The sequence below is a fragment of the Juglans microcarpa x Juglans regia genome, chromosome 5S, assembly GCF_004785595.1.
Source record: "Juglans microcarpa x Juglans regia isolate MS1-56 chromosome 5S, Jm3101_v1.0, whole genome shotgun sequence".
NCBI lineage: Eukaryota > Viridiplantae > Streptophyta > Magnoliopsida > Fagales > Juglandaceae > Juglans > Juglans microcarpa x Juglans regia.
Genome location: NC_054603.1, coordinates 3,363,707 through 3,425,808, shown reverse-complemented (window position 1 = coordinate 3,425,808; position 62,102 = coordinate 3,363,707). Strand labels below are relative to the sequence as shown.

General features: G+C 35.6%; 8 protein-coding genes and 2 pseudogenes across 14 annotated transcripts; 6 read left to right on the top strand and 4 right to left on the bottom strand.

Annotated features, from left to right (window-relative positions):
* The first annotated feature begins 6,460 nt into the window (after positions 1-6,460).
* Positions 6,461-8,635, top strand: LOC121267873 (two-component response regulator ARR8-like). The gene is made up of 5 exons (XM_041171970.1): positions 6,461-6,985; positions 7,095-7,198; positions 7,323-7,400; positions 7,823-7,893; positions 7,989-8,635. The coding sequence occupies exons 1-5, from the start codon at positions 6,883-6,885 to the stop codon at positions 8,299-8,301; spliced, it is 669 nt and encodes a 222-aa protein (XP_041027904.1). The 5' UTR covers positions 6,461-6,882; the 3' UTR covers positions 8,302-8,635.
* A 5,777-nt stretch (positions 8,636-14,412) lies between these two features.
* Positions 14,413-16,266, top strand: LOC121267874 (uncharacterized protein At3g28850-like). Its single transcript, XM_041171971.1, has 2 exons — positions 14,413-15,101; positions 15,150-16,266. The coding sequence occupies exons 1-2, from the start codon at positions 14,804-14,806 to the stop codon at positions 16,031-16,033; spliced, it is 1,182 nt and encodes a 393-aa protein (XP_041027905.1). The 5' UTR covers positions 14,413-14,803; the 3' UTR covers positions 16,034-16,266.
* Positions 16,267-18,706: 2,440 nt separating this feature from the next.
* On the bottom strand, positions 18,707-31,244 carry LOC121266901 (mitochondrial fission 1 protein A-like). 2 transcript variants are annotated; one of them, XM_041170753.1, is made up of 6 exons: positions 31,079-31,244; positions 29,531-29,663; positions 29,078-29,202; positions 28,187-28,250; positions 28,004-28,103; positions 18,707-18,734 (listed from the first exon to the last, which is right to left on the bottom strand). In XM_041170753.1, the coding sequence occupies exons 1-5, from the start codon at positions 31,169-31,171 to the stop codon at positions 28,018-28,020; spliced, it is 501 nt and encodes a 166-aa protein (XP_041026687.1). In that variant the 5' UTR covers positions 31,172-31,244; the 3' UTR covers positions 18,707-18,734; positions 28,004-28,017. The 2 variants fall into 2 exon arrangements, with proteins under 2 accessions (XP_041026687.1, XP_041026686.1); XM_041170752.1 differs by lacking the exon at positions 18,707-18,734 and having other exon boundaries at positions 27,833-28,103.
* LOC121266900 (DNA-directed RNA polymerase V subunit 5A-like) lies at positions 18,771-22,684 on the top strand. Of its 3 annotated transcripts, none has more exons than XM_041170748.1 (4): positions 18,771-19,104; positions 20,278-20,454; positions 20,663-20,776; positions 22,333-22,684. In XM_041170748.1, exons 1-4 carry the CDS (start codon positions 18,832-18,834, stop codon positions 22,462-22,464), a joined length of 696 nt encoding a protein of 231 aa, XP_041026682.1. In that variant the 5' UTR covers positions 18,771-18,831; the 3' UTR covers positions 22,465-22,684. The 3 variants fall into 3 exon arrangements, with proteins under 3 accessions (XP_041026682.1, XP_041026685.1, XP_041026683.1); XM_041170751.1 differs by having other exon boundaries at positions 18,777-19,104; positions 21,616-22,423; XM_041170749.1 differs by lacking the exon at positions 22,333-22,684 and adding an exon at positions 20,837-21,169 and having other exon boundaries at positions 18,777-19,104; positions 20,663-20,798.
* On the top strand, positions 24,520-27,146 carry LOC121266897 (AUGMIN subunit 1). Of its 4 annotated transcripts, none has more exons than XM_041170745.1 (7): positions 24,520-24,634; positions 24,763-25,063; positions 25,322-25,454; positions 25,546-25,680; positions 25,897-26,020; positions 26,542-26,679; positions 26,791-27,146. In XM_041170745.1, the coding sequence occupies exons 2-7, from the start codon at positions 24,823-24,825 to the stop codon at positions 26,896-26,898; spliced, it is 879 nt and encodes a 292-aa protein (XP_041026679.1). In that variant the 5' UTR covers positions 24,520-24,634; positions 24,763-24,822; the 3' UTR covers positions 26,899-27,146. The 4 variants fall into 4 exon arrangements, with proteins under 4 accessions (XP_041026679.1, XP_041026678.1, XP_041026680.1 ...); XM_041170744.1 differs by having other exon boundaries at positions 24,522-24,634; positions 24,792-25,063; XM_041170746.1 differs by lacking the exon at positions 24,763-25,063 and having other exon boundaries at positions 24,526-24,634.
* A 762-nt stretch (positions 31,245-32,006) lies between the features above and the next one.
* On the bottom strand, positions 32,007-33,448 carry LOC121267948 (annotated as a pseudogene).
* A 528-nt stretch (positions 33,449-33,976) lies between these two features.
* Positions 33,977-35,764, bottom strand: LOC121266899 (putative methyltransferase DDB_G0268948). Its single transcript, XM_041170747.1, has 3 exons — positions 35,711-35,764; positions 35,088-35,279; positions 33,977-34,816 (listed from the first exon to the last, which is right to left on the bottom strand). The coding sequence occupies exons 2-3, from the start codon at positions 35,235-35,237 to the stop codon at positions 34,172-34,174; spliced, it is 795 nt and encodes a 264-aa protein (XP_041026681.1). The 5' UTR covers positions 35,238-35,279; positions 35,711-35,764; the 3' UTR covers positions 33,977-34,171.
* An 8,022-nt stretch (positions 35,765-43,786) lies between these two features.
* On the top strand, positions 43,787-45,590 carry LOC121266896 (UPF0481 protein At3g47200-like). Its single transcript, XM_041170742.1, has 2 exons — positions 43,787-45,470; positions 45,530-45,590. Exon 1 carries the CDS (start codon positions 43,941-43,943, stop codon positions 45,441-45,443), a length of 1,503 nt encoding a protein of 500 aa, XP_041026676.1. The 5' UTR covers positions 43,787-43,940; the 3' UTR covers positions 45,444-45,470; positions 45,530-45,590.
* A 7,152-nt stretch (positions 45,591-52,742) lies between these two features.
* LOC121267947 (UPF0481 protein At3g47200-like) lies at positions 52,743-54,699 on the top strand. The gene is made up of 2 exons (XM_041172044.1): positions 52,743-53,734; positions 53,818-54,699. Exons 1-2 carry the CDS (start codon positions 52,847-52,849, stop codon positions 54,445-54,447), a joined length of 1,518 nt encoding a protein of 505 aa, XP_041027978.1. The 5' UTR covers positions 52,743-52,846; the 3' UTR covers positions 54,448-54,699.
* Positions 54,700-61,328: 6,629 nt separating this feature from the next.
* LOC121267946 overlaps positions 61,329-62,102 on the bottom strand; it is a 3,026-nt pseudogene continuing 2,252 nt past the window's right edge.

The following is a 62,102-nucleotide window of genomic DNA, read 5'->3' as shown; positions in this document are numbered from 1 at the left end:
CTTAATCCTGTACTAAAACTTTATTTTCCCATGATAATGCATATATTTTATTGCTGATTTTTCATATATATATATATATATATATATATATATATATAATAGTGCTGCTAGATGCGGCCCGGCGTGCCTTAGGCAATTTTTTTTTTAATTTTATTTTATAATTTTTTTTTTATTTTTAAAAAATAAAAGAATTACTAATATACTAATAATTACTTCTTTAATAAGTAAGTAAAATAAAAAAAATATAAAAAAAATTAAATGCATGAAAGATCAAAATGAGAGAGAAAGATGAGGCGGCATAGTAATATTATTCATATATATATATTAAGAATTATTCTCATTGTTTTAAATACCGTACCGTACATGTCGGTACGGCGGTATATGCTGTACTGGTTATTTGTCCAGTACAGATATTACATATATCTTGTATCGGCCTAAATACCAGTTGTACCGGCCGATATTTCGGACTGTACAAACTTGTATTTCGACCTGTACCGACTGATATTTCCGCCTTTAATATTTTTTTCTTTTTTTTTTTCATTTTTTCAAACTACAAGCTCATTTTTTTACTCACAATTTAGACTAGGCTATTTATAATTTATATATATGTATTTATATATAATTTATTCATATATAGACTATTATTTTGAAATATTATTTATATATATAATTTATACTATTTCGAAACGGTACACGAAAAGGTAGGTATCGAAATATTTCGTTCCAGAATCTTGACCGATACGACGTTTGGTACGATGTTTAAAACTTTGATTATTCTACTCAACAGCCTTACACCACACACATATTGAGTAAAATAATTTTTTTATTTTTATTTTTATTTTTCACTTAATAGGTATGTGGTATAAAGTTGTTGAGGAGAGATTTTATATATTAAAACTTGACCTAATCTTCTAAATTAATCACGTAGATTCCAAAAGCGTATCTTAAAGTAGAGCCATATCTTATCTATAACCTCGGTGATGGGTTCATTGCATCGAGCAAATTAGCTGACTCATTCCTCATTTAAATACGATGATATAATTGGTTGCACCCACTCACTAAACATTAATTATCAGGCCTAATTTTTTTTTTTTTTTCAAAGTTTGCTTCATTTTTGCCCTTTTAATTCCCTTCAGCATGTTGGTGTGGCTGATATATAATTTAAATGCAGTTATATTCAAGATTCCAACAACGGAGTCCATATTTTCTATGTAAAATATATTTATGGATTAATTGTGTTGTTGGTGATATATTTCTTTGCATCATAATATTAAGAGTTATTCTATTATCCAGTCTGTGTATAAAGTATATCATTTGCATAATTTAAATGGTAAGATTTGATCGATTTAAATTTTAAAATTTATCTTTCAAATCAAGTTATGCTATGAACATTTTACTAGATATATTCTACATATCGATTGGAAAATATAATTTTTCTTATATATTAATAATGATATAACAAGCACGAGTTATCTTCTAAAATCATTATAAAAAAAGCTGATGATCAAGGCAGACAAATGTGTATTACTCTTTGTTTGATGAGTATATTTAAGAGTTTATTTTCAATAAATAGGATCAATTCGGTTCAACTTGTACATCTTATTGGCATTATTTGCTTGATCACTCCATAATTAATAGGCCCACCATATCTAGTCACATGTTAAATATTCTTGAGCACGTCAGTTTTGTCATCATCTTCTTGATTTCGACTTAATAGTACTATATTTAATTAAAAGTCAAATACTAAACATATCGATTTATTGGAATATTTAATTATTTTGTAGGTCAGGAATAAGGTGGGTAAATTTTTGGATCAAATCGTTAATCGAAACGTAGAATGTTCGTGGTATGAACTTTGAAGCGTAAAGTTAGAAAGGAAAAAAAAAATAGTTTTTTTTTGTTTTTTCTTGCAAAAAAATTTATGTGTAGTCATTTTTACATACTCTTTATACATTTCACTAATATGATTAGTTGTGTAACTTTTTTTTTAATATAAAATAATTCATTTAGCCAATCATATCAGTAGAAAGTATAAGGAGTACGTAAAAGTAATGACTGTATGTAGCATAATTTTTTTTTTAATTTAAAGTTGATATAAATAAAAAAAGGGGATCAAAGATTTGACATTATAAATAACTATAGAAGATAATGCTCTAAATAATAATAATAATTATACATGATCATGGTGAGTGCCCACTTTGGAAGATAGTGTTGTACCTAAAATCAAATCTAGGGTTGTTTTCTTTTTTTTTTTTTTTTTTTTTTTTTTTTTTTTTTGGGAAAAAAAAATTGAGAAAGAAGAAGAGGGGGACCATGAATTGGTAAAAAGCCCCAAGACATGGAGGGGATCAGGAGAGGGACCATTACCATATATGCATGCGAAAAAGCATTTGCTAATCATCAAATATCAGTGTATTTCTCCATGTCAAAAATATAAATGTGACAAGCCATGTGCATGTGGTGACTAAAGTTGCATCGATCATGCAACTTTTGCATAATCTTGTTCATCTTTCATTATATCAAACCCACTATCCATCCATCCATCCATCCATCCATCCACCTACGCTTTTAATACTCCTAGTTTGTTTTTTCTCTAGTGACTTGCCATTGGAGCCTCTAAGAAATATTGCTCGGTCGATCGGATATATATATTATGTATTCAAGAATAATAAAAAATAGTAAAAATGTAGCCTTCAGAGATCATGAAGGGGCAAGGCAAGATAGAGAGGGGGGGTCTTGTTTGTGTATGCATGAGAATGGGATGATGATCGATCTCAACGACAGCTCGTTTGCTCTAGAAGTCATATGGGCATATATAATTTTGAGATGATTAGATCACTAGCAAATTACTGAAGTTTAGCTTATAAAACCCCACTTTTACATATCTTGGAAGAATTATAATAAAACGACAGGATCCCGGGAATGAAATATGGGATGGGTCCAAGAGAAGCCTAATGTTATAGAGACAATGGTAGGCTCAAGTGATGATGGAAGTTGAGAAGGGGGAACATGTAAGGTTCCTATACAGTGGACAAGCACTGTTGAAAAATCTAAGTATTGCAGGCTGCTCTGCTACTCTTGTTGGAACAATTGCCTATGCTCTATACCTCCTATATCCTTCCCAATCTACCCATCCATTTTAACTACAATTTACTCTCTTGGGCCAACATCTGTTTGATGTGTCACATTCACTGAAAGATTTTTTTGTCTTGACCTATATATAATTAGCATTTCATTTGCAATTATACAACTTAGGATTCTCAAGTTAAAATTCAAGATCTCGACTTTAATATTATCTTGAGGAACACTGCATTTATTTGTTAAATAAGAAGTTTTATTACATAAAATATCATAGGTATAATAGAGTCCTATACATGCTTGAATTAAAGCTTGAATTAAAGATTATTCAAATTTCAAATACTTTACCCTTCAAACACATGACCCCCCACAACTTACACCAGCTGCCAAATGACATTAAGATCATCTCAAGAGCTCAACGTCCCTTCATATGATCCTCATAACTAGAATCAGTCGTGTACGTAAATTGTTGTGCATAATTTACTTCATTTATAAAACTTTAGATTCAACCTTACACGACTTGTGACACACAAGAAGCTGCTAGAATTACATAACTTGTGACCAAATTAATGAGTGCAATACTCCATATATATCCATCAAGTGGGACATGTGATCAGTCGATAAAACATGAAATTAATAATACGGTCATAGACAGGGCTGTGCAGCCAAAGATTTGATGTGAAAATAATAACATCATTCCCAAACACAATAAAGTTGATGGAGGTGAGCAGCAGGGCATCATCCATATATCACAGCTATCAATATATATATATATATATAATAGTGGTTTTATATGGCCCCCACAAAATAAGCTTCTATAATCTAGCAAGTGTGAATTATGTGTGACAGGTTGTACAATGTATTAAAGTGTGTCAGGGAATCTTTGCTATGAAATAAAAAAACAACGGGACCAGTTTTCATGTAATAATGGTACACAATACACATTGTGGTGATACACTCCCAGCAACTGGCCCTCTTCCTTTTCTCTTTTATCATTCAATATATATATATATATATATATATATATACACATTTATGAACTTGGGATTTTAGATTTGTGGCCAATTTAAAGGTTCTTGAAGTTTGAATTTATTGGGTCATGGCCAACCAATCAAGAAAAAAGAGGGGAAAAAAAAATGAAGATTGGCCCACTAAAATATATATAATATCTGCTTCTTTACCTTTATCCACCCCTTGCATGTGCTGCATCATCTTCATTTCTGGGTCTAAAAGTCCATCCTTTATCCATTAGTAGAAAGAAGGGTACAAGATCTCATAGCTAGGATTATCATGAGGATCAGATCAAAATGATATTTGAAATGGGAGACGCATGCATGCAGGAAATTAACACTGGTCTGGAATTATACTACTTGTACAGGGAGGTCAAATATCTCAGCTGTTTCGACCTAGTTTTCACTCTAGGGATTCTTCATTATAAACCTCTTTGATGGACTTTTTGAAGAAACTTCACAGCATTAAAGACAACGAGAATCAATTCAGATCAAGATCTTTTAACTTTGTCGATCAGTCTTGAGTTTGAAAACTTTGAACAGCTAGTCAAGTTGAGGAAATTTCCAAAATTTTGTCCAACTTTATTTTATGTAGCTTTCATGCATGTATGGTGCTGCTTAATTAATTGGTAAAAGAGTAGGAAGGTTGATGGCAATGTCTACGTAACGAGCTGCGACAATCATGTGTCAAAAGTTGATGGCGAAAACCTTCAAGCGGTACTGGTGAAACATGGATCAGCAAAGTTGATGAGGATAAATTATTTAAGAATTTTCTTTCTTATCATGCAGTAGAAAAATCAGAAAAATATATAGTTTTTTCTAGCATGACAAGTCAAATCGTAATAATTCAAATCTAGCAGAAGTTTGCTTTAAATTCAAGTTTTTACCAGTCTGTCATCATCAACCACTGTGACCATATAGTGTCTCTCCCACATTCAAAATAGGGAATAATTATGATATTATTATTTATTAGAAGGAAAATATTTAGATATTAATTGATATTTATCCGTAAGGAAAAGGTAGTGGTGTATTTTTTTATTTTTTAAAAATATTTAAATATATTAAAAAAAATGAAAAAGAAAAAGAAAAAACATTGGCACCGCTAGCAGTAAGAGTGGGACAGTATAGTAGCCACACTCTTATCCATAATAACAATATATTATATGCTTATATAAATTATTAATACATGCACAAAATATAATAGCATATATCTATTTTATATATAGTTCTCGCATACTAATATATGAAATTATTAAATCTTATCGACTAATTATTGTATAAATTATAAAATATAATTATGAAGTATATTCAATATATATGTATAAGTAATTATGTTACATATTATATATTTAATTATATAAGTATTATTCTTATATTATTAGCTAATACATAGGTGTATGTATATTTATATTAATATGTGAATGTGCTTTAATTGAGTGGAGCTACCAAGTCGACTCGGGCACAAAGGAATGAGTCTTGACGAATCTTAATCGAGTAGAGTCGAATTTTGTTTGGTATGTATCATTTACTACTCGAGTGGGTATCTGCTTTCATAGGTGATATTTTTTTTTACGAGTTGAGTTCAATTCGAGTTTAACCAGACAAATACCAAACGGACTTTCGAATAGACTGATTCATTTATAGTCCTAATTGTAAAGACGCAATTTCCACCCAATTACTCCTGCAAATAAGAGGCGTTGGGGGAGCATGGAAAATCCTAATCTTATGCTCGGCTCCTCCTATCGTAGGTATGTGTGTTCATGCAAGTTTCTCATGACAGGTGTTTCCAAGTGTAATTGTGGCGTGATGGTCAGGACCAAGTAAAGAGTTTTTCCCCTTATTAAAGCACAATTGAAGGAAGTACAGGAATAGAAGGAAATTATGATATCATGTTGGATTTGAACGGACAGGAATTCTGGGTTTGGGCATGGTATGTGATTAATGGATCAATTGGAGGGAGGCTGGAGCTGGTTTGGGTAGTTCAGATGCATGAATGTATGCTATGGTATGGATGAATGGGAGAATGGTTACATTAAAGAAAGAAGAAGATGGATGGTTGGGCATGGGAAGCAAATCTTAAAAAGAGAATCGAAAGAAATTGGCCTTCCCTTCGGTAATAGTTTGCCAGCACCAGCAGTCTCCCCTCCACACCTGCTCCAGATATGGACTATAAGGTAAGCGCCACACGATTTCTTTAACGCCCCCAAACAGAGAAAAAAGATTAAAAGATTAAAAAAAAAAAACACCTCTGCTGATTGCTGACCTCACCTGTATCTCTTGTGGGGGATTTTCCTGGGTCCCTTTCCTCTGCTCTTACCCACATCCCTCTCAAGTCTCACCTCCCCCAATACTTTCCCCTTTTGCTTTTGTCCAAAAACTCTTTTTTTTTTTCCTTCTTCTTTTCTACTCCTCTCTCTCTCTCTCTCTCTCTCTCTCTCTCGCTCGGTATAAATGAAGCCCACCTCCCGTCAACTTAAAAATATTCACACGGATTGTTTTGGGGTTTATTTTATTCTTTCATTATTTGTTTTCTAGGTGGCTTATTCTGCCTTGTAATCAAAATCAACTTGGGAAATTTTGGAAGATTTGGGATGAAATCTGGTCGGATCTTCCTTCGTTGGACGTGGATTTTATTGGGTCTCATTTCAACACAAAACTCTTCTTCATTTATCCTCCTCCTCTTATAGCTTTCACAAATCAAGACTTACCAGCTTCTTAACATCATCTTCTGCAATATTCTCCCTTTCTGCTTCTGTGATTTTGGCTTTTGATCTTTTGGTCTTTATTTGGTGCAATGGGCATCTCTACGGAGTCGCAGTTTCATGTTTTGGCTGTTGATGACAGCCTCATAGATAGAAAGCTGATTGAGAGGCTCCTCAAGACCTCATCATATCAAGGTACTTTCTTGGTTGCAATCGTGGGCTATTGTTTTTTGGTTCCAGTTTTGCTTTCATTGTTTGCTTTCGATTGCTAAACCGCTAATTTTTCGTGTCCTTTCAATGGCAGTTACTACAGTTGATTCTGGTACAAAGGCTCTAGAATTTCTGGGTGTGCATGAAGATGACCAAAGCAACCCAGATATACCATCGGTTTCCCCGAACACTCATCAGGTGCGATTCATTCATTTTTTAGTCCTCTCTCAGTGTCTGAGATTGTCTACTTTTCCTGTTGTTTTTCCCTTACTTGCTGGGCTCCTGGGTTTCTGAATTTCTTGGGTTTCTTGCGTTATTTCAGGAAGTGGAAGTGAATCTTATCATTACAGACTACTGTATGCCTGGCATGACAGGCTATGATTTGCTCAGGAAAATCAAGGTAGGCTTTTGGTTTCTATTGCTTTGTCTTCTTTCTCATCCATCCAATATTCGCTCGCTTATCTCGATCTTTCCCCTTGAGATGATTTTTTTTTTTTTCTATCACGAGACACTAGTCATTGTCCAGCTTTTTCCAAATTGAAATTCTGCATTCCAAATTGATATGCTTTTGAAGATTTGCCATCTGTGTCCTCGTGTCAGCACTTGCTCAAATAAAAATCTCTTTGGCATATTTTCCCACCTACTTTTCACCCAAACAAATCAGGTTCATGATATTCCCAAAGATTTGTTTGCTTTATCATGGGTCTTTCTCATGTCATCTGTTTTAGAAACATCCAATCTCCATGACAATGTCCCTGTGCATACTTTCCCATAAGGACAAACTGACCTAAGAAATTTATGGGATTTTCTCTGATTTTGCAGGAGTCTTCATCCCTGAGAAACATACCAGTGGTGATTATGTCATCCGAGAATGTGCCTTCAAGGATCAGCAGGTAAATATTTTGTTTTAATTTTATTTAATTTTATTTATTCCTTGGAAATTTGTTTTCTTATTGGCAAAAACACTAATGCGTATAATTGGCAACAGATGCTTGGAGGAAGGAGCTGAAGAATTTTTCTTGAAACCAGTTCGACTATCAGATGTTAATCGGCTTAGGCCCCATATAATGAAAACTAAGCCGAAGGATCAACAAGAAGATAAACAAGAAAACAAAGAAGAAGAATTAGGAAAACCAGAGTTTCAATCACGAGAAGAAAAAGAAGAACAGCAGCAGCAACAACAACACCACCATCTCCAACATCAACATTCCAATAGCAACAAGAGAAAAGCCTTGGAAGAAGGGCTTTCTCCTGACAGAACAAGACCCAGATACAACAACGGCCTCACCACCGTGGTCTGATGACAAAAATCATGGAAATCGATTTTCTCCTTCACTCAACAATTGTAGTTTTTTTTTTTTTTTTTTTTTTTTTTTCAAATCTAAAATTTACGCTGGTCAATACAGGTCCAATAGAAATATTTTGTTCAATTTTGTTTCGCTAATTATAACAAAAAAATGGAAAAAAAAAAAGGTAATTTGATTAAAAAAAAAACTTGGTATCTCAAATAGTGAGATTATTGGAGAAAGTTGAGCAATAGATTTGATTTATTTTGCTGGGTATAACACGAGCGAAGGCCATTGCAATTCGAGTCCAATCTAGCTTCCATTGATGGTGAAATACATGTTTATATTGTATTATTGCTCTCTCTCTCTCTCTCTCTCTCTGTCTCATGTATTTCAGATGACAGAGAGACAAGCTGTCAATTGATGTGAAATTTGGGAACATTTTGCCCCCATGCAGCTCTCTCTACCTCGCAATTGACGAGGGCACGATCATTTTGGATCAAGAATTCCATTACTTCTCCCAAAATTCTAGGATATGAAAATCAGTTGATAGGGTGATATAGCCTATTGTATGAATAATTCACTTAACAACTCAATTAATTTAATAAGAATGAAATAAAATAAAGAATAATTTTAAAATATATAAAGTGTTTAATGTGGAATGATGAGTATTCCACAAGCTCATTTGACTTCTTTATTTTTATTTTTCTGTATTTCTGAGATTTTCTTTGAATTTCCAAAAGATTTTATTTTTTTCATTTTTATATTTTTTTACTTAATATATTTTTTTTCAAGTAACATGTCGGAACCCAAAAAAGAAAGTAACACATGTCGAATTCCTAATGGTTTAGGAATCAATTGACATTGAAAAATACACAACAATTTGAAAAAAAAAATCAATTTTGTATTTTAATCTTGAAAAATAATCGAAGTAATCGTTGGGCCTATTCTCGTGAATATGAAACTCCAGCCCAAACACTTAAAAAAATCGTTGATCTGTTGCTTCTTTCACTGCATAGGCCCTATAGTCCAACTCACCCCCCCTCCCCGGCGGGCTGAACCCATTCTGAATGTGGACACTTTTTCTGGAGTTCTGCCTCTCTCTCTCTCTCTCTACTTTTTCTAGACTTTAGTTAATGAATCAGACGGATCTCAAGCAGTTGACTAATAAAGTCATCAGGTACCTTTGCGAAGAAAATAAAAACATTAAACCCCACACTCTCAAAACAATTAATCCAAAACAAAAGAACAATGGTCTGTTAGGTGGAAAATTGTGATTAAATTAAACTGAAGTTGCAAACCGGTGTCTTGTTTAGTCTTGCAACATGTTTGCATCTATGCGTATTCATAGTTTATACATTAGTAGTAAATGTAATGTCAGACATACTGGGGAGTTACCCTCAATCACCCTTCTTGGGAACAGATCATGAAAACTTCGTCGACTCTTGCGAAAGAGGAGAACGTCAAGGTTGGATAGTTGCCGCATTTTTCACATTTGAATCGTTTCATATGTGGAAACTTGATATGGGTGTGTTCGCCTTCAGTAGACAATAAAAATGGTTGGAGTGGGTAAGCCATAGATCTTTTGAAGGTAGTTGCTTTGATGTTTTCAGTTCAATGCAATTACTATCTATCTTCACAAAGCCAAATGCCGACTTTGTGGGAAAAAAATCAGCTATCCTTGTTTCGACAGGTCTAACAGCAGCCCAATGAAAAGTGTTTGTACATTGCATTTTAGAACTGGAGCAATCAGATTTAAAACTCCTTGAATGCATTGATTGGTTTGTTAAAGTTCATGTGCTTTTTATGAAATAATGACAATAAAGTAAAAGTAAATAAGAAATAATCAAATAATCAATTACATGACATAAATTTACGTGGTTTCGTAGATATTTTATTACTAAAAAAATCATAAGATATATTTCAGGACAATTTTTTATTGTTCAAAATGATTATATTGTACGAAATAAATATATTTATAGAGTTACATGCGGAAAACCTAATTTTTACTTTTATGCGATATTCACTTGAGTGAGTGTTGGGCGTATTGAGCAAATTGTCTGTCTGATTTTCGCTTGAGTGCCTAGTCGAGCAACTGTCAAACGTGATTTGAATGAACTTTCTGTCTAATTTTCGCTCGAGCTGAAAGTCAATCGAGCAAATTTTTTGTCTTGGTGCTTCTAGATTAAAAAATAGTGCCCAAATTTTTTTCCCGAGCAACGTCGACCTATCGGCCCAAGCCTACGCTCCATGGTACAAGCCTAATTGAAAATCTACTAAAAAACTATAACAAATCATTGTTGAGTCGAATCATCAAGTCGGGCCGCAACAATAATAAACTAGGTACCCAACAGTTTTTGTACCCCATCATCTACACTGATAACTTCATTTCCTGCCCTGTTTATTACAGCCTTTGACTTCGAGCTACTTCAGCAGCCTTCTGCTATCTACTTTAAGGTGTCGTTTGGATTCGAAGATGAGTTGAGATGGATTGATATAGGTTGCGAATACAAACCGGGCCTTAAGGTAAGTGTAGCTGGAAAAAAACAATCTTCCTTCAACCATTGCAGAGAAGTGCCAAAACGCTTGGGAGTTCCTGCTTTCTGAAAGCTCTGATTTGCATGTGATGACAAGATTTGGAATGAAACAGAAATGGAAAAGAAGAAGTAAAGGATGGAAATTGCACAAGAAAGTAGCATCTATCATGTGATGATGTGAATGAGCAGTCGGTAAGGAGCATAGATAGGCTAGAACATAATAAGGGGGCTGCATGTGTAAAATAGTGGTCAATCTGTGGGTGATTCGTTACTCTTCTAATCCATTGCGAGAGAATTGTGGTTTTTTTTTTTGGTTCATTTAAGGTTCAAATCTTGATGCCAAAAGAGGGTATTTGATATGTACTTCGGTTAGAAAGGGTTGTTTGGAAGGCATGAAAACAGTTTTGGAATGCAGGTCTTTGCTTAATGTGGACAGACTGTAAAAAAAATTTGTTGCCACCTTTGTGTGAGTTCTCTCAACTGTTATTGGCAGGATTTCTGTCCCCCGTTTCTTTTGTGCATTTTGCAGATCGTTCAAACCTAACATGGTAATTCATTTTAGTAAATTCTCTTGTACACTCTCCATGTACTACAGTACTAGAGTTTCTTCTCTTTCTAATAAAATTTCCTAACCTAAATAAAGTGCAGTATATTAGCAAACAACACGCCTAGGCAATGGAGGATTCGAGGAAGCTTGTTTCTAACATTCTGTGCTGTGATAAGGTTGCTTACTGACCCTGAGGATATTAGAAAAGGCAACAAGGATTGGTTATCCTCCTAAACTTTTGGGTCTGTTAGTAGCACAACCCAAAGAAACAAAGTCTACTCTACGTTTCATAATTAGTCATGTCTGAGCAATCCATTTACACGTTCTATAAAGGTGATTCAGAAGTTTAGTTTCTGCAATTTCAGAATTCAGCACAAAATCATTCATTAAATCACCCAACAAATCTTGCTACTTGTGCACGTAAGGGAACAAATCTTAGCCATTTTCAAAATTCAAAGCAGCATGACAGTAGAGTGGATGCGATAAAGACCTCTTGGTACCTAAGCACCACATGGAAACTGGTGTGGGTGTGGCATTAGGCCTAAACTGGTGCATGGTGGTCCTGCACCCTTATCATACGTCCATTTCAATCTGTTGTTATGTTGATGCATACGATAGCAACCTTTTTATATCTTTTCACTTGGATTTCATCTTGTCTTCCTGCTTTGATTTATCTTGCCAGATATCTTGAAAGGGATTATACCCTTCAGTATTTCCTCTTACTTTCAGAACTCTCTCTGTTTTGTTTCTCTCTGCTGAGAAATCAAATGAGAATAAACAATACAGAAATCAGATGAGAGAATTCCGGTTTCCATAAGAATAAATTCTTAATAAATGATATAGGTGAAGAAAAATAAAAGGTAAATTATGAAAATTGTTAGTATGATGAACTGTTGTTTTTTGTCTTTAATTGCACATGTTGATAATAATGTAGATATTTATACCTTTACCCTCCCAAAACTGAATTGAACCTTCGTCCTTGGCTATGAATTTGACGTCCAATCACAACTTGCAACATAAATGTACTTCACAGTTAACACCTTGACTTTTCTTCTTTCTTTTTTTCTTTTAGATAATAAGGCCAAGAGAAACTTTCATGTGCAAGCCAGCAACCAGATGTAATTTGAAATATTAGCCTAATTAATGGCTTGAAGGGAACATCGGGCACACACAGTACCATTAAATGTTATTTGCTTTTGGTTGATAAGTTAGGTATAACATATCAATCATTTGGCCAAATATAGAAACGTTGCAAAATGATTAAAGTTAGACTGCATTTGGATGTTGAGTTTAGTTTAGTTCTTTATGAATAGTAGTGAGTTGAATAGTTGGGATAGTTATGTGAGGTCCTTCTAAATTGAGTTTAAAGTGTGTTTGAATGTTAATATGAGTTTAATACTGAAAAAGGTTGTGGGTCTCATGTATAAAGATGTGTTAAGTTAAAAAAGGTTGTAGGTTCCACTTGTAAGAATATTTTAAGTTGAGATGAGTTTAGTAATTTAAGAATTATGTGTTTGAATGTTAGATTCAACTTAAAATTAGATTGAGTTTAGCTGAGTCTTGTAACTAAACGTAGCCTTAATCTCAAAGTAGTTTAAAACATGGAAACTAGTGTACTAATTTATCAAATGAAAAATTCTTCTCATCAATCACTGTTCACTATCTCATTCTCTAGATCATATGAAACATACCCCCACACTTTACGAATGAATAATAACTTGTGCATAACATTCATTTTTATCAAATAATAACATTTTTATACCATTGAGACGAACTTCTGTATAATATCATTAACGGGTGACGCTAACTAATATATGCATCACATGAATTAATTATAATGCAAATATTACAACTTATACTACATTTCTGGTCTCTACATTGTTGTCATTATTTCTATTGTTATTTTAGGATGGCAATGGCTAATGGTCGGGGGCGTAGGGGTGAATGACAAAATTAGAAAAGCAAGTCCAGCTGAATGAGTTGGATAGATTAAACTTGCTGTTAACAGATTTGTGCTTATTGCTTGTACCGGCATTGCTTCCATTGCGGAGAACTTCTTTAGAGTTCCCTTTACTTTGTTGTTTTTAGTTCTTCACTAATAGCATAAAGACAACTATTTATGTTCAAGAATTATGGTGAATTTAGATTGTTTTCATTTAATTGGAAGAAAACAAAGCTTAAAAAACTGTCAAATGTCAGTATTTTATAATGTAGGAAAAAGTCACTTTACCGCACAAATCTTACCGTTATATTTGACCGTTTTGTGAAAAAAAATTAATTTTTTTATTTAATAATTAAGATAGTGATTTTTAATGTTTTAAAAATATTTAAAAATAATAAAAAAATGTAAATAAAAAAATTGGATAAAAAAGAAAGTCGGCCCGCTCTACTTGACTTCTAGTAATTTTTCATTTTTTTTTTCATTTTTTATTCACATTTTTTTAATAAATTTAAATATTTTTAAAAAATAAAAAAAAATATACTAATACTTAAAATTACTACTTTAATCACTAAATAAAAATAAATAAATAAATAAATTTTTTTTACCAAACGATACATTTAAGTAATAAGTTTGGAACGATATAGTAACCTTTTTAAAAAATACACTAACTTTACACTAACGGTCACTTGCAGCGACTAGTCCACGCTAGCTTTACTCTTATAATTTAAATTCTTTTGTCCTTTTCAAGAGAAAAATTATTGGTATCAGTCGATAGCGATTGTGCTGTGGTAAAAAAAAAAAAAAAAAAAAAAAAAAAAAAAAAAAATAATTGTATAGTGTGCTATGACTACATGCTATGCAATTGTTCTTTTCATAATGCATATTTTACTAACTGAAAACAAGTCAAGAAATTACAAGCTCAGAATAATTTTTTTACTGTTTTGAATCTTGGAACTTGGAACTTTTAGAGAATGTGAAAATTACCAAAGGACATCATGTTTAAAATTTTAAACCTTCCTAATCTGATTTCCCCAAGGCCTCAAAGAAAGTGAGAAACAATCATTCTATGTCTGTCATTAACTGATCAATTTCAAAGAGACCCCCCTTGATCACATCTTCTTCAGTGCTCCTGATAACTGCATTAATTTCACCATCTTCCCCATCCCCACCTCCAAACCCCACGAGAGCTCCTCGTCACCTATTCAATTTCCTTCCTTCTCTACATCTCTCTCTATCTCATACTTCCACTCTATGCCTCCCAAAGCACTCAATCCATCTCTGGAAATCTTTTCTTCCTAACTGCAACCAAAATCTAACAAATGACCTTTTCCATTAGAGCGCAATCCTAAGCCAAACCAAACCAAAAACCCTCAAGAAGCCTCTCAGAGAAGACATGAACCGAAACCCGAGCAAAAAGTTTGATTGAGAGAGACTGAGAAAAAAAGGAGACACTTTTGAAAGCTTTGTGCATTTCCTCTCGATTCTTCGTTCATGGGCTGCACTTCTTCAAAACCCAACACCCTTTTCCCGGAAAACCCCTCTCATCCTTCTTCTTCTCCATCTTCTGCTTCATACTCTTCAAATTCTTCACCATGGGTCCCCAAAGCTCTCTCCCTCCCAACCCCACTTGTTCACCACCCACCTCTTAGAAAGGGTGATACCCATCACCTTGTATCTCTCACCTCCACTACCTATGGTTCACTCCTCCTCATTGACCGCCCTAAACCCCCAAAAAACCCTAAATTGAATGGTCACGATCTCACTGATCACCACAACACTACCCAGATAAGCCCTATTACGCCAGCTTCAGCACCAGCACCGGCAGACCCAGACCCAGACCCAGACCCAGAGCATTTATCCCCAGACTCTGTAATCAACACCTGGGAACTCATGGACGGCCTCGACGACTTCGACTCCGATTCTGAAAAGCCAGTTTCTTCGATTTTTGACCGCCCAGTCGCCATCCCGAACAAACCCAGCTCGTACCAGTACACGGGCTGTGATGGGTCACAGAAAAAGCTACTTGATTTATTTGAATCAGTGAAAAGCTCGGATGTTGTCTCTGGGAATTCAGAGCATGCGACGAAACCGCTGTGGCAGCATTTATCTGAGGAAGCTTTGCTTGCTAAAATGGACCACAATGTGGTTTCTAGCTATAGGCGCGCATTGTCATCGAGGCAATTGCATATTCAGTCCAGAAGAATGCAATCCCTGGAGTTTAGTCCTACGAGCTATTCATTTTCCAATGGTTGGTACCGTTCGCCAGGCAGTGAAGAGAGAATTGTGATCTATTTTACAAGTTTGAGAGGAATTCGAAAGACTTACGAAGATTGTTCTTCGGTCAGGATGATATTTAGGGGCTTTAGAGTGCCCGTAGACGAGAGGGACATTTCGATGGATTCAGAGTATCGAAAGGAATTACAAAGAGCGCTTGGAGGGAAGGCAGTGAGCTTGCCACAAGTGTTTATTAGGGGAAACCATGTTGGGGGTGCAGAGGAGGTCAAGCAACTCAATGAGGTCGGAGAATTGGCCAAGCTTTTAGAGGGGTTTCCGATACTGGATCCTGGGTTTGTATGCAAGGGGTGTGGAGATGCGAGGTTTGTGCCGTGCCCAAATTGCAGTGGCAGTCGGAAGGTGTTTGAAGAGGAGGAAGGAGAATTGAGGAGGTGCCCGGATTGCAATGAGAACGGCTTGTTACGGTGCCCGGGTTGCTGCTCATGAATGTGGATGGATGGTGCTAAAATCCTGAAAAAAATTATTAAAAGCTCTTGGTCTTTGTTCGGAGAAATTCCTGAAAATGTTGGTGTTGCCACCAAGAATGCCATGAACTTAAATATGTTCAAGACTTTCTTTGAATTTTGTTTTTTTTCGTCTGTCTATGTTTGTTAGGCTTGTGGTTTCTACTGTTCATTCTCTCCCTGAACAACATGAAGTAAAACTTTATTTATTTTTTCTTCTTCTGAAATCTACTTGTCCATTTCATGGAGTAAGTGCCTTTGGAAAAGTTTAATTTCAATTACCTATACCTTTTTCTGTAGATTGACAGAAAGTCGTCAGGAAACCAGGCTGAAAAAGAAAAAAATTCTCTGAATTTCGTAATAAATAAACTCAATCATGCATTGAGTGGAACATATGAAATAGTGCATACTGGTGCAAATCAAGGCATAATCGATTCTGCGTATGTGGGTGGGGTGCATGTTTCTTCTTTCTTCAGTCTTTTTAAAGAAAAAGAGTTGTTAACACCAAGTTAAATGTCATATTTTTCATTACTCATCAACCATGAAATGCCCCATACCCAAACCTCCACATTGCTTGCTCTCATGCAGATTTGGTTTGCCAAATTCACAGGGAGTTCAAGCTGGGAACTTGTGTTTCCTTGACTATTGTAATATAGTAGTACCCTTATTCAGAAACTCCAGAATTTAATAAATGGGTGAAGAAGAAGCACATAAAAGGGAACCCAACTGGCAACAGCTAGGAGACGGGGCCAGTTTCGGTGGGTAAGTGAATAGCACGTGTGGTATAGGAGGGGCTGTTCATTGAAAGTAGAGACAAGAAAATTAAAGGCTAAAAACTTGAAAAAGGACCAGTACCCAACAAAGTTAAACGCACGCTTCACGAGCACTTTCTATCACTGAACAAAAGTCCATAAAACTTCGCTCTGCTATCAAGTGTCGACTCTGATCGGCCCAACACCTTTTACGGTTGAAACAGTGATTCATTCGGACTATTTTTTTAAAATGAAAAATCAAATAAAAATGTTATAATTGATTTTTTTTTTTTTTTTTTAAAAAAGAGAGTTTACTGAGATTCTGTGCAATTGAATGATAAGATTAGACGGTTTAATTATAAAAAAGGGATAAGTATTTTATATTCGTTTAATAATATTTATTATTTGCATAGATTCTATTTTTCATACTTAATTTGTACGATTTGATCTATAAAATTTAAATTTATTTTTTTAAAAAAATAAAATTATATAATTAAATATTTTATTAAGTGTGTAACGTGATATATAAATAATTTTTTATTTAAATATTTAAAAATTAATATTATGTTTATCCCTTTTTATTATATATAAAAATTTTTTTAATAACTAGATATGTTGAGATGAAAGTTGAATATTATTAGTTTAAAATTTAAAATATTTGAATTGTTTATTATATTTGAATAAATCTTTACATCAACTTACTGTTGACTGCAGCCACAACACACCTAACGTGTGGACCAGCTGATGTGCTGCAGTTGATGTGGTACGGTGAGATGCTCAGGTTTGTAGAGGAAAACAAAATCAGCTCAGGTGTGCTACGACTGATGTGCTACAGTGAGCTGTTCCATAGCTTTACTCATTATATTTTATATAAAAATTTTAAAAAATTATAATATAAAATTAGTTGAGATGAGTTTTCATTTTAGATTAATTACATTTTACCTCCTCAAATTTTCATTTAATTTATAATTTACCTCAAAAGCTAATAATTGTATTAAAGTAGACCCTCGTACTTTTAAAACTTCCCAATCGCCTTATTCGTTCTACCAGCAACGTTAAATCTAACGAAAATTTACTGCACGTGCTGCTCATGTGCATAACATTTACTACAAAGATATAATTTTTATCTAATTTATTATCATTAATTATATAAAATATAAAATAATATATACTATCAATTAATAATAAATCATAAATCACTAAATAATTTTTTTATTAATTTATATATGGTTAATGAATATCAAATAATTTCATCATGTGCATAACTTATTCATACTTACTTGTAACTTAGATATAAAATAATTTTATATATGGTTAATGATTAATGTATAAAATTAGTTAAGATGAGTTTTTATTTTGGATTAATTACATTTTGCCTCCTCAAATTTTCACTCAATTCATAATTTGCCTCTAAAACTAATAATTGTATTAAAGTAAACTTCAAACTTTCAAAACTTCCCAATCCCCTCATTTGTTCTACTAGCAACGTTAAATCTAAAGGAAATTTACTGCACGTACTTCTTATATGCATAACATTTATTATAAAGATGTAATTTTTATTTAATTTATTATTATTAATCATATAAAATATAAAATAATATATGCTATCAATTAATAATAAATCATAAATCAGTAAATTATTTTTTTATTAATTTATATATGGTTAATAAATATCAAATAATTTCATCATGTGCATAACTTATTCATACTTACTTATAATTTAGGTATAAAATAATTTTATATATAATTAATGATTAATGATTTAATTGATAATATATATTATTTTATATAGTTAATGATAATAAATTAGATAAAAATTATATTTTTGTATTAAATTTTTGTTAAATTTGACGATGTTGGGGGGAATTGAAAAATTTTAAAAATTTGAGTATCTATTTTGATAAAATTGTTAATTTCGAAATCACATTATAAATTAAATGGAAGTTGGTGGGGAAATGTGTAATTATCTTTCCATTTTTTTAATAAAACCGAGCCTTAGTTTGATTGCTTGATCGAGATCGAGATCGAGATGGAGGAGCAGGATGGGTTTGAAGGAGAGGAGGGGAATGGTGGGATACTGGGGCCGTGCCTGACTAGCTACGTGGACCCTGGAACCTCTGAGAGTCACAGATACTACCTCGCACGCAGAACCGTCCTGGAAATGCTCAGGGACAGAGGCTATGTCGTCCCCAACTCCGAAGTTGAGCTCTCTCTCCAAGACTTCCGGGACCTTCATGGCCAGAACCCCGACCTCGAACGCCTCCGAATCTCCACCACTCTTCGCTCTGACCCTTTGAAAAGGGTAAGGATTTATGGTTTTTGTCTTTGTTTTTTCTTGGAAGTGTCCTCCGTTTGGTTACTGAGAAATTATTGAACGAAATTACTGAATAGAAAGTAGTGCAAGAATTGATATCTTTGTTTCTTGTCTTGGTTTTGAGATGTGCTTGGGCTGTTCGTAATGTGCTACTAATTCTGGGTTTATTTCAGTTAAAGTGCTCTTTTTTTTTCTTGGATGCTAAATGCTGAACATTAAAACCCATCCGTGGTAGCCAAAAGAGTAAGGGCCAATTTGTGTGCATGAGTCCGTGTCACAGGTTCGGTTCCATTTCCCCTGGGATCAAACTGCGATTTAAGCGGAGGACATGGCGGTGTATTGCTGTGCTAGTCTCCCCGGGAGTTTAGGTTCGGGTGACTCCTAAGGGTTCTGCCGTGCAGTGGTTTCCGTCATAAAAAAAAATACTGAACATTAAAGAATTGATATCTTTTAGCATAAGGTTTAGCATTATGTGTGTGCATTTCTGATTGTTCAATTTCTTTATGGGCATTTTGTTCTTCCATAGGTGAACTTAAAACTGCATGTACATTAGGTTTTAATTGTGAGTGGTTTATGGGTGAAATTAAAGTACAACTTGTATTTGAAAGCACGCAATCAACTCGTTTTTCATGTACTTATCGTGTTCAGGTACAATCATTCTGAGCGCAATTTGTTATACCTTTAATTTCAACAGCATTACCTTTATGATTTGAGGTAGCCTTTTCCATTCCCTTAAACCCTTTCTCTATTGTTGGTGGGATTCAATCGCAAATCTCTTGTTTGAAAGCAACAGACTTTAGCAGTTGAGTTACGGGTCTTCAGTGGACCGTAAGAAATATAAAGTCATCCCCTTTCAGTCAGCATTCATCCTTTTTGTTTCTTATTAATGCTACAGTGAATATTACATAGCTACGATCACAACTTAGATTGATTAAAAAGTTATTGTTAAGTTTGCATCTTTTACTGCTTACTATTTCTCCTGCTTAATTTAAATATTTCCAAAACCATTAAGAGTGATAAATAATGCCGAGTGTTCTGTTGTTAAAATGGGAGGAGTTATGTTATCTATTTGTTGGCACTTTATGTGTTTTTTCAAATGTAGTGTTATACAGTAAGCAGGCCTTAATGTTAAATACAATTATCTTTCATTCTTATCTGCAGATTTTGGTAATTTTTTGTGGACCCAGTGTGGTAAAAGTTCATGTGATTCGTAGCATTGCATACCAGATCGTTAACAAAGACACTTTGGGTGGGTTGATACTAATAGTGCAAAACCATATAACAGCCCAAGCATTGAAAGCAGTGGATCTTTTCCCATTTAAAGCTGAAATATTCCAGGTTATTTATCTCTTTGCCTTTTATGTGCACATTTTCCCCATTTTATTCTATCTGAGTGTGTCTCATTCTTGTTATGTTTTTACCGGTTTGGTTGCAAAAAACTTAAGCGTTAAATGGGTTATATGTATCATGTGCATAGAATAGAGATCAACTCCAATTGTCTCCATCTCATGCCCCAATAATCTCACCGTTGCTGTTTTTATCCCAGATCACCGACATGCTTATTAACATTACAAAGCATGTGTTGAAGCCAAAGCATCGCATACTAACTGACCGAGAGAAACAGAGGCTCTTAGAAAAGTACAATATAGAAGAAAAGCAGGTCTGTTACTTTTTATTTCTTAATTTATTGATAAAAAAACCACACTTATCAAAAAAAAAAATTTCTTGATAAAAAAACCGAGGAAATCTGTGAAGGAAATAACTCAGTATATAGATCTTGTCTGATTTTTTTGGTAATGGTTCAAATGTGACGTTGGATTATGGGGTTTTCATGAAGGAAAAAAAAATCTTTTTCGACAATGAATGTGCTAATAGGTCGATGAAGAAGTGTACTTTGAGAAGTTTATCCATTGTGATTTTATTGAGTTTTTTAAGTTCTAGAAGTTATTCTTTGCAAGGGCAGATTTGTTAGGAAATTCTTGGAGATTATGAGAAGGTATATCATGAAATATGATGAAGCAAGCTGCAAGAACAACATTTTAGCATAAGGTTCATGTACAAAAGTACATAATAATCGTAATAGTTCACAGATGTTGTCTCTTTATTAGTAACAATTGGACAGATAGGTTAGTTGTCTTATGTGGTGAGTTGCAAAGTCCTGTGAAATAGGTTAGTTTTGTCCTATGGTCAGTCTATATTTTAAATTAAGGTTCCATGAGATGTTTGTTAAAAATATATGCAGTGTACCATAACCAAACTTTCAGACCTGGAATCTCTATCTTGGTCAGTCTAAAGTAGGAGACATTTTCTCAATGCTTCTTCCCTTTGGGGTTAGCCCATAGTTATTATTTTTATGTTAATTCTCAGATTGGCATAAAGTGTTATTTCCTCTATATCTTATATACTTTGTTGAAAGCTTGATTCAGATCTGTATTTCCCTCCACTAAAATGGCTGAACGCCTTTTGGGGGTTGTTGCTGTCTCAAGCTGCACTTTGTAGGAAGTGTGGTATCATTACCTAAGGAAGCAGTATGCTATCTTAATCTACTCTTTATACTAGCGAGAACCATGATGGAAGAAAATGGAAGAGCGGAATTCATTGATACTCTCCCCAATTAATAGAGACTTTTGCATGCATTCTGGAAATAAAGAAATTGATTCAATTTCCATTCTTTGTTTTGTAAGAGTCTGCATATTTTCATATTGGAGGGAGGAACTCATAGATGCCTGGTTACATAGTTGCACTGAGGTTGCATCTAGATCCGAGGATTTGAGCTCAACAGATTGATAAACAATTGTTAACATAATCTTTTATTTTTTATTAAAATGGATTTGATCTATAAAGGTTTTGCTCCACCATAATTTCCTGTGTTATGAATCTGAACAAACATCTGACACCTGATCATTTCAAACCTGTGTTGAAATCCAGCCTCGAATTCTCAGCATAAATAAGTTGTCCTTAATCTGGTCATGTTTCCTCCAACTCAAGGTTAATATAGGTGCTAATACAGCCAAGTGTATCTTTTGAATTTGTTGCCATAAATGCTTTGCTAGAGAACGGCTGGTCTTTGTAGCCAAGGCTGCCATGTGACATAGTGGTGTTTTCACTTCCCATTCAAGGCATATGCATATGTTTTTTTTTTTTAATATATATATATATATATCTAAATTGCTCAAAGTCAAGTCTTTTACTTCGGGTTTGATTTTCTTTCTCCAGCTTCCTCGAATGTTACGAAAAGATGCAATTGCAAGATACTACGGGCTTGAGAAGGGGCAGGTGGTGAAGGTAAGCTATGGTGGTGAAAATGAAATCACCGAGTCGCATGTAACTTACCGTTGCGTCTGGTGATTCTCTGCCTTTGTGCTATGTCTCTCTTTTTATCTTCCTCCTGAAGTTTTAGGATGTTTTTGTTCTATGCATTGTGCGGCGTTATGCCTCTTGAACACTCGTTGGGTTTGCTAGCTATGATACTTGGTAGTGATGTGTGCTTTCCGTACACTCAGTGTAATTAGTCCGTATGGGGCAGCTACGGTTGCTGTTTTATGAACATTTTGCTTGACTAGTTGTTTGTTTTTGGTGTATAGATGCGGTTTTGGCTCTCTTTGAATCGTTACATTTTCGATTACTATGATCCTTGCTACCCATTTTAGGGGAAAAGATTGGGTTGGCGCACTCATTGATCTATAAACTCATTAGATTATGCAAATCTAAAAAAAATGAGGAGTTTGGATAATAGAGTCCAAAAATATACTGCATTTGAATTTCACTGTAGTTAGACCAAAGGGAATAAAAATACTTTCTCAACTTTGAACTCTCTCTTCCTCTACCTAACTGCTCTAGTGCTGTGTTTTAGAAATGAAATCCTCTCTTTCTCTCTCTCTCTCTCTCTGTCTCTCTCTCTCTGGGTGAACTAGGGGCTAAAATATTTTTCCAAAATTACGTTTGTTATTAGAAAGTTCTTGTAGAATTTCATCCCTTTTTTTTTTTTTTTTGGTTTATAATTGTGGGGTGATGCAATTTTTTGACTTTTAAACTTACCTAGAAATAGGTGATATTTACTATTAATAAGAAAAGAAATAAAAACAATATTTCCTTGTTGCTCTTAATTTAGAAAAAAATTTAATAGGAAAAATAATTTAGAAAAAATATTATTATTAAATTAATAATATTTTTTTTATTTTAATTAATAGATGGATAATTTAATATGGAAATAAGTTTTAAGGGAAATAATTAAATATAAAATCAAGTGAGAGCATCTTCATTGGTTTGGTCAAATTTATTTTCAAAATTTAGTTAATATCACATTTTTTTACATTTGTCTATTCCATTTAAATTCAACTCCTACATTAGATTATCTATTCGCTCTATATAATAATAAAATATTATTAATTTAATAATTTTTTATTTAATTTATTTTTATCACATTTTGTATCTCTACCAATTAAATGTTAATAATAATTATATTCTAATTAAATTAATATTAAAAAAATCATAATTTCAAGTCATTTAATTCTAATAACAAAAAATATTTGATTAAACTCATTTAAAATTTTATCTAAATTTCTTAATTACAAATCAAATAGTATTTTTGTTTGGAGTGAAAAATTAATATTTTAATGTTTGTTTGGAGTGAGAAATTAGTATTTTAATGTTTGGTGAATCAATTGTGATTCTTTATATTTGGTCAACCACTGTAATAAAAGTTTAAATTATTTTAGATTTGTCTAATTTAATAAGGGATGTTTTTGACGTCAATTATATAAATTTTAGCCAATCTCTTCGTTTGGCCAAGTCAATGAGAATGTTCTGATATTATATAAATTTTATATTTACATTTATATAATTCAACGAGGATGCCCTAGAGAGAGACAACTGGTTAAATCTATTACTACCCAATTTCACGTGTTACTATCGCACAGCACGTATATCTATTATGAGGTCTACGCATTGATGTTACTTAAATGTAATGCGTTATATTTTTTATATCAATTTGAGTTATTTTACATTTGCATTGCCACCCAAGTCGAAGAGCTTTACAAAATCTCCTGCTCTTAATCCAAGCACCTTTACACGATTTTTATAACAAAAATAAAAAATCCCTTGCATAATATTCTTCTTCAAATATATGTTTAATCTATTTAAAAGATCTTTCGAGTCTTGATGCGAAAATTATTTTAAGGTTAATTGCAAAATTATTAATTAAATTTTCACATTTTTGCAATTCAAGATCCCGATGCATTTTTTATTTTTTTTTATAATTGCATTAAATTAGATTTTTTTTGTTAAATTTTCAAATATTTCAAAATTTAGGCCTCAAAACTAAAAAATCTAGTACGAAATTGATATTTGTGAATCGAGAATAAAATTCTATATATTTTAATTGAATGTCGCTAACTTTTTCAAATATTTCAAAATTTGTCAAAATAAATAATACATGAGATTCACAAATATCACCGAGAAGAGACTTAACGATTCAGTGAGTCAACCCAGCCGGCACCTTGGTTTCCTTGCGTAAAAGGTACTCCTCTCTTCTCTCATTCTCAACTTCGTCTGGTTTTCTCTCCATTTTAGGGTTCTTAAATTGGTTGGTATAATTTCTTATCGTAATTGTCCGTCGGATACCACATTTTCTTCTTTCTTCGTAAGCCCGATAGTTCATTGAAAAAAGTATAAAGGAAAACAAGTAACTAAAGAAAGAAAAAGAGGATGAGCGATCCTCCGGTGACTGAAGCGAAGAGCGGTTCCGATGCGTCTCGAATTTCGGAACTTCAGAAATGGTTGGCGGCCCGATTTGGCGATGCCGGCAAAGAAGTTCCCGATTTCGAATACACCCCGAGAAGCGTCGGTTATTTGCACACTCTTCTCAACATCTCCGAAGCCAAGGAAAAATCTGCCGACATTGTGGCCAAGGATTTCCGGCGAAAAGCCGCCGAGTACCGCTCTCAAGGTCCCTCCCACTCTTTCATGAGTCACTCTGTTGTGCGATTGTTATTAATGTGCTTTCAATTCGACGTATTTTACCGAATTTTCCACATATTATGTTGTGAAAATGTGTACGATAACTCTGTTACAATCGTGATGTCAAATATAACTTTTGGCGTAATGATGAAATTTTACAGCCATGTCAATTTGTAGTAGAAGACTTGCAATACTTACTGGATGTATAGTCTCATCAAGCTATGATTTGTTAATATGGTTTCTGTAGCTGCAAGGATTAGGGAGATATTGGAGAGCGTGGGGCTGGCACAGGATAGTTTGCCATCAAATGTGGTTGGGTCGGCGCAGGTTCTAGCAAATGTGGCAAATTTGTTGAATATAAGAGACACCGAGCTAAGTAGGTGGGTTTTGCCCATTGATCTGTAAGTTTTATTTTCTTTAGTGTTTTGCATTCGGTTCGTGGAGACTAAGTTGGACAGACGCATTTTCTAGTTTTCTAGTAGCAATGGGGGATATATCTTTGAGGAAGAGTGGTGTGGAGGAGAAGAGGGCTAAAGTACAAAAGGAATCCAAAATTCTTCTTGATTACACCCGAAAGGCAATAGCTAGGCTTACCTATCTGAAAAGGTAAAATTTTAAATGGATACGGAAAATTAGGTGTTTTTTTTAATGCATTGATTCTAATGTTCTTACGTGGATTGCCGCTTTTGTGCCTTTTAATGAAGTTTTGTTACTTATCAAAAAGTATTGTTCTTAAATTGTTATACGTGGCATTTAGAGAATATATTCAATTTGTTAAAGTGATTTTGGTTTTTGTTTCAAATTTGAAAACCATCTTGATAGGACGCTGGCACAGTTAGAAGATGATCTACCTCCATGTGAGGCTCAAATGGAAAATTGGAAGACGAACTTGCAAGTTATGGCTGCAAAGGAGCGGCAATACATGCAACAGTGTGCCAACTACAAGGTATTTCATCTTTGGTTCTGTGTATGATCACTGTCTAGGTAACATTAAGTTTCAATGATAGTGATAAAAATGTGAATATCTGACTTGGAGCACAAACATTTGATGTTGATAACTTGGTTCCAGCTGTCTCTTTGTTGAAACTTGGTTCGCTAAGTTAGTATTCTGTCGAATTATGCATTATAGGTCAATACAGAACCGTCAAGGAAGAAGGTTATCTCTATTGCCTTTTCAAATAGCTTTGTTCGCAAGTGTGGGTTGAAATTTTAGTGGAATGTGAATGCTAGGGAGTGGTGCCTCTATGTGAGCTCTTTGGGATGTGACAAAGCGCATGTACTTTTTTTATGTTGAAAATGATCAGATTTGTTGGGAAGAATCGTAATGGACTTTTTCATTTTTCTTTGTTTTTTAAATGGGATTGTTCTACATGTTATGAGGATTCTATTATCTGGTCTAACCTGCATTTTTCTTATTCATTTAAAGTTATTCTGTGGTTGTCTCATGTTAGAATACTTTTGGGACAGGCAGTACTCAATCGTGTCGGCTACAGCCCAGAGATTAGCCATGGAGTGTTGGTTGATATGGCTGAGCACAGGAAGGAGTTAGAGAAGAAAACAAAGCCAATACTCGACACTTTGAGGAGCTACCAAGACTTGCCTCCGGTAAAAAACAAAATTTCTAATTGCGTAACAATGGATCCCTGTCACTTGTTGGTTTCTATATTTTTGGAAAGATAGAGAACTCTAAATTTGTGATTATTTTGCTTCATGCAGGATAAAGCTTTGGCTGCTTTGGCAATTGAGGACAAGAAAAGACAGTATGCAGCTGCTGAGAAGTATCTTGAAGATGTCTTGCATTCAGCTCTTGCCACTTCGGAATAACTCATGGAGGGATTGCTTAATTCATGAGTAATTGTTGCCGTATATCTGGACACTGGGTGAGTACGTATTGTTGATCAGATTATTTCTGCTGAGTATTCTCTCTCTTTGAATTTACCTGCTTGCCGTTGGTCTCTGACAACGAAATCTTCATTATTATTGAATATTGGAACAGTAAGACCGATGGAGACTCTAATATATGTAACAAATGGTCGATATATTTTGAAAAGTTTGGAACTATTTTTGGCTTAGTAACGTCCTAGCCATCTAGGCCTCCATGAATATAGGAGTAATCGTATATACTATACTTTTATCTCACTTTCTTCCAACTTCATAAACATGAACGATGCCACATCATATTGGGACGATATGGTAACATGTTGAATTTTCCATTCACAATGGTACCGTAATAATACTGTATACATCTACAACAGTTCTTAGTAAGACCAGGAGAATCTCGAGTCCTTTCCTCTTTTTGGTCGAGCGGTTGCAATAATATATTATACATGATATTGAACCTGTTAATTGCTAGCGAAAGGATTCAATTATTGTGCGGATGGGTCGCATTGTTTTCAATTCAGTCGCATTTTAATAGGTGTAAAAGTCGGGATATAAGTTTAACCAATACAAGTTTGAAATGGCAGAGCATGCTAGTTTCGTGGTGTTGGAACACAAAAATAGATTGCAATTTGTTCGGTCGATCCATACTAACATACACGGGTACTCGCGCCTTAAAGTGAAGGTTCCAAAACAATGCAGATTTGCAACCAAAGATAGCCGCAGCTTGGATTCATTCTTCGCTGGACTTTGTAGAGAAAATGACATCCTAAACACAACGCAATCCATCCGCCTCAAATAGTGGTAAAATTATAAGCCAGGGCACATGAAAGGTAGTATGGTTTCTATATGCTATAAGCCTATACCCAGTAACCAGTTATTATTCAAAAAAGCCTTCCTCCATAACATGAAAGGAGTCCAAATTCGGTAATCGTTCTGAATATAGCCATTTATACATTCCTTATGTCGAAAACTCAAAACATTCAACTTAAGATGTGGATCAATTCTTAAGATACGAGTTGTCTGACATCTCGGCTTCTCAAACAATCAATGATTGTATTGTTCTCAGTTCTTGCGAGCTAATGCTGCGGCAATTCCACCAACAATAAGCCCAACAGCGGTGGCCGTGATGCCTATTCCAATAACACCATCTGCATTCCAAAAAGATGTTTCAAATTGCTTTAGTACAATGCCACTTTGTGACAAAAAAGCTTAACTAAATTCCAGTCATTACCTTTAGCAATTTTATCTTCAATTGTCTTCTTAAGAGTCTGAGCCTGCCTCCAATCAGGTGCAATCTACAAAATCAATTGTTTCAGACAATAGTACAATAGAAAAAATGTTTAGAAGTGCATTAACAAGCAGTTGCAAATTTGCTAAAGGTAATGATTGGAATAAGAAAATTCATGCATGCAGGTTGCAAATTTGTAAATGAGGATATAAGAAAAAAGGATAGTTGTTCAAACAAAATCTCATTATATGAGCTTAAAAATGATTAGTGTGACAACGATTCACCCTTAGTAGAGACATATTTCCACTCGAGATCTTCCCATAAGAAATATTCTCACATTTCAGCACTGACTCACCCTTCAGAAAGAGTTATTGCTGTAGAACAGTAATGAGTTTGTTCACTTCAAAAATTATAGTCACATGATTAACAGGAAATGTTGATGATCACGACAGAATACAAATCCTAAGTCGAGCTTGCTTATAAAATAAACCAATCACACTGATAACAAATTGAAGCTTCTAACAGAGGAAAATAATGGCCACCAAAAAGAACAAGGATATAAAAGACCCACTCTAAATACTACTCTAGAACAGACGCTGTTGCTACCATTATAAATATTTCAACCTCTTTATGAACATTTACACCTATCAAATGGTATACGAACCAGAGAATAATTCAAAGCTCAACCAGGTTGAAAAGGATATGACCTTTTGGTAGGAAAAATTTCTGTTACCTTAAAAAAATTCTCTTTTTACATTCAATTTCTTGTTGTACTATAATAATCTTATAGTTCCAAGCACATGTAAAAGTTTTCATATAAATAAAAACGACCAGTAAGACCACTGAATGGGAATTTAGGTGTCGCAACCCAAAAGTAGAAAACAGTAAAACAACCTCTAAGCATTGCTCCACAAGCTGCCGACTCCTTGAACAATCACCACTTCTGTAATATCCGACAGCCAAGAGATAGAGCTTCTCCCTCTGCTGCAAAGGGCTGCTGGTATAGTTGGCCAAGGAAGCTGCAATTGACAGTTTTTTATGATTCAAAAAATAATTTTAGGATTAGCAAACTCCAGCATTTCCTAACATCTGACATCTGAAGCTCGTGCATCAAAGACAAACTAAACAGAAAATTGCATCACAGGAGAAAAGTTGGCCGAAAGATTAATATTTCTTAGTTGTCTTTATTGAACACAGAAAATAATTCAATTGAGGAAAGAGGAAGGGAAGTGAGTCCCCCTCATTTTTCTTTTTAGTGCTTTCCAGAGGATTGGGTTCCAACAGTGTATCTCAGGATAGTGTTATGAGAAACCGCATTCATAAGGATTTCCTTGGTTGATTTATTACCTTCAAGCATTGCCATCCCACGTTGCACATCTTCTGGTTGTCTTGAATGAACAAGAGCCCATGACAACCTCATAATGCTTTCACTCTTACGTTCATCTGAGTCTCCAGCCTCTGCAACTTCTCTCTCACAGCCCTACCAAGACATAATAAGGCTTGCGTGAAGACAATATCAAACAATGAATAAACATGGCAGTGTGCAAACCAACATGGATCAATTGATCGCTTGATATATCAGTAAAGAAGGGGAAAGTGACTTAAAATGGTCCCACTTACATAATCGCTAAATATTAAAAAAATTGCTAAAATGTCCAATGTGCAACGTTCTTCCCCAAATGCATTTCATGACTCTCACATGCAATTTGACAATGCAATGAGACAAATATATAATTGCTTGGTACCAAAATAAGGATCATAAAAAAATGAGAGATAGGGACGGCAGATAAAATGAGATTGAAAGTTCAACTGAACATGTAAATGAGAAGGGGGAAAATAGAGAAGAGCATCTATGCCATGATATAAACAGTGGTTCATGGTAATGACACATAAGGAAGACAAACATGGATTTAATCACGCACACGCCCACCACATACCCAAACTTATATCTATTAGTATACACATGTATGCGTATATAGCGATCCACACCTGCCTAGACGTCGTGAATTTTGGAAAGGGAAAATACTACACCATATAAGCTTCTATTGCTAACATTTTGATATTTTAGGCTATATATGTATCCATTCATGCTTCCATCTACCCTATATCTTTAACCATTCTTAAATTGCAGACAGAATTGATATAGCCTTGCTTCCTGGGGATCCTAACGAGCTTAAAAATCCAATTTGGAAACTATAATACATTCAATAGAACCTAGTTCCAGATCAGTAGTTAAGCCAACAAGGGCTGCAACACCTGTGTGATTCTCCTGAGAAGCAGTAATGCACCAATACCCAGCTAAACCAATTTCAATGGAGCAATCACTAATGAACTAACAGTTTGATATTTTCTAGCAGTAACAGGTTTCTCGCAGGGAAGTCAACAAATAAAAATTTTAGCAAATTGCAGAATAAATGACTGGAATAAATGACTGAAGCCAACGACTCTAGCATCTCATCACTAATGAACTCGCAGTTTGAAAACACTTTCCCATAGCAAGAAGTTTATCGCAGGAAATCGAAAACATTGTGATCAACGTAACAGTCCAGTGTAGACAACTAAATTCGAGGGCTCTAGCCCCTTCGACCCGCCTTCTCCGGTTATGAAAAGCTTGAATAACTGTAAGGTTAATTATCCCTAAATAATCCCAAAAAAACAAGGGAACTCTCTTTATCTACACAGAAGACGCTAATAGACACCTCTAAGAACAAAACATAAAATAGAACAACGTGGTTGAATTTGAAACAAGAAAATATGAATTCACACATAATTGCGACTCAAGAACCTCCCACCCCCGGCGGCCCCCAGAACGGAAAAAAAGAAAAGAAATAAGAAGGATCAATTGGATAAATTAAATTAAATTGTTTTTATATATTCCAATTTATGCTTGCTTACAAGGATAATGTCGCGGTCGCACCAAGGGATCTGATCGCCGCCGGCGAAGAATGAACCGATGGAGTCGAAGAACTGGCTGATCTTGGCGTCCATGGCGTTTGGTAATTTGGTTTACGGAAATTCAAGTTGCAGTGCTTTGTTTCGGGAGTTAAAAACTTAAAAAAACTCGAAACTTTTTTTTTTTTTTAAAAAAAGGGAATAAAAAGAAAAACGATAATTGAAATGGACACTTGGCAATAACATAAGGAATCCGCGTGGCATGCCCGTCTTTTATTGAACCTCACAGAAAAAAAACATTGGCACTTGATATTTGCCACCTTACCATTGGCACGGTCTGTTTGGATGTCTTTGTTTTAGTCTAAAAACTGGCTGCCTCTAAACTCTATTCCCCCGTCAATTTTATAAGGAAAATATCGCACGAATAATGTTACAGATTGATGTAACATAATATCATTCGTTAAATTATAGAATAATTTTTATTATAAAATAAATTTTATGAATTATATAAAATTACATCAGTTTGTAGATTATTTTTATATAATCCTTTTATAACTGTAGCAGTACTCATTTTATAAAGTCCACCGTCGGTGAAGATATGGAAGTTTTCCACCGTATTTAGGCGGTCTTAGTTTCACCACGCATAGTGTTAGTTTTATGGTCGAAATTTGGAAATTAAAGGCTGAAGAAATCGTAGCAGGAGAGAAATAACATCAAGACAAAGAAACTCGAAATTTCTACGAAAAAAGGGTACATATCTGGATTTTATTCTCCAATTAGTGGTAGCAGTTTCATAACTTCAAAGGATAAGAGAAGTCCCAACTTTATATTTCCTTCTGTTTTCTCACACTTGTATGACCAGACAACATACCGAGTGAAGACATCTCTTTCATACCTCCCATTTCTTCTTCACTGCGAATTGCTATAGCATTCAAAGGCAGAATTTTGTTGCATAGAATGGGAGAGTGACAAGAAACAATTGGTTATTGCCAAGGGATGGATTCATCATTCCTATAAATGTGTCAGTGTCAGTTTTCCCTACACTTCCGATTCTCAGATAAATAGGAAATGTCACAACCTTTTGGTCCTATCCCATCTTCTGTCCAAACATTCTTAAAATCCTCGATCATATCATTGCTCAAAAGCTCCACACCATTCTCCCTGGCTGTTTGATAAGCTGACCATGATCTTATGAATGCAAAAAAAATGATCTAAATCCATCAATCTCTCGGTTACAAATTGAAATGGCCCTGTGTGATGAGCTCCATCCACCGGCTCAAATGGAAAATCAATGCTCCTATATTTATCATCCCACAATTTGCGAGCAGGCTCCCAATAGGGGCCTGCAACAATGTCGTAGAAGTGTTGGAAGACTACGTCAACCTTGTCATTAACTTCTGGCATGGTGTAGGTCCATGCACAGCCATTACACCATGAGGTTTTTTGAGTACCCATTTCACTTCTTGGTAGAATCTAGGGAGGTCAAACCAGTGCAAGGCCGCCGCCACAGTCACAATATCGATGCTTGATTGCGGTGCAATATTGCATTCAAGCTTGGCTGCAGACATGGTGGGAGGGGTGTGTTGGTATCTTACATTGGGTAGCCTGAGTGCAAATGCCAACTGTTTGGAGCTTGTGTCTGTGGCTATAACATTCTTGTAGATCCCAGTCAGCTATAAGGGGAAAAAAAAAAAAGAAGTTAGAACAATAGTCTACAAAATGCAAACGTTTAACGCCTCTCTAGTTGATACGAATAGGCAAACACAATCTTTTATTTTTTAAGGTTTGAAGGAAGGCCTTCACTACTTTCCCTTCATAATTTCTTTTGTGGGTACGCATTGCAGTCAAACTTCATATTCGTGTGGTCCAATACCATTTGGGATTTGGGGTTCCACAACCCAGGGACTAGGTCTGTATTTTCCCATTCATTGTTTTTTGAACCTATTTTGTCCGATTAGTTTATGCATTTTATCATACAAAAGTTGATCACAACTTTCTCCGTTGGGCTGGTGGAATGCTGTAATCTGCAGAAAATGCAAAGTAGATAATGTAAAACCTATGCCATGAATTTTTGGGATGTTAATCAAGGATCTGTTGCTCCAATTGTGGCATAAGCTCAAAGATGGTAACGTTTTTACCGCACATTCGCATTAAACGGGACATCCCATCGGCAACAAGATGTTGCAATTTCTAAAGGGAGGAAAGGGGTAAGGGGAAACTCACAGATCGAGCAGCCTGACCGCTTTCGGTTCCCACGTCCCATGCAAGGTCTTGACAGGGTGTCTTAGAAGTGATTAATTCAAATAATTCTGGAGGGTAGCTGAGCCGAGCCTCCGCGTACAGCACTGCCTGCTTGATGAACAATTCTGCCATCTCTCTCTCTCTCAACAAATTTTCTGGGTTGGATCTCTTCAACCTCGTCTAAAAGTTGGATCTATTCAACTTGGGAACGGCTCTTCTCCCATTTTCTCTCGTAAAAGACGCATGTTCGATTGCCAAAATAACTCCAATGACAAGCACTTACTCCAACGGCAGTCAGGTCTGTCAAAAGACACACTTTAGCATTACTGTTTTTTGTTTTTTTCTTGTTTTATATTCTATAAGTAGGATTTTATTTGAAAAAGAATTAAGATAGAAAATAAGAGGAAGTGAGAGACCTCAAACAAATATCACATATTTAAATTTATAATATTAAACTAATGTTTGGATGATTCTTTTAATGTGGCACTATCATGTAATACCATGTAGTTTATTAAAAAAATAAATCAAAACATAAACACAAAAGGGTAGAGGTAATTTAGAATTTCAATTTTTTTTCTTTTTTATATTTTTTGGACAGTCTTTTGATTTAAATATATTAATTATGGTGCATGAAAAGAAAAACAATTGAGAGGTGCAAAAAAGTTAATTCGATCTCATATTTTATTGACCAACAAATCAAGAAATTAGGACTCGCTATAAATGCGAGTTTTGAAGCAGTCCAACAGATGAAACTATATATAGTGAGCCCTCTGTCGTGGCTGAAAGCCACACTTATTGACATGGGAAACGGATTCATAATTCCTCTGAAACAAAATGGTTTAGCCATTTGGCTTTTTAAATATTCCCCACTCTTCCAATCCTCAGATAAATTGGACACTTCACAACCTTCCGGTCTTGTCCATCTTCAGTCCAAGCACGCGTAAATTCCTCAATCACATCATCGCTCAAAAGCTCCACACCCTTCTCCCTCGCTGTTTGATACGCAGACCACGATCTTAAGTAAGTAAAATAGTTATCTAAATCCATCAATCTCTCGATTACAAACTGATCAAATGGCCCCGTGTCATCAGCTCCATCCACAGGCTCGAATGGAAAATCAATGGTCTTGTACTTCTCATCCACCAATCTACGTGGTGGCTCCCAATAAGGACCTGCAGCAATGGTATAATATGGTTGGAAGACTGCATCAACTGAGTCATTGACTTCTGGAGAGGTGTAGCACCATGCAGCTATGACACCATGAGGTTTTTTGAGTACCCATTTCACTTGTTGGTAGAAAATGGGGAGATCAAACCAGTGGATGGCCTGTGCAATAGTCACAACATCGATGCTTGATTGAGATGCAATATCGCGTTCAAGCTCGGCTGTAGACATGGTTTGAGGGGTCTGTTGGTATCTTATATTGGGTAGCCTTGGTCCGAATGCCAACTGTTTTGGGCTTGTGTCTGTGGCTATGACATTCTTGAAGATCCCAGCTAGCTGGAAAACACAGAGATGTGGTTGCATGAGATCAAAAGTCTCCAAAATGCAAATTATTAAAATGGAATTCAATGTCTCTAGTTGTTAGCTTCTGCCTTTCTCTCAAATGACTATTTTTACATTTGCTAATCAGTTACTCGGAAAACTTAATTCGAAATAATAATCTAATTTTTATTCTGACATGATCATACAAAGGATCATCACAACTTTCTCAGGGCAACAAGATGTTGCAACTTCTAGAGGGAGGAAAGGGAAAAGGCCGCAAACTTACATGTCGAGCAGCCTGGCCGCTCCCGGTGCCCACGTCCCATGCCTGGTCTTGACACGGTGCCTTGGAAGCAATGAATTCAAACAATTCTGAAGGGTAGCTAGGCCGACCCTCCGCATACTGTGCCGCCTGTTTAATGAACAACTCTGCCATCTGTGTGTCTGTGTTTATGTTTTTCCAAGCTTTCAGATCAGATATATTCAACCTTAGCTATCTATATATGGGGAGCAGGCCGGCTATCTGGCGTGGGGAAGCATCGTGGTAGTTTCGTTCACGGCAATAATGCAGAGTCGCAGACATTATTGACCAAAAATTTCACGAGCCGAGGCTCATGATTCTAAGTAAATGCTATTTACGTCTTTCTGCACAAATATATGAAGTATCCGTAATCCTTTTGAAAAAAATAAAATTATCGTGAAAAAATTAATTTTTTTTTTATTTTTTTTTATTTTTATATAAATCTACTACACGAAATTTGTACAGTCCGCTACTTGAACTTTAATGAAAGATTAGAAAAAATGTTAAATATAAATTTTAGATATTATTCCATCTCCGAGATCAGTGGTAGCAAAATCCAATCTACTGGGGAGTGAGGACCTGTTTTCGGATTTCAATATTTGAAGAGACGGATCTAATTTCTCTGCTCGTAGTCTGTCCTCGATAATTACGCAGAATACGCTGACGCATATATGGCTGATAAAGAAATTAAGAGGCCTCGCACGTTGAAGTTTTACCACTTCGACTTGATCATCTTTGATATATAACAACTTAATTAATATATTTTATACTATTTTATAAAATAACATTATTTTATATTAAAAAAAAACCATTGTCAACGAAACCATTGTAATGGAATGGATTTGGACCACTGAAGATGCAGCATGGCCATGCATGTGGGGTTCACAGTTGGCAGTAAGCGGCTTTTCTTCTGCTTCTTTTTGGTTGGCTCTGAGCTCTGAACGATGAGTTGGGCTGAGTCCGATCGAGGACTCCATGATTTGGACTTGCAACTAATTGGAAGTCATTCACTTCGATTTCAATTTGTATACTCACACACGTGACTGATTTGTAGAGTAATTTGAACATGTTTTTACGAATTATTAATGATTAATTGATAATAGATTAAATATAGATCATGAAAGATCAAGATAACGAGATATATGATAAAAGAAGTGGACGTGTATGGTGTGGTGTGGGACCACTTATTTCAAATCAATTATTGATGAAATCTATTATCTTTTTAAGTTTTTATAAAATATTAAACTCATCACAATCTATTTCATATATTTTAACTTAAATAGTTAAACTAATCTTAGCATAAAAAAGTTAACTTCATATCAATAAGACTCACAAAATATTACTATTCACAACTCAACTTAATTCGTCTGAACATTAATTTTAAATAACATAAAATATATTAATATTACATTTTCAAATTAATTTAAATATAAATTACCAAATTTGTTGGAAATTTAGATACGGTTTGGATAATGAGATGAGATAAGATAGTTTTAGATAAAATTTGAATAAAATATTATTTTTTAATATTATTATTATTTTAAGATTAAAAAAAAAATTGTGGAAATAATCTACCGTACTCAGTGGCTGACCCATATAGTCAATGGAGGCGAGGCATGGCGGCCCCAAAACTTAAAAGAATTCATCTTGTGATGGCCGTCCCCTCTACAAAAATAAAAATTATCTTGATCATATAAATTAATTATTTATAAGCCTAACTTTAAAAAAAATTAGACCAATCTCACATGAAACAAAAAATAAAATAAAATTACCTATATGATGATGACACATTTTATCTACCGCAAAAGACGAATAGAAGAATTTAGGTGATTTTTCATTTTTGTCTTTGTTAATTGGAGGGTAGTGAGGGCGCTAGGACATTTTTTCTGCTCTGCCGTCTACTCATTCCGATTCTTTCTTTCACTTTTTGGAGAAAACTTGGCTAAAACTTACATTGACAAAGGTGGAACGTCGTCTACTCATTCTGATTCTCTGTCTTCATGAAGTATATATGTTGCATCAATAAAATGTGGGACAACGTACAAGGCAGCCTACAAGGTTTGGCTTTGTTTCTTTCTTTTTTTCCTTCTTTCATATATTGATGCAACATACTTCATGCTTGTCTAGTTTTTTTAACAAGAAAATATACATTATTTTATTTATAGAAAAATATTGATCCCTTGTATTTTTGTAATAGTTATGTAAATAGAAAACTTCATAAATTTATTTATGATATTAAGTCCTAATATATCTTGTCTTGCTACCTTTAGCTGTTACTTGGTTTGGTTATTGTTAAGGACGTGTTTCGTACGCTTGGACTGGGTTCCTATGACCAGGGTTAAGATGTTTCTACTTGCGATCATAAAGACAAAGATGTGCTCGGATACTCGATGGTGGTCTGGAAAGTCTTCGATGCTAAAGTTCAGAGAGATTTATTCGAACCTGGGTCATGGCTTTTATACAAGGTTTCGGAGGACATTCTCGTACCTTGTGTTAAGGGTTTGTGTCAAGGTCACAATTGCCTCAGTCACTGCTTTGATGGGGTGTGGTGTCTGAGGAGGTGCTATTAATGCGGCGTAGCTTATTGGGTGGTGTCTCAATAGTTGGCGATTGGCGCAGTTACTTCTTGTCCCTCATCATTGGAGAATGAAGGGCTGCCCGTGCTTTTCGTTTGCTTGCCAGTGTGGATCCTTTAATGCTGGTCATCACAGGTGAGTGTCAGAGTTGACGCGTCTCGTCTGTCCCATTCCACTTGTTTTCTATGCGAAGCATTCCCTTTCTACCAACATAGTTCGTGCGCCAGACCCTTTTGATGATTCTTGGGTCGGGGGGGGGGGCATGTTTCAGTCTGAATGGGACCTCAGTATCTGGCCCAGGCCCAACCTAGTGGGCCCGGGGGAGGGGGGGAGGAAAACATGATCCCTTCTTTTTTTTTTAGAGAAGAGGATGGTACTCTAAATTTTATTGATTGCTCTCACTTGTGGCGGAGGAAAACTATGGTTACAACATGACACCTAGGGGATACAAGTACACAAGATACCAAAACCCAGGCATCGTAAACCTAAACCATTCAGGATACAAAACAAATATCATAATAGTACAAGTCGAAGCAGTACAAGAAAGGAACCTGCAAAAGAGAAAACCAGGAAGGAAAATACCCAAACAGTACAAGTCGAAGCAACATAACAGGGCTAGATAAGATAAAACCTGCAAGAGAGAAACAAAAGCACATACATTTGGGAGAAATAAGACAGTAAAACAAAGAAACAGTTACCAAGGAAAAACCTTTCCGATATCCGCAGATAAGGTAGACCAATTCTATCCATGCGAAGGAGGCCTCTGAGGCGGCTAGAAATCTCACCCGACCAGTCAGAATTTAAACCCTCAACTCCCCTTTCAACCCGAGCAAATCCCAAGTGAAAGCATCTACGAACCCCTTCTAGCAAGCTGTGCATCTCAACAGCATTGTTAGAGCCCCGGTCTAAGAAAACAGAGTAGGCTGCAAGTAATCTCCCACAATCATCGCGTATAATACCCTCAGCTCCTGAAGGCCCAGGATTTCCAAAGTTGCTTCTATCAATGTTTAGTTTGACCTAGCCCTGAGGAGGCCGATTCCATCTCACTACCCGAACTTTCTTGGTTCTGGGAGCTACGACCGGGATTTCCAATCTGTGTAAAGTAGCAACTTCCTTGTTAGAAATTGTATACACTTTCATGATCTGTTCCATAATACGGCGAATCCATATTTTAATAGCATGCCAAACCGAGTCAACACTCTCTGCTTTGTCTTCATATCTAGCTTTACAACGCCGATCCCACAGTTTCCAAGATACTATAGAAGGGAGAAGACCAAAAATATTCCTCATTTGGGAAGACTTGCCCGCTCAGCGAAACCAAAAGTTCATTTGTTCCTGCCATGTTTGAAAAACTCCCATATGCACACCTATTGAATGATTATTTATTTTGTGGTTGTAATTTGACTTTAAATTTAAGTTTATGAATTATGTTCAAATTAAAAACTATCGACACATTTTTTAAAAGAAAAGAAGTTATCATTCCAAAGTATTCTTTTAAAACTCTAAGTTGAACCCGATGAAAATCCTCTTAACTCTTTGATGGTGGAGTCTTAAGAGATTCATTTTACATTTTCAATGCTTGATTCTAAAGAAGTTGATATATCTTCTCTACAACGGGATCAGGATTACGTCCTTTTATTTGGGACTATCTAATCAATCAACATGATGAAAAAATGACTTATTTGAAAATGGGTCCATATCAAATATGACTCTTGAAATACACATTTTCTAGTTCAAAAAAAGCATAATCATTGCTTTCAAGCTTCTTGGTTCATATAATCTGCATCTTGACTTGAGTATTCTCCATCAAATGATTTTGCATATTATTTACCATGTTCCTTTTTTACAATGAAAGTATTTTGACATCTTGGATGAGATGTATTTACTATTATGAGATTTAGAAGTTGGAAAAAATCAATGATGCAAAACATTGTGCATTTTTTAATCATATTGAGTAAAATATCTATTGATATTGTTCAATGACTTGAATTTCAAAGATGTGTATGCCTAGAGAGGTCATGATGAGACTGGCCCCTGATTAAAAAAAATGAGATAATTTTCTTAAGATGCTTAAACTCTTGGCTTCATATAATGATAAACTTGTAAAACTTATTTTGGAAAATGCTCTGAAATCTTCAAAGTCTATTTCTCCCAAAATTCAAAAAGAGATTTTGGAAGTTTTTCAAAGATTGTGTGAAATAAAATTTGTGAATATATTGGGAATTCTAAATTTTGCTTTAGTGTTGATGAGACACGAGATGAGTCTAACGATAGGTTTGGAGAGTGAGATGTGAATTTTTTATTTTAGATGAAAATTTAAAATATTATTTTTTAATATTATTATTATTTTAGGATTTGAAAAGTTTAATTGTTTATGATATTTTGTATGAGAGTTTGAAAAAGTTGTAATGATGAGATGAGACGAAATGATCAGAATTTTATATTCCATCCCCTGCCCCAAACCTATCCTTAAGAGGGAGCAAATGGCTATAATTTTGAAATTTGTTGATAATTATGGTTTTATACAAGAACATTTTTTTGATCTTGTAAATGTTAAAGATATATCGTTATTGACTCTAAAGAATGAGATATTTATAGTTATTTCTTATCATTGTCTTGATATTCAAAATATTCATGGACAAGGATATGATCGTGCAAGCAATATGAGTGATGAATGGAAATGATTTAAAGCATTGTTTCTTAATAATAACCCATATGCATAATATGTTCATTGTTTTGCTCACTAATTATAGTTAGCATTAGTTGATGTATTTAGAGAGGTGGTTCCTCTACATGAGTTTTTGAGTTTTTCTCAAATTTGAATTTTATTATCAAAGTAGTTGGTGCTTCATGTAAATGTCATGATAAAATACAAGTTGCTCAAGCAACACAAATTGTACATTTGCTAACTATTGATGAACTTGAAAGTGGAAAATGAGTTAACCAAATTGGCACTATCTAATGAGCTGATGATTCTCGTTGAGGTTCTCATTTTTATTCTATTTTCAGTTTACTACGAATGTTTGGAGCCACTTGCTTGGTACTTGAAAACATAATAAAAGAAGGATCCACTTACTGTCAGCATAGGCATGCAAATGCAGCTTAGAAAATCATACTATCTTATTGATAGATTGATTCGTCACGTTTTGACTCTTTCATTATCTACAACGACTAGTGAACGAGCATTTTAGCTACAAAGATTGTTAAAACAAGACTTCACAACAAATTGGGGATGAGTTTCTAACAAATAATTTAGTTGTGTATATTGAAAGATAAATCGCTAAGAATTTAGATTGAATACTTGATGATCTTATTTCTTTAAAGAACGTAAGTTAAAATGTTAGGCACTCGGTATTTTTTTTGTTTGATATATTTGTATGAGTGTCTTTATGTTATTTCAATAATATATTGTTCTTGACACATGATATACTTTTTGTAGTACACAGGTTATATTAAACATATTTTATTTATATTTTAGATTTTACTATCAAATTTTTCTATATAGTAGGAAAAATTGTATAAAATAGAACAAAAAGGAATCTTGTTATATTTTTAGCTTTGCTTGGCCCATCATAAACAAATTCTTCGTTCCGCCATTGACCATACTTATGATAGAATTGTATTATAGCATATGTATGATAATATGACTTATTATGTACCATATTTAGTTTATTGTGTAAATCAATTAGTATATTTGATTTATTTTAATTTTCTTCTTTCTCATGTCTCGTTCATCTATAAATAGGGTCTTTCATTGTACAGTTTGATATATTGAAATACAAATTATTTTCTCTCAATTTCATTTCAACTTGTCATTCTTCATGGTATCAGAACAGTTAGAGGTCTTGAGTTTGAACCCTAACTCTACACTCTACACTCTATACCATTTAATTAAATATTCAACGTGTTGAACCTACTCATTGAGGGGGCATTTGCACACGTGAGGGAGAGTATTTAAAATATAATATAAATAATTAAATCTACTTCTTTCTATCAACTACAACATTTGAGACAAGTGGTTATTTCACACGGTATTAGACAAAATAATTAGTTTGAGAGAGATAATACCTTATGAACTAGAAGTAATTTCAAGGTCAGGAAAATAATTGAGTTGGCCCAAGTCCATCATCTCAAAGTTTTGGCTAAGAAAATGTTGAAGATTGTGAATGCTTGTGATATCATCATCAGTGATGATCATGTCGTCCACACATAGCAGGACAAAAATATTATTGGCAACAGTCATCATGCGAACAAACAAGGCAGTTCATGTGCATTAGGCTAGAAAACCTTTCTCAGAGATTACAAAACTGAATTTGGTGAACCAAACGAGATTGATTGTTACTTCATCCGATATGATCATCTTTAGTAAGGTACCTTATTTTTAGATTATGTCTCATCAAAAGATCAATTGGCTAACATCTTCACTAAGTCTCATCCACCTGACCGTTTACGTAATCTTATTTCCAAACTCAAGATGGTATCTTCATCTTCCTCTTGAGTTTGAGGGGGATGTTAACTAGAATAGTACCATATATACTTATGATAAAATATATTCATAATATTCTAGCATATGTATGATAATATGAGTTATTTTCTATCATATTCATTTTATTGTATAAATCAATTAGTATATTTGACTTATTGTAATTTCCTTCTTTCTCAGGTTTCATGCATCTATAAATAGGGTCTTTCAATGTACAGTTTGATATACAAAAATACAAGTTGTTCTCTCTCAATTTCATTTCAACTTGTTATTCTTCATGACTGCCTATTCAAAGTAAAGGAAAAGGAAAACTCTCCAAAATGTTGAATCCGGTCATGTGTTCCATATTAAAATTGGGCCTGTCTCACATTTCTAATTTGTACCTTAAACTGTGTGTAAGTGTGCCAATCATGATAGAAAAATGTTTTACATTCTTCACAACATTAATTGAAAAAGAAACAAATTTTCTTTCAATGGGTATAGTTAAATCTTGTTTTATATACTAAACTAGCTAGCATTCTACATCAACTTTTGAATTATTTTATCAATAAATTAAGAGATAATTCAAAAATAATAAGAAGAGTCATATATATTTATAAAGTTAGCATGCATCGTATCTTTTTACCTTTTCCTCGGAAAATAAACCTTGGCCGCGAAAAATATTTGTACAATGTAGTTTTCTACTTTCATAATCGATCGACAACAATATGCGCAAATATGTCTGAAACGTACCGGGCTTGACGGAGGATGATCTATGATAGATAGAATCATAACTAAAAGGTGTTAATTAAGCACATGAGTTCAAAACCAAACTACTTTCCGTATTAATGAAGTACTAATATTTCACTTGCATCATATATATCGTTCTTGATCGTTTGAAGCAAGACTCCTCGTGTAACATGTTTTCTCCTTTCTTGAAAAAAAAAAAAAAAAAAAAAAAAAACATGTTATACCAAGCTTGCTTGCTGCGTAAAGGCAGATGCACGGCGGAGTAGGGTCAACCGATAGCTTTAATTTTTTATTTTATTTAGTTTATATAAGAGGAAAGCCCCACATTTTATTGAAAAACCTCACTAAGGAGGAGAAAGTCATCGATACAAATATAGAAAGACATTAGCGCGTAATATAGGGAAGGCCCCATTTATCAATACGTACAAGATCACGAAAACGTCTCCCCCCAAATTCCTCATCACGAAAGTCTACACTCCTACCTTTTGCACCCTCATTCGCCAGAAAATCTGCCACCACGTTAGTTTCTATAAATATGATGAACTCGGACATTCAACCGATAGCTTATTGGAAGGGTTTTAAGCACAATTTCGAAGGGTTTTAAAAACCAAACCAGGCCTTGCTAAATTAGTTCGGTTCCTCCAATTTGTACAGCCCATGCAGCTTCATAAACTGGTAGTGTAAAACAAGTTACTGCTTTACAAAAGCGAGTTCGATTTGATTCCTGTTCATCGTTGTATTATGAATAAAGTTCAGAAATACAAAATTCCTCAGGCTAAAGTTTCAAAGCTTGCCTAGCTAGTACGTAATACCAATGTGGAGTATACTACAAGGAATTAGTTAGATTTTTTAAAGTCTGAATAATAAAGTTTGGAGCGAGACATATAGAAACATAAAGTAAAGTGAGTCTTACAACACTACTTACTTGCCTCGTAAATTTATTATGACATTTATAAATGTCGGTCACAAATCTGTTCAGGTGATCCTATTACAAGAACGTTAATGTTTTCATAACACTACTGAACTTGTTTTGGCGCGTACAATTTTGCGATGGCTGGAACAGAGCATGTCATATCCATGGAGGAGTCACTCTCCAGGAAGGTTAGTTTTGTTAGAGAAGAAGCTGGTGAAACAAGCAGACGGAGGCAGAGCATTGAAATCGAAGAGGAAGCGAGTTCCACGTCCAAGATTAGGAAAGCAAATCTTGAGAAACTAAAGGAAGCAGGGCCCAAGATTACGCGAAATCCAGATGATCCGAAGACTACGCCAAAAATACAAGAGGTTCCGGCCTTGCTGCGTGGACACAAAAATTTCCAAAAGTACTTTGAGCCAAGGGTGGTATCACTCGGTCCTATCCATCATGGGAAGAAGGAATACCAGGCCGCAGAGGACTTCAAGCTTGGAATGGCATGCAAATTCGTGGAGGACAGTGGCAAGTCGGGTGAAGTTTTGCACGGGAAAATTGCGGAGAATATCGAGCAACTGAAGCAGTACTTCGATGAGAAGGTGGCCGAGAAGTATGATGATGAGACCCTCGCCTGGATGCTGTTTGTGGACGGGTGTGCAGTTTTGCAATCCATACACTCTGTAGTTCATGAAGAGATCATAAAAAAGTTAAAGATAAAAAATGATCAGATGGCCTTTGCGCAACAGGATTTGTTCTTGTTGGAGAACCAACTTCCTTATCAACTCCTCTTGGTTTTAATGGATTCCAGCGCAAAGAAAGAAGATTTGAAGGAATCGATCGAAACTTTCATGAGTCGAATGGCGCATGAAAGGGGAAGAATATACGTTGGCAAAGCTGGAGAAACCAATGGAACGCCGATCCATCTTCTCTATCTCCTCCGGACAAAACTCGTAGGCAAAAGTACTACGGAGAACAAAGGCAGGTCGAATGGATTGATCAATTTTTTCAAGAAAGTAATGACGATTTTTGCCGATCTGATCCCATGCAAAAGCAAAAGCGGCGGCGAACAGGAGCAGTCGTTTCGCAACGTGCAGGAACTCAGAGCAGCAGGAATATATGTGAAGCCAGCTCAAACTAGCTTGTTGACGAAGATAAGTTTCGATAGATCCCTCAAATTCTTTGCGGGATACCTCCAGCTGCCTCTAATAACAGTTGATGACGCAACGGGGCCCAAGTTTTTCAACTTGATAGCCTACGAGATGTGTTCGGATTTTGACAATGACTACGGGATCACCTCATACGTAGCCTTCCTGGATTCACTCATCGATAATCCTGGGGACGTGAAGGAGCTAAGGAATGCGGGCATACTCTACAACCTGCTCGGCAGCGATGAAGAAGTGGCTCAACTCTTCAACGAGATAGGCACCGACTTGGTGCCCGACTCCGCAGCATATGGAGATGTCAAAAAGAAGATTCAGAGTCACTACCGCAATCAGTTGAAGGTCTGGATTGCTCAAGCCATACACGAACATTTCAGCAGCCCCTGGACGATCCTGGCTTTTATTGCTGCAATATTAGGACTTGGTCTATCTGCCGTACAGGCTTTCTACGCAGTCAAAGGTGATGAAAGTAAGAAGCAAAAGTAGGGTATCAATCAAAGGTTCTGCATGCTCGACAATATTATATATATATATATATATGTATAGTACTCATGAACTCGCATGCATTAATTGGCCCTCAGCTAATTGTCATTTCATTTGACTTATAATTTTTACTTTTGAAGTCAGCCTTAAATAATTGGGAGTGGATCAGAATTTTTTTATTTTATTTTATTTTATTTTTATTTTTTTATGCGGAGTGGATTAGATTTAATAGTGTGTGTTTAATAATCTTATAAATGTGATGAAATGTATGCGAGATATTATGAATGCTGGGTGTACTACAGTGCCAGCCTTTACAGGGAATATTGTAAATTAAGTTGAAAATATGATCAATGTTTTAGTCAGTATGTCTCATTCTGTTTTTTTCCCTTATTTATTTAATTAGAGATGTTGTAAAACTATTTTTGTAATTTAATATTACTATTTGTAATTTAATCGCGTAACCATAGGCGCCTCTCTCTCTCTCTCTCCCCCCCCCCCCCCCCCCCCCCATGTACCATTGTTATATTAGTTCTTTATCTTTTTCTTGTAAGCCAATGAAGAATGCCTAGCTACGTACTGTTGAAACGACATAATTTTATACATCTCTTTCTAATCAAGTCTCGTCATATTAGTTCTTTTTTTTTTACCAGACAAGATTAGTAGTTATTTTGTCTCCAATTAACTTTAAAAACCGGACATTTTGTAGCTGTGCAATTTGTTTCGGATAAAATCATATAAACACGACTTAAGTGCTGCAAACTTAATATGTGTATGTATGTATAGCTTTTAAGGATCAAAGTGCTGTAGAGTTTTTAGGGTAACGTTGTTGGGTTATATGTAGAGTCTAGTTCATAAGACGCAACCTGTGCGTTCGCTCAATTGTTGCTTGACCTAGCACTCGAACGAAGCTTAACCCATAAGTTCGCTCGAGGTGCGCTCGAAAGTGGGCTCGAGTGACAGTGAGCTCGAGTAAGACACAAATCCTAGTGATTGCTCGACCCGCGCTTGACACACCACTCGAGCCAATGTTTATTGACTATTCGCTCGAGGCGTGCTCGATATGCCGTTTAAGCGAATGTCGTATTTTTCGCCAATTAAGGTTTCCAATGTTGTTTTCTATAAATAAGTAATATTTTGACTTACTATACCTATGTTTTCAGCAGCTTTCAGTGAGAATAAAAGAGGCAAAAGTGCGTGCATATTGTGAGAGAGAAAAAGTCTTAGAGAGAGTGAGTTGAGATTGTGTGATATAATCTTCTCTGATTAATAAAACTTCTGCAACTTTGTGGACATATGCACATTGCCGAACCACATAAATTATGTGTCGTGTGATTGCTTGGTCGTTGCTTGCTTTTATTTGTTTGCAATTGTCATTGCCATCGTTGATGTGCATGTTTGTCACAACAACTGATATCAAGAGTCAAGGTTCGGGTCTGAAGGAGAACAATCTTGGAGACACATTTAAAAGCATCTGGGATCAAGAAGTTCGATGGAACTTACTTCGGGTATTGAAGGATGCAGATTAAGGATTATCTCTATGGGAAGAGGCTCCATCTTCTACTGCTCGGAAAGAAGCTGGAGAGCATAGACGATGCCTAGTGGAATTTGTTAGATCGATAGGTTTTGGAGGTTTTCCTGCTGACCTTGCCCAGAACTATGACGCGCAATGTTATTAAGGAGAGAACCATGATGGATATCATGATGACGGGTTTGTCAGGTATGTATGAAAAGCCGTCACCAAATAACAAGGTACATCTGATGAAAAAGTTGTTCAATCTGAAGATGTCAGAAGGTATGTATGTGGCCCAACACTTGAATGACTTTAATACGAGCACAAATCAATTGTTTTCTTTAGAGATTGAGTTTGATGATGAGATCAGAGCGTTGATTTTGTTGGCATAGTTGTCAAATAGTTGAGAGGCCATGAGGATGGTAGTGAGTAGTTCAGACGGCAAGATGAAACTGAATAACGATGATGTACGTGACATGATCATTGTTGAAGAGGTACATAGAAGAGACTCTGGTGAGTTCTCGAGTTTGAGATTGGCCCTGAACGTTGACAATCGAAGCAGAAGACATAACAGGTCAAGCTCTAGGAATAAGGACAAGAGAAAGACGAGAGTCATGTATTGGAGTTGTGGCAAGCCGGGCCATATCAAGAAAGACTGTCGGAATTAGGAAAGTGCTAAGAATGATGCTATGAATGCAGTGGCTGAAGAAATACATGAAGCCCTAATCCTTGTAGTGCACAGTCCGATTGATGATTGGATGTTGAATTCAAGGGTTTCGTTCCATAGCACCTCACATGAGATCATGCAGAACTATGTTGCTAGTAATTTTGGTAAGATGTACGTAGCTGATGGAGAAGCGTTGGATGTATTGGGAGTGGGTGATGTGTGCATCACACGTCCAAACATGGGCTTGTGGGCTTTACAACAAGTCAGATATGTTTCGGATCTCAAGAAAAAATTGATCTATGTGGGACAACTTGATGGTAATGGCTATACAATAGCATTTTCTAGAGGAGCATGGAAGATCACTAAGGGTGCACTGGTCTTGGCGCATGGTGAAAGATCTAACTCTTTGTATTTAACATCAGGGTCTAGTGATGTGCAAGAAAATACAAGAGTGCAAAAAGGCAGGCTTGGTTGTGCGAATAGAATGAGGAAGCATAAGGGAGTCAGTTTTATCCATTCCTCGTGTCAGCCTAAGGAAGTTGGCTAATGTTGCTAGGGGCGGTTCGAAACCTAATACTCCTAGTGCAGTGGGAGTTGTGAGTCGCTCAATAGATATGTTGACTAAGGGTGGTGCATGTGAGAGATTAAAGTTTGGCTTGGCTTCAGTGTGCCTTCTGACATGAAGACGAGAGTTGTGAGCTGTAGAGGTAATAGAGTTTGGCTGGAAACAGCTGCTAGCATATGGAGAACTAGTCTCCAAGTAAGAGATTGTTAGGTTACATGTGAAGCCTCATTTGTGAGTAGAAAAGGAATAATCTTTGAGTTCGCTTGATTATCGCTCGTCCTGGTGCTCGAGCAAAACTCAACCCATGAGTTCTTTTGAAGTGTGCTCGATAGTGGGCTTGAGCAAAACTCAACCCGTGAGTTTACTCGAGTCTCACGCAATAGTGGGCTCAAGTGAGACACAAACCCTAGTATTTGCTCGAGTTGTGCTTGACACACCGCTTGAGACAATGTTCATTAGTTGTTTGCTCAAGGCGAACTCGACACGCCACTCAAGCAAAGGAAGTATTTTTTGCCAATTAGGATTTACAGTGCTATTTTCTATAAATATGTAATATTTTGACTTATTCTACATGTGTTTTCAGCAGTTTTCAAAGAGATCAAATGTAACATACTAGTCATGGATTTAGGGTATATAAGTAAATCTCCTAATTAAAATTTTCTATTATTATTATTATAGTCTTATCAGATTTTATATGGATTATTTTAATAATTTCTATTATAATTTTCCTTGTTTGAAATTACTAGAGTTTTGTGTTTTTTTTTTTAATTCTAATAACTATTACTAGATTTTATCAGATTTTACAATTTTAGTTTGAATTCAATTCTTAGTTCCTCCTATCTCTACTGATCCTCATCTCTTGATTTTAGCCTCTGAAATAAACACTATAAACCTCCAAACCCGTACGTCTCTCAGTATTAGTTGTTAACATTCTAGTGGAAACCGACTCTGTTGATGAGCAATTTCTCCACTCCGCATGTCTCCACTCCCATGCACATGCACGTCTCTACTCATTTAGGTTTCCTTTTATTTTTTTTTTCTCAATCTTCTACATTTATAAATTTTGCTTACCCCTTATATGAGAAGAGAAACTTAAAGCTGTGAGCCACCCCACTGCTGAACTCCTCCACACTGTGAGCCTTCCCCCACTCTCAACCACCGTGCAAGGCCAAGAGCCCCCCAAACACAGTAAGCCTCATACCCACCCTCTTCACGGAATCATTTTTGGTGAACCTCTGTTTTCCACGTCCGAAGCAGAGTCGTCGCCCCTCCTCCACGGTAGCCACCTCAAGAGACGCCGAACTACCTCTCTCACGACACAGAGTTTGCTGGCCATATATTTCCATTGCACCCACTCCTTTTCGGTAAGCCCACGACCACTGCCAGCCTCCTCTCCCTCTCTAACTTTCGCTTTCTCTCTCAGCGTCGCACCTCCCTGCCCAGAGGACCACCTAGCTGCGTCGCCGTCCACTTCCAGTCATCCTGCTAGCCACCGTGCCTTGCAGCCCCTCTCTGTAAGCTCTGTCGCTAGCTCTCTTTCTCTTGTTTTCAATCTAATAATTTCTCTCTCTAATACTCTCTCTCTCTCTTGGTGTCGCACCACAAGGACCCTCCAGCTGCGCCGCCATGACTCCTAGCCACCTGAGCCACCATACCGTGCAACCTCCTCTCTCGGTGAGTCCATCGCAAGACTTCTCCCTCTCTGTTTTTGGCCCCGTGTGTTTTGTTTTCCTGAGGTATCCTTAGTTCTTGATGGGCCCTTATGTGCGTGTGATGGGCTTATTTAGATGGACTCATGTAGTAATATTATTATGGGTCAGATTGTAACTCTTACAGATTGTAATGATATTTAAATGAACTTGTATTTAGAATTGGACTTGACCTTATATTATTTCAACAACTGTTTTAGTAATTTTATTGGGCTTAATATTCTGAAGGTGAGATTTTACTTAAATAAATATGAGCAAATTGGACTTAAATTATTATAGAAAGCTTTTAAAGGAATTAAAGTATATTTTTATACTATTAAGCCTATTATGTTAAGTAATATCCCAACTGACTATTTAATTAGATTTTCAAGATTTTTATGTTATACTTTAAATAGCAAAATTAAGAAATATGTTAAGAATACGTAAATTATAATTATTATATTTCTTATAAGATTAAATAATTATGTTAAGCATGGGAAAATAAATTTATTTTAAGAATTGAGATTTTTATGATTTATTTTAAAATAGCTCAAGTATTCTACTAATTTATAATATGTTATTAGTATTTAATTTAAATACTAAGATTTATTGATTATGGTGTTAAACAAAAAATTTATTTGACTATCTTTTAGATTGTGAATTTAATTTAATAGGATATTAGTAAATATTGTTTCCCAAGCAGATTTAGTGATAGTTATTATTGCGTATAGGTGTCGAGTTACGAAGTGATATTCAAGAAGAAGCGCAGCGAGGTAAGTAATTTGATCACAAATTAAGATCATCACAGTTCAATTTATATATAAGTATTATTCAAGCCAGTTCATTTCCAGCCATTATTTATGCACCACTCATGTCATATGCAAACATGTCATCCAATATAGCATACGATTATATCATTCCGCATCATGTTTAAATTCAGAAATTATGATTATGTATGTAATATACCATGCATCTCATGTGTATAAGACACATAAACTATCTTAAGTTCAAGTGCAAGATAAGATAAGATAAGATCAGTTAATTAGATGGCCATTCAGATGCATGGTACCAATGCAGTTCAGTCTCAGGGTGGGTGTGCAAGCCACGGGCTCAAGCGTGGTCTACCATAGTTTGCCAGAATACTATCAGTGGCTCCCATTGCGACCGTGGGACGTGGGGCCGGTGCACAACCTCGCACACAGAGTTAAGTGTGTTGGCTAGTTAGTATGTTTACGTTGTGATGAATTTCTTACTGAGTCTTCGACTCAGTTTAGTTTGTTTTCATATTTTTTAACCACCCATGTGAGGATGATGATTAGGAGTAGGCAGGTCAGGATTAGAAGGAGCAGTTAATTTTTTCAGGCTTTCTAAACTAAAATTTGCTTTTATGACAAGATTTTATTTATTTTATTCATTTAATGTTTTTGGAAGACATTTTTCTACAAAAAATAAATTTCTAATTTCATTTATGAAGTATGAGATCTTCTGCCGGGTTTATTTTATGAAAAATACGTGACACTCTTAGCCTACGGGAAGTGGGTGTTACATCAGAAGAGGCAAAAGTGCGAGTGCATATTGTGAGAGAAAAAGTCCTAGAGATAGTGAGTTGAGATTGTATGATTGTAATCCTTTCTGATTAATACAACTTCTGCAGTTCTGTGAACGTAGGCACGTTACCAAACCACGTAAATTATGTGTTGTGTGAATTCTTGATCGTTGTTTTGTTTGTCATCGTAGGTGTGTGTTTGTCACAACAAACATATCATGTATATTTCGGGAAATTCCAACCATGGCTATCAGCTGTAACTAATGATCATTTATTTTGCAACACCAATATTTTGTTTCTTTCAAATTCCAAATTCAATTATATTTGGTAAATATCAATGTCAAAATGATAAATATTAGTAGATTACCCAAATGAGGACTTATTTTTAAAGAATCTAATATTTTTTTTCAACATCCATGTTCCAAAAATAAGATGCTTGAAATTTCTAATTCTTTGAAAATGTAATGAACTTAGAGGATGCATGATAAAATCTCACCAGTATTTTCATGTTGTGAAATTCACAATCTTTTGGGTGATAATGTCACTTTGTGAAGGAAAATAAAGAAAAACTAAATAAATAAAGGCAAAGTTGTATAATTTCTTTAAGAGTAATACTAGATACAGTCTCAGGGTATGCCTCGCGTAGTTATTTTGAAAAAAGTGAGATCTATTATTAAAAAAAATATTTTTTATGTGGGGTATTAGATCTTTTTAGTCATTTTTTTTCAAATAAATGCCGAGGACTTGCCCACCTTAGAATCTTATCTAGCAGTACTCTTTTTTTAAAAGCTCCTATAACGCCACAAACTCAAAACTATAAACCGACAAAGTTTAACCTATATTTTTAAAATTTAATTTCTCCTTGTTTACAAATATATATAAAATACATGATATATATTTGTATTAAATCTAAATGGACAACAATAAGAATTGTATGTCGACTCATTTTGTGTGTATATCTATCTTCCACTTAAAGCGCTCAAGTTTGAGCAAGAACTTGAGATATCTTGATCATGTATATAAATTCATTTAATGGATGAAATCTATAATCTAATTTCGGCACTGTTGGTATATATGGAGCCATGCGATACTAGTATAGTAGATTATATTCCTAGCTTGCTAAGTTTGTGAAGCCATGAAATACAACAGTTGCTTCAGTGATGTGTGCATATGATTCTAAGCTTTAATTAATTTCGAGTAAAAGCAACGTTTCTCTATTTATCAAACTCATGTACTTTTCCAAAAGTGATGTATAATATTCCAAACTTGCCATGTTTCTCAAGTCATGAAAATATTCTGAGCTTTATTAAGCTAACAATATTCCCAAATTTCTCGAACTAAGGTTTCCAAAAGTACTACTGCCAAATTAAGAACTATAGAACAACAATTAATATTAATTACCAGATTGAAGTACTGCGTTGCTACTTGCAATGGCCGAATCGAAGCCTGATGTTTCCAAGGTGGAGTTGCCTTCCAAGAAAGGTGTGATCAGATCAATAGAAGTTGGTGAAACAAGCCAAGGCTGCGACCAACTTGTCATTTCCGTTGATCAGGAGGCAAAGATGCAGAGCGGTTTAGGCAGAGAGGAAAGGTTTAAAATGTTTGAGGAGGAGGAGAATGAAGTCCGAGTATCCAAAACACCAAAAATACAGAAGGTTATATTCTTGCTCCGAGATCACAAAGATTTCGTCAAGTACTATGAGCCAAGAGTGGTATCATTGGGTCCTATCCATCATGGAAAGGAAAAGTACCACCTTGCTGAGAGGTTCAAGCGTAATCTGGCAAAAAAATTTGTCAAAAGTAGCGGCAAGACTATTAAAGACTTATTCAATGAGATTGAGAATAATATTAAGGAGCTCAGGGAGTGCTTCGAGGAGGAGGCGACGAAGAAATATAATGATGTTGACCTTGCCTGGATATTGGTCGTCGACGGCTGCGCAATCTTGCAATACATATACGTTGCTGATAAAAAAAAATTCAAAGAGTTGAATATAAAACAAGACAGTGTGGCCTTCTGTCAACAGGATTTGTTCTTGCTGGAGAACCAAGTTCCCTATCGTCTCCTCGAGTTGTTGATGAGCTCGAGCGGCCAATATGGAAACGAGTTGAGGTATTCGGTTAAAGAATTCATTAGAAGAAACCACGAGATGGTACTAAGGGATAAGCAACAAGGAGAAAATACTAATGGTCCAGCACCAGCGAATCCGCAACAAGAAAACGGAAAAAGAACACCGACCGCCCATCTTCTCGACCTTCTGAGGTCAAGTCTCTTGGGCCTGGAAAGTGGAAGCGAGAACGCAACGAAAAATGGAGAAATTGTAGGAAATCCGCCAACAACCGGCCAACCATCTACTTCAAGGTCCTGGTTATATGCACTATTAGAGTCATTGCGCCCGATTAGAGGGAAGCCAAGAACAACGTCTCAGATTGGCAATCGTATCGCAACGTGCAGGAACTAAAAGCAGCTGGAATCCATGTGAAGCGAAGCAAAGCTAAATCCTTGGGAGGCATATCTTTTAGTAGAAGACTCAACTTCTACCCGGGATTCCTTTGGCTTCCTCCACTAATAGTGGATGACTCAACGGGTCCAAAGCTCTTGAACTTAATAGCCTACGAAATGTGTCTGGACTTCGAAAATGACTTCGGCATCACCTCTTACGTATCCTTCCTCGATTCACTCATCGATGAAGCCAACGACGTCAAGGAACTAAGGAAAGCACACGTTCTCTTCAATCTCCTTGGCAGCGACGAAGAAGTGGCTAAGCTCTTCAATGAGATAGGCACCGACTTGGTGCCTGACCTCGACAAGTATACGAATGTCAAGACTCAGATTCAGGAATACTACGAAAAAACTTGGGTGCCATGGGTTGCCGAATTCTTCCACAATCATTTCAGCAGCCCCTGGACGCTGCTTGCTTTTCTTGGTGCATTATTCGCGCTTGCTCTGAGTGCCACCCAGACTTGGTATGCAGTGGATTCTCCCTCCGGCCCCTGCGATAAGTTCTGCGATAAATTCAATAAAAACTTATGAAAGGAATGATCGATCGAAGGTACTGATAATTAATTTGTTCGTGGTTTTGCATCTATCATCATCTTATCTAAAGGAAATGACTTCTTTGCCTCGGGCGGTTGTTTCCGATTAATAAGACAACCATAGTAGTTCTGCACTTGTCTGTCATGATTTCACATAAGATCGTTCCTTGAAAGACCATGTTATTGTATTGATCTGTTTGTTTTGGTTTTGATGTAATGTGTTTGAGATGAAATAATTATGATTCTGATATATTTTGAGGGTGATGAGTGGTCAGCATATCTGGGATTAGGATGTTAACTGGATCAGCTACTTTGCGAAAGAAATCTAGTAGTTTGAATTTCAAATTGAAACTCTGTTTCCTATGCCCAATTTACCGACGTAAATTTTTTTATTAAAAATTTTAAAATTTAATTTTTTGAGATAAGTGATAACTTTATATAGAATAAGAAGCCTTGAGTTAGAATTAATTTGACTATACACTCTATCTTATTATTATTATTATTATTATTATTATTATTATTTATTTATTTATTTTTAAATAAGCATAATACATTTAATAATCAAACATTCAATCATTACATAACATTTCAGGTACAACCATGCTAGATATAGCCTCCGGTTCATCCTCAACCCAATCTTCTTTTGAATTTTTGACTGCCTTTATGACCACTTGTACATCCCCTTCAAATATAACTATAACGCCCCATACTCGGATGGATTGGAGAATTACCACCTGTCACTTATAAACATGTCTCCCGACACATCTAAATTCTCCAAAGACTTCATCAGCATAAATAAATCTCATATCTTTTAAATAAACACATTATAAACTCTATAAAGTTATTATTGTAATATTAATAAACCAAGGGATCTACAATTTCCTGGTAGTCATATCATACCAAATTGATAAATTCATAAGTCCTACTAAACTAAAAACAAAATTAAATTTAAAAAACATCAGAAATCTTTTTTTTTTTTTAATGGTAGTACCCTAGGGTACTCGACATCCTCTTCTCAACTTAGTCATGCTCACAATTCCTAATCCAGGCCTCAATTGGACTCTCCACATCATCTGAAAATATTATGAAGATAAGGAGGGTGAGTTATCAATAACTCAGTAAGTAGATGACATATGCTAGTGTGCAAACATGAGCATTTACAAAGTACAGTATGCAGAACAAAATATTTTATAGAGTTATCATGCAGAACAAAACATGTTTTTAAAAGTAACAGAGCGATGGTTTTAAGACAAGTAAAATCCAGAGTACTTTGGCATAACATAAACTTAGCATCATCATCACATCAAAACAGAGTATCTCACAGAGTAGAGACCATGTTTCACTCTCGTGGTAGGGTTGTGCTAACCCCGATGGCCAAACCGGGCAGAGACAGAGGTGAAATCTTTCTTTCATTCTTCTCGAAGCCTCGAGTGTGCACACAGGAAAGACCTTGATGAAACCACTTTGTTTCCAAAGTGGATGCACTCAGAGACCGAGAAGTTGGTACCAACCTAAACAGAGCAGAGCATAACTAGTAGAGACAGAATCAGATACAAAATCAGTACACCATGCCAAAGGTTTTCAGATGCCATATTGAAACAGAGTACCAAAACATAATCAGATCATTCTCACATACTGAAAACAAAAGTCGGAGCATCTTTCTAAATCAATGTGATTCTCAATATCGCTCTTTTTCATATTTCAGAGACAACATGACAAAATTTAGCTCATGTCTACACAATGCATGTCAGAAAATATTTTCTTTTTTTTTTTCATACAAATTTCATGAATAGTACAAATAAGCGACTGAGGTTGGTTTTTCCCAAGTTCTCGTTTCATCACAAGATATGAAAAGTTTTCAGAAAGTCAACCTCAGTATTAATAACTCGTATAAAGCCTAACATAGGAATCCCGCTTACTTGGACTTTTTAGTTTTTTTCTGAATCTTTCCATAATCGTGCCAAATGAATACCAATTGTCACTTATACGGAATATTAAATGTTACTAAACTTCTAAAAGAACTGCTAAAACTCTCCATCTACTTAAATTCATAATACAGAAATGGCTTTGATAACTGTATAGTTATCAGAAATCTAATAAATATATTATCATTAAAAATAATCTTAACTTATTATAATAAAATTTTATCATGGCAAAACAACTTAAACTCATTTCAAAAATTAACGTAATCATAATTAAAACTCATATCTCGATAAACTATTATTAAAACACTAACTTAATACTACCAACATATAATCTAGTAGGGAGTCATAAATTTCTAAATCAATATTAACTAATAAAATATTCTTAATAATACTTATATTAAAAATCATCGTAAATTACTAATCATATCTAATTTAAAACTATCCAAGATTTATTTCATATAAAAGGCTTTAAAGTGTTAAAAAAAAAAAATTTAAACACTTACAATTTTCTACCAAAATTAAACCATAAAATTAATACCCGATAATATAATTAAAGTCTTTACATATTTTCTATGAAATCAAGTTTAATATACAAAATATGCCTTTTGGACCATCTGATGACAAGGGTGTTTAGGGAAATAAAAATATATACAAGGGCTCTTTGGGTAAAGCATGCATGGTCACAACAAAGAAAGAGCTATGAGATTATAACTTCCATAATCAAACGAATCAGTCCATACTCACCGAGAAGGGTGGCCAGGGACGACGGAAGCGACGGCTGAACTAGATCTACGGTGTACAACTTGGCTGAAGTGCACTGACAACGAGAGAGAGAGATAAAATCCAAGAGAAAGAGGGTGAGGGAGTAGGGACCATGCAACGTGGGGCTACAGTTCGACCATGGAGTCTTGCCCGTGATCTGTGGTGGCTCCACTTGCTGGTTCATTGCTAGGTTACAGCGCACGGACGGCAAGTGGCCGTGCGGCTAGCATGGAAGCTGTGTTTAACGGAACCATGCTCTTTGTGATAGGTTGTTGCGGTAGTTCGGTGATGGGCAACAGTGTGGTGGTTGAGCAATGACGGCGACCTGCAGCCATCTGGCGTGTAGGGGCAGTGACAACAGAGAGATGAGGAGAGGGAAATTGAGAGGAACCGAACACAGAGGGGGAAAAATGTTTGAGAGAGCGGGTGCTCTATTTTGGCTTGACCAAAACAGAGGTCCTTGTACGTGCGTTGAGCCGTGTGCTTGGGCTGTTTCCATGGTGGTCAACGGCGAAGGGAGAAGCTTCGGTTAGGGTATAAAGCAGGGGGCAAGTGACCATAGCGTGAAGGGAAGAGAAGATGGTAGCTTATACTCTGTGATGCATGGTGTTTTTTGGGTGTCTGCGCAGCGTTAGTGCAAGATGGCAGTGGTGAGAAGAATGTTGACGTTTCACGGTGGCTATCAGAGGGAGAGAGCCTATTCTGAAGAGGGAGGTTGTAATAAGAGGATAAGGAGTAGAAGAGAAACCGTAGAGACGTGGAGGTTTTGGAAACCGGGGTGGAGCAAACTTTGAGAGTGCAAAAACTAAAAGTGAAAAACCGTCGGAAGGATAAAATGCATGTGGAAAGATGAAGCTCACCTCTAACGACGTCGTGGCTGTGTGAAAAAAGCAGGGAAGAAAAAAAAAAAAAAAAGAGTCGAAAGGGCCAGGGTGTTACAATAACTTTGTCAAAACCCAAACCTATCTACAACTCTACTGCTTTCCAGAGAGCTAAGCTTTCTGTAATAACAGGTTGAGCCACCATTGAAATTTTGTTACAAAGGAAGCCATAATTTCACCTTCACTATTTCGGATTATAATGCCTAAATCCACTTTCTGATTGTCTACATTAATTGCTGCATCAAAATTGGCCTTAAGAAAGTCTTTCATTGGTTTTTTCCAATTTTGCTTTTCTCTTCTTATTCCCCTCTTCTCGACTTCTCTTCTTTCTTCTCCTGAGCCTCCTTATACTCTTTCAAGCTTGTTAAAGCATTTTTTTATCACCTATGTTGGATTTTCAAACAGGTTCTAAAAAACTACTCTATTTCTTCTATGCCAAATGCCTCTAAAGATGGAAACAGTTTCCTCTAATTCTTCCTTCTCAATTTTGACTTAATTTATCCCATAACTCCATAAAGTCATCTTCCATATTTGTGCATTTTTGCACTAAACTTCTTATCTCAGCCCACACATCATTTACAACAGGACATTTCCACATAGCCTGAATTATAATTTCTTCTTCCCTTAGGCAGATAGGACAATTTAAATTTTCTACAATCTTTCTTTTGAAAAGTAAAGATTTGGTAGGAAGAGATTCATTACTTGCCCTTAACAAAAAATGCTTAGTTATGCCAAAAACTCTCATTCACTATATCTTCTTCCATCTCTCTTCTGCTTTATCTACTCTCGAGCTCTCTCCCATTAAACTTCTTCTTCTAGCTTGGGCCACATGATCAGCACTTCAAACTGAAAATTTACCATTTTCGCTATAGTTCCATATAAGTTTGTCTTCTGCACCTCTGTTATTAGTAGGCAGTCTACATATCAGATCAACTTCCTTACTATTAAATGTGTCTCTTATTAGATCTTCATTCCAAACTTTCGACTCTTTTATTAATAGCTCACTCAATTTTGCTTTCAATCCTAGGGAAGAGACAGGAGATTGAACACAATAGGTTGTTGGCATTGGCAGCCATTTGGGTTCCCATATCTTAATCTTCTTTCCATTCCCTACATGCCATATCAAGCGTTCTTTCAGTAAATTTGTGGCCAACTGCACACTTCTCCAAATTAGTGATGGAGAAGAGCCAAGTTTAGCTTCCAATATATTTTTGTTTCTAAAATATTTTCCTTTATAAAATCTTGCTACAAGAGATAAAGGATCATGTAAGAACCTCCAGTGTGTTTGGCTAATAAAATTAAATTAAAACTTTCCATGTCTCTAAACCCCAATCATCCAACACTCTTTGAACCCCCCAAATAATTCCAACTCTTCCAATTGATACCTTTGTTATCTTGATTACTTCCCTAGTTACCAGAATTTTGCCAACATAGCTAAAATCTCAGGACAAAGCCTCTTGGGAAGTTTAAAAACACTCATAGTATATGTTGAAACAGCTTGCAATACAGCCTTAATGAGGATTTCTTTTCCTGCCTTGGATAAATAACTATCCTTCCAATTATTTATCTTGCTAGATCCATATACAATCTTTAATTCCTCTGAAAGTCATGTTATACATAGATTTAATTAAATATTTTACGTATCTCATTTATCATTAAAAGTGTTAAAAATATAATATAAGTAAGAGTATAAGTGTTAGAGATATAATGGCCACAATAATAATGTGATGAATGTCTCCTCCACGTCAATTTGCAATTGCAATTAATAAATATTTTATTTATAATTGAGTTCTCTCCTTAATTCGTTCTTTTGGGGTCGTTATATCATTTGGATAGTATTTTTTAGTCGAACCTAGGGGTGAATTCGGTCGGGTCTAGTCGGTCCGGAGGGAGTTTTTGGAACCAAATCGAACCCCCACTACAACATAATAGGCCTTTTTCCACCAATTTGTTTTCCAAGACAAACGCTGGTGGGAAATACTTGCTTGATGCCACAAAATAGGTCCGTGACATAAGAAATTGCTTTTTGCATCGACATCACTACGACCTTGTCTAATTGGTTGTAATAAGTGTGTCTTTTCCCACGAAAAGAACTCGCCGGAAATGAAAATGCCCAAATATTAACGCGCGTACAAACTTTGACTGGGTCTTGGACAAAACCTTGGTGGGAATTGATTCTCTGTCATTTCAGCGGTAAAATTGTCGACCTCCCCAAACCAAAATCTACCAAATTGAAGGTGAAATCTCTCGTATTTTCTTATATTTGTTGGCCACATCCTGTAATTATTTCTTGTGGATTGGGTAAATTAGGGCTTGGGGAGAGAAATTTTACAGAGATCTTTGTAAGGAGTCCCAAGTTTTCCCGAGAATTTCGCAAATCATCCTTGTCGGCGTCCACCAGTTGCTAGGACTCCCACGACTTGCATCCACCACGTTCAACCCTAGAAACATCGGTGGAGCTTCCAATTTTGTTGACGTCGTGGATCGTATTTCCTATGGTTGGACCCTGAGCTCATACGAAGACGGAACATGGCGTCGCCTCACTGCGTCCCTCCATGGATTCCAACCTGAGACACTTTACAAGGATCGAGCAAAGCGGTTCGCACGATTCTCAGTCAGAGTTGTCCACGGACTCGTCTATGGCATCACCACTCTCGTAGGTCCTCTCTCTCGCACTCTGAATAGTTTATATAAGGGTTAGTTCTCTGTTTTTCATTTCAATAATCTTCATATATTGTTTTAGTTGCTTTTAATTTGGAATTACAAATAGGACTCATATCATGCATGGTTTAGACTTTGGTCAAAAATGAAAGAGAAAAACAAAAACAACCAATGGTGGGAAGAGTACCCAGATCATAAATAAACTCTGTTCCCCAACTCAAACATAGAAGGAGCAACAAAGTAAGATAAGAGATTGAGATCGATCTTGACATTAGAAAACTAAGAGCAACAACACAATCTTACGCACCCAACTACAATAGCAAAAGAAAATAGTTTCTTCTAATCCTACCCATGTATTCTCGCCCTTTATTTTTTATTTTTTTATATATATGTAAAATTTTTAACAAAGCAAGGTAATGTATTCTTGCTATTAATGTAATGACAAGCATCTATCTCCCATTGTTATAGCACTTGCCACCAGTCTTGTAGTTAAAAATAGATGATGTAGGCCAAAATAAACTCCCATAACAGTGACATATCATATATTTATCTCTTATTACATACAGATTAAAAGAAAGATTGTAACTACAGTGAGAACACCATTCTAGTGCATAGAAGAATAATAATGTGTTTACATACAACTATTATGCTCAGGCTGAAAGTCTTGCTCTAAGTTTTGTTGCAACAGCATCAATGAACTCTTCAGTATTCAGATAGTGATCCCTGTTGGCTCTGCACGATGTGTAATGGTATATCACCACCATGGAAATAGAAACTAATCTTAAATAGAACATTGACCTCCTCTACACACACTTACTTAGGACCGGAAATAAGAATAGCTAGATCCTTGGTCATCTTCCTAGATTCCATAGCTCCAACACAAGCAGCTTCTAGTTTCTCAGTGAAATCCACTGGACTGCATTCTCATCCAACTTTGCCCTGTCAACCAAAACATAGTTAGATCCTTGTACAGTAAATGTTTACTCTACATAAATAATTAATACTCATCCTTTCTTTTCCCCTTGTGAAACTTGCAATCTTCATAATAGTTGAATTAACTATTGCAGAACCCAAGTCCGCAGATCAACAAAGCTAGCTTCATATACCTGTGTGCAAGCCCTCGCGACCTAGCAAATATTGAGGCAATGCTATGTGTCTTGGGTTCACCTCGTTTCTTTTGAACCCTATGTGTCGTGTAGTGATAGTGCCATGGGCAGCTTCTGCTTCTATTGGGGCTTGCAATCTGGACAGCCCTGAAACTAATTATTATTACTAGTAAGTCAAAAATATACACATCTGGACACACCTGAACAGATGCCATCGTCTCATTTTGTTTTCATCCCAATGGCTATTCTAGTGTATTACAACATTCTAGTGGTTTTGTGTCCCTAATCGTTATGACCATACTCTCCCAACTCTGCTTG

Excerpts from the sequence above, each read along its gene's own strand:
- LOC121266899 (XM_041170747.1), bottom strand. The coding sequence starts at position 35,237 with ATGGCAGAGTTGTTCATTAAACAGGCGGCACAGTATGCGGAGGGTCGG. Across the intron at positions 34,817-35,087 it reads GCGGCCAGGCTGCTCGACAT|CTAGCTGGGATCTTCAAGAA; the intron begins GTAAGTTTGCGG and ends TGTGTTTTCCAG.
- LOC121267874 (XM_041171971.1), top strand. The coding sequence starts at position 14,804 with ATGGGCTGCACTTCTTCAAAACCCAACACCCTTTTCCCGGAAAACCCC. Across the intron at positions 15,102-15,149 it reads CCACAACACTACCCAGATAA|ACCCAGACCCAGAGCATTTA; the intron begins GCCCTATTACGC and ends ACCCAGACCCAG.
- LOC121267873 (XM_041171970.1), top strand. The coding sequence starts at position 6,883 with ATGGGCATCTCTACGGAGTCGCAGTTTCATGTTTTGGCTGTTGATGAC. Across the intron at positions 6,986-7,094 it reads CAAGACCTCATCATATCAAG|TTACTACAGTTGATTCTGGT; the intron begins GTACTTTCTTGG and ends TTTCAATGGCAG. Across the intron at positions 7,199-7,322 it reads TTTCCCCGAACACTCATCAG|GAAGTGGAAGTGAATCTTAT; the intron begins GTGCGATTCATT and ends GCGTTATTTCAG.
- LOC121266897 (XM_041170745.1), top strand. The coding sequence starts at position 24,823 with ATGAGCGATCCTCCGGTGACTGAAGCGAAGAGCGGTTCCGATGCGTCT. Across the intron at positions 26,021-26,541 it reads AACAGTGTGCCAACTACAAG|GCAGTACTCAATCGTGTCGG; the intron begins GTATTTCATCTT and ends CTTTTGGGACAG. Across the intron at positions 26,680-26,790 it reads GCTACCAAGACTTGCCTCCG|GATAAAGCTTTGGCTGCTTT; the intron begins GTAAAAAACAAA and ends TGCTTCATGCAG.
- LOC121266896 (XM_041170742.1), top strand. The coding sequence starts at position 43,941 with ATGGCTGGAACAGAGCATGTCATATCCATGGAGGAGTCACTCTCCAGG.
- LOC121267947 (XM_041172044.1), top strand. The coding sequence starts at position 52,847 with ATGGCCGAATCGAAGCCTGATGTTTCCAAGGTGGAGTTGCCTTCCAAG. Across the intron at positions 53,735-53,817 it reads CAACGAAAAATGGAGAAATT|AGGGAAGCCAAGAACAACGT; the intron begins GTAGGAAATCCG and ends GCGCCCGATTAG.
- LOC121266901 (XM_041170753.1), bottom strand. The coding sequence starts at position 31,171 with ATGGACGCCAAGATCAGCCAGTTCTTCGACTCCATCGGTTCATTCTTC. Across the intron at positions 29,203-29,530 it reads TGGGATGGCAATGCTTGAAG|CTTCCTTGGCCAACTATACC; the intron begins GTAATAAATCAA and ends TGTCAATTGCAG. Across the intron at positions 28,251-29,077 it reads TTGTGGAGCAATGCTTAGAG|ATTGCACCTGATTGGAGGCA; the intron begins GTTGTTTTACTG and ends TTGATTTTGTAG.
- LOC121266900 (XM_041170748.1), top strand. The coding sequence starts at position 18,832 with ATGGAGGAGCAGGATGGGTTTGAAGGAGAGGAGGGGAATGGTGGGATA. Across the intron at positions 19,105-20,277 it reads GCTCTGACCCTTTGAAAAGG|ATTTTGGTAATTTTTTGTGG; the intron begins GTAAGGATTTAT and ends TCTTATCTGCAG. Across the intron at positions 20,777-22,332 it reads ACAATATAGAAGAAAAGCAG|CTTCCTCGAATGTTACGAAA; the intron begins GTCTGTTACTTT and ends TTCTTTCTCCAG.